The sequence below is a fragment of the Solanum verrucosum genome, unplaced genomic scaffold (assembly GCF_900185275.1).
Source record: "Solanum verrucosum unplaced genomic scaffold, falcon-dt-bn FXZP01000194.1, whole genome shotgun sequence".
Classification (NCBI taxonomy): Eukaryota; Viridiplantae; Streptophyta; class Magnoliopsida; order Solanales; family Solanaceae; genus Solanum; species Solanum verrucosum.
In genome coordinates this window covers 1,277,604-1,349,692 of record NW_026020416.1, presented here as the reverse complement: position 1 = coordinate 1,349,692, position 72,089 = coordinate 1,277,604, and the positions used below count along the sequence as shown (strand labels likewise).

Genomic DNA, 72,089 nt, shown 5'->3' with positions numbered 1-72,089 from the left:
TTACAAGTTTGATCGAAATATAAATATAAAAAACCAAGAAGAAGATACTATGTAAAAAACTACAAAATCAAAAGACCATATAGACCAAAAAGAAAACTAACGGCATGTACTTGTTATAATTGTGGAAAATTAGGACATATAGCTAGAGATTGTAAATTACCTAAAAATCCAAAGAAAAAACAAATATCATAAATAATAATAGACGATGAAAAATATACGCAGATATAGTACGTAGATTATGAATTAGAAAGTGAAGATAATATATATGAATTATCAGAAAATGAGACAGACGAAATGGAAAATAATTCAGTAATAAAATCAGATAATGAATATTATATCAATGACTGAAACAGATATACAAATAATAACTAAAGAAAAATATCAAGATGAAGAATCGGCAGAACAAAAAATAATATTTGATAATAACATATTTGAACAAATAAAAGGAAAAGAATTAGACCTAAGCGTAGAAAAAATATTCGAAATACCAACAATAAGAAACTGGTTTAAACGACAAAAAGAAGAATATTATGTAGTAAACCAATGAGAACATATCATAGATTGCAAATACACCAAAGGAAAGGCTAAAATACCAATAATAAACAAACGAATAATAAATAAAGAACTCTTTTTGCTCCTATTTTTTGTTTACACGGTGTTGTGCACCACCAGTGTGTTTTTGTTATTATATGTGGGGTATAATTTTTCTAATAATGGCATCCCTAATAGAATATCTTTTGTAGACAATTGTATTTACATATATTAGCTTCTGCTCCCGTATCTATCATTGGTGTATAATATCTGTTGTAATATCCCTCTATTATTATCTTTGCAAGTATATATATTTTCATATTTTTATCATACTAAAGTCCTTTTTATTATTACTCTTTTATTTTCATAATTTATTATTAACTGTTTGTCTTCTAGATTATATGGTTTTACTTGTTCTAGCCATATTTTTAGCTTTAATATCTTGTATTTCTTTATTTATTAATCGTTTGTTTATTATTGGTATTTTAGCCTTTCCTTTGGTGTATTTGCAATCTATGATATGTTCTCTTTGGCTTACTACATAATATTCTTCTTTTTGTCATTTAAACCAGTTTCTTATTGTTGGTATTTCGAATATTTTTTCTACTGATTAAAAATATCGGCAAGCCTATGGTGTGGCATTTGTGTTCATGAGATTTTTTTTGTGAGTGTGAGAGTTTGCATTTTTGTCCCTTGTCATGTAATTACTTTGTGAGTGTGTTGGGACATTACTTTCCTTATGAGGGAATGTAAGTTGATAAATGGGTGATTTTGAAAATTCCTAATTGTGTCATGTGAGCATGAAAAAGAACTATCGAGTTGCGTGACTTATAGAGGTTGAGTTGTTGTTACTTAATGATTCTTTGGTTCTTGAAAATGAGTCATGAGAATGAGAGGAGTTATTTTGTGAGAAATATTGCATGTGGACTATTTGTTAGTACCAATCAAAGTCATTTCCTTTGTGCTTAATTGGAAAAAGGTGAAATTAATTTTTGGTGTATGTTGAAATAAGAGTCTTGTGTTTTTTATTTTCTTAATTGAGGACAAGTAAAGCTTCTAAGTTGGAGTGTTGATGAGTGGTGGATTTCCAATCATTTGAGGATCTTTTCAAGGTTATTTTGGCTTGCTATAGGGGATTCGTGAATGCATGGAATCACATACAAATGTACTTAATTTTTTTCAAGCATTCAATCTCAAATCTACTTAATTTTTTTGAGTTACTTGAAAGAGAATCCATGAAGTGGAGAATTATGTTAATATTCACTTTTGGCTTTGATTCCTAAATTTGAGATCAAAAGGAGATAATTTAGGTTTGCTTTGTTGAATGATAAACTTGCTAAAAATAGGTGTTTAGATTAAGGTATTGGATTGTATTGTTGTTGAATACGATTGAACCGAAAGGAGATTTCGTGAGAAAGCACTTTGAGACCAACAAGAGATAAGTGTTAATTGATGATGATCTAGCCTACCTTTGATTGAGTTTCATGTGTTGAGATGGAAATGGATAGTATTGAGTTGATTTAACAAAATCCCTATTATCCCTTGCTTGATATTGTATTTGCCCAAATCCTTTGTTTAGTTTGAAAATCGTTCTTAATTTGATAGTTTTGTAAATTATGTGTTTAGGTTCTAACTCATAGTTATTCATCCTTTTTCTTTTTGATTGCCGGCAAATTGTTCCCTATGGGATTCAACTCCGACTCTTACACTCTGTCTAGATCATTGTTACCCATTGTTTCATAATGTATTGTATTGTATTGTGTTGTGTTGTATTGTATTGTATGGTAGATACAATACTTGATTGGATTGTATGTTTGTTGTTGTTTAATAACATTTTTATTGTTTGGTTTGACTGTATCATATTGTATTGTAATTTATATATTTAATAAAATGTCCCTTATTATTATAAATACTAAATTTATCAATAATTACTAATAAAATAACAATAATAGATGCATAATTTTTTATGTCATATGAAAATAACATAAAATTTATCATCAATTATAATTATATTATCAAACATTATTATCACGATTGTAACTAGATTGATTTGATTAAAAATTGATAAAATTAAAATTTTAAATATTCAATTCTAAAAATTATCATGTACCGTATTAATTAAAAAAAATTAAAAATGATGAAAAGGTAAGAAGATATTGCTTTGTATGAACTAGCCAATTAATATATTTATTCGTTCGCCAATTGTTAACTCTAAGTCGTTAACTATAAATTTTAATTTACACTTTTGTATTTGTATAATGTAGAAACTGCAAAAAAATAATAAAAACATATAAAGCAATATGTTAAAAGAGACAAAAGTATGAAAAAAGGAAGAGCGTATGCTTAAAAAAAGGTAGGACGAAAAACCAAACCTAGTAGGAACAAAGCAACGCAGTAGTTACTGGGCAGGAGGTTTGACTAGGATTAAATAATATAGGGTAAATGGTAAAATACTATTATGAAATATTAAATAAGGATATGATTGGAAAAATAAATTAAGTAACAATGGGAACACACCAAATCTATTGTTCCATAAAATGGGGGTTTTCATTGCTACAGAACAACGAAAGTTAACAATACAATACAAATATATTTTAAGTAACAATCAAAACAAACATTGTATATATGGTAACAATACAATACAAAACAACAAATGACAATGATCCAAACATAGTGTTAGTTGGGTATTATTATTGACGAATACCGCTTAATCTTCAAACTTGTTGTAAGGGTAATTTGTGTATTATCAACGCGCTGGCTAGTCAAGTAAAAATGGAGAACATACCAGATGCCTCCAATGTCCCATATAGAAAAGGAGCACATCAACGACACCTCATAAGTCTCAAAAATAGTAAATCTAGTGATCGAGGTGGTACGGCTCGCATTAAAGCTAGTTAAGAATAAAAGCCGTGAAAATATTATTTCTCCATGAATGATAATGATGAGCCAATGCATGAACCAGGATTGTACCATAAAACACGTGAGAATGAGCTACCAAGGCAATGCATGTCATCACCAGTATTCAAACAAGGCACTAGCAATCAAATAAAAATAAGTCCAATCAAACCACACTACCAAGAAGGAGAGTACTAACCTGGGATCCACATTGTCCTCAAACATGGCATGGGATATAGTCAAAGATCAAAGGATCATAGCCTACCGTTAAACAACAAGCAAAGGGACTAAGGAAAGCTTCTGAATCAATCAAAAGGGGAGAAAAACTCAAAGGGATGATGCCTTACCCTAATCATACAGCTCTAGTCCATGATTGAGCAACCCTAGTGCCAACCTACGACTACGATGAGCCACCAAAGTTTTAAGCACCAAGACAAGATGAACAAACCAATACAATCCCTAGAGGGAGCAATTCACCACTACAGGGGTGATCAAACACAGTCTAAGGCATATAATGCTCAAACCTAGCCCAAGTCCATAACTATCAAACCTAACAAGGATAAACATGCTAATTTATACCACAAGAGAGGATACAAGCCTAAACTAAGGATCTCAACTCCCACGAAAGGCCTAAAGCTCCCATGGAATAAATAAAAGATAGAATGGACATAAAGGGGACTAATACAAGGCAAATGCAATCCTAAATCACATGCAATCTATACTATACATTATCTAAAAGCCCAATCAAGAAAAAGTGAAGCCTACCTTGAAGTTGATCACGCAAGCTCCGAACCCACCACACACAACATATGGAAGATCTAGGGAGACAAAGAAGGCAAGGACTGGTGATGGTAACTTCTCACATTCAAGGTCCGATGGACATGGTCATTCTAAATTTCGACAAAGATTTTTCTATCAAGATTCCTCCAATGCTCCTCCCAAGTTCAACAAAGATAGGGTGTCTAACCCTAAGCCTCAACGACGGAATGGTAGTGGATCTTCATTATCTACTTGTGATAGGTGTGGAAGGAAGCATGAGGGTAAATGCTTAGCCGTCATAGAGGGTTGCTTTGGTTATGGTAAGAGTGGTGATAAAATAAGGGATTGTCCATTGCTTATGGCTAAGGGAAGAGAAGGTAGGCAAGCTCCGTCTAGTAGTTCAGGTTCAAGTGCTCCAAAGAAAAATTGATTATATGCATTTCAAACTCGGCATGAGCAAGAGGGTTCTCCCCATGTGGTTACTGATATGTTTAAAGTCTTCCAACTTGATGTTTATGCTTTACTTGACCCCGGTGCTACCTTGTCTTTTCTAACGCCATATGTGGCTATTAGGTTTGATATTCTTCCGGATGTGTTGTTAGAACCTGTTTATGTCTCTACTCATGTTTGTAATTCTATTGTGACTAAGAGGGTCTATAGAAAGTGTGTTGTCTCCTTATACCATAGAGTCACTGATGTAGATTTTATAGAGCTTGACATGTTAGATTTTGATGTTATCCTTGGTATGGATTGGTTGCATTCATGTTATGCTTCTTAGAATGGAAACGAGAAAGTTTTATGCCTAAGAGCCAGTTTGTTTCTTGTCTTAAAGCTAGAAAGATGATTTCTAAGGGTTGCATATACCATTTCGCTCAGGTTAGGGATGTAGATTCTGAAAACCCCATCATTGAGTCAGTCTCCATTGTTAATCAGTTTCTGGAAGTGTTTCCTTATGATCTACTAGGTGTTCTTCCCGAGAGGTAAATAGACTTCATTATTGAGCTTCTCCCAGATACGCAACCTATCTCTATTCCTCATTATCGTATGGCCCCGACAGAACTTAGGGAGTTAAAGGAGCAATTGAAAGATTTTTTGGATAAGGGTTTCATTCGACCGAGTATCTCTCCATGGGGCACTCCATTTTTGTTTGTTATGAAGAAACATGGTTCACTCTGTATATGTATTGACTATCAGCATTTGAACAAGGTTGCTGTGAAAAACAAATACCCTCTTCCAAGGATAGATAATTTGTTTGATCAACTTCAAGGAGTAAATTACTTCTCTAAGATCGACCTCTGGTCGAGTTATCACCAATTGAGGGTGAAAGAAGATGAAATTCCGAACACGGATTTTCAAACTCAGTATACTCATTATGAATTTCTATGATGTCATTTGATTTGACTAATGCTTTGGCCACATTTATGGGTTTGATGAATAGAGTGTTTAGACAATACCTTGGTATGTTTGTGATTGTGTTCATTAATGATATACTGATCTATTGGAGGAGCGAATATGAGCATACAGATCATTTGTGGATTGTGTTGCAAGTCCTCAAGGACCAACAACTCTTTGCAAAGTTTAGCAAATGCGAGTTTTGGCTAAGGTCCATGGCTTTTCTTGGTCATATTTTTTCTTGTAAAGGTCTTGAGTTAGATCCTAAAAAGACGGATGCGGTCAAGAGTTGGCCTAGACCTCTAACCCCTTCAGATATTCGAAGTTTCTTGAGTTTGGTTGGTTACTATAGAAGCTTTGTTGAGGGGTTTTCTTTGATTGCCTCTCCGTCGACGCCATTGACCCAAAAGAAGGTTAAGTTCATATGGTCTAAAGCGTGTGAAAAATATTTCCAAGAATTGAAAGATAGACTTACTTCTGCTCCGGCATTAACTCTACCGGAAGGAACTGGTGGATGTGATGCCTCAAGAATTGGGTTGGGATGTGTCCTTATGCAAAATAGGAAAGTCATTGCCTATGCCTCAAGGCAACTTAAAATTCATGAAAAGAATTATCCTACCCATAATCTTGAACTAGCGGAGGTTGTGTTTGCCCTAAAGATTTGGAGGCATTACTTATACGGCGTTGTAACGACCCGAGAGCACCCCCTAGTCGTAACACGGCATACTCGACCTCTCGGAGGTCTTATACAAGCCCTTAGCATATCATGAACATTAAAGCATATGAAAATAGCAGAAAATTTAAAACTTTTCTTTACAATCAAAGTCTTCATAAAATAAGAGAGAGCCTATGACACTATGTCTCAAACCATCTATAACATTTAGAATAACAACTCTTTCATAACAACTTAGGGACACAACCCTTACATAATAATTACTAGGGGCACGACCCTTACACAAGTCTAAAGACATAAAACATAAAGACATAATGACATAAGTGTATGAGGTAGGTTCATCCTCGAAACTATGAGGACTCCCCAAGTCTTCATTCCCAAGCTCCTTAGAAACCTAACTTCCAAGCATAAGACATCACATCACCAAACCCTACACTTTGTAAAAAATGTAGAAGAAATATGGGTTAGTACAACACACGTACTAAGTATGGAAGCCATGCATAAAAACCATTAAAACATGCTTAAAAAGGACATTTAGTTGAAACCATGCTTTATGCACATTTTGAACATCATCTTGAAAGAGTTGGAGAATCACAAGTCACAAGCAATACACATATAGTTCATCAAAGCACAAAGGATAATAACATCACCATAAGCATAGTCTCTAAACATAATCTTAATATAATATTACTCATTACAAGACATACTACTCATGCATATTCAATCACTAAGATCATTACATCATAATATAATAACAACATAAGTAACCCTAGGTTCTACTTGTGCAATGCATAGGTAGGGTCCATAGTCCTACCTACACTAAGTATTACCTTTGAATCACCATGCTCATACTTATCATACATTAGTCTTATCCATTGGTCATATACATAGTCAGGTGACATTCACAAACTTTAGTTCATATCAAGAAAAGTCAATCATTAACATAATACAATTAAAGCATGCATTATTCATAATAATCATAATAAGATAGAACAACACCATTAAGGCATAGTTCATACAACATGTTCATATCATACATCTTAGTCATAATTCAAATAGTCCATATCATAGGTAAACCATCTTCATAATGATCATACACAACATAGCTTCAACATACATAAGTCATAATCATCATAATCATAAGAGAAACACTACTACAACCATCCCTTAGGATCCCACAAGTGCAATGTGCAAGAGAAGTCCCATACCCTCCCTTACACTATGTAGAAACCCTTAAGAAAGCCCTAGTACGAGTTCACACCTTTCATACCTTCATTTACTTTTACATTATGGAAATATTGCAATAATCGACATAGACCATGAGAGCTACATGAAATCCAGTGTTCTACTCCCACACCGAAAAGAGAGGGTTAACACTTGCCTAAGGTGTAACCATTCGTACATAGCTATCTAGGTGGATCCACTAAGCTAGAGTCCTATGTGAGCACATAGTTAAGGGTCAAGGAGATTGCTTCTAGAAACCCTAACTTACTAAACGTGGGGGTTTCCATCTCATGAGACAACACATACCGTAGGTAATCCGGACTTGCTAAACGTGAGGAAACCCATGTGGGAAGCCGAACTTACTAAACGTGAGACCCCTATCTCATTTACATGCCTTTTCGGTGCTAAGCATCTAATTCCCTTTTGTAATCATCTTTAGTCATCACATAAGTTCACATTAGCCTTTACTAGACTCTTATGTAGACATCTTACCATAATAGCTCATATGTGTTCATAAGTGAGTAACAACCCTTTCACCTTAGAAACACTTAGAAAGTGAGTAAACCTTTCACTTTACATTATACTATAATCATGAGAACTACCTTTCATTCATATAGCAATCATACCATAACATACATACATACATCCTAGCATACATAGTCATATCTTCATGGTCATGTACATTTCATGCATAATAGTATGTAAAGGTGCATATGAGAATTAGCCTTTCAATTGACACCATAGACATATCATATTCATATTTATGCATGGAGTGTGTGTGTGCATGATTGTCCTCACAATGGCACAACAACAACAACATTAACATCATAGACACCTCCCTTGTCAAGGGGGGGTCATAACATATACATAATATCCCAACTCATGCACAATTCACATATATTGCATTTAAGGATCTTATATCATGTAAGTCACATATCTAATATTCATCATTCAAGTACATCATTCATGACATGTATCATTTGGGGATTATGTGGGTAGGGTCCTTCAACAAGAGAACCTCATAAAATTCAACATATAGACCATATCATGTTCATAACATCTCATTCATATTCATAATGTATCATACTTAGTCATAACTAGGGTTGTAGGGAAGAGGGACCTTGTCTCAACACTACAATTCATACTAACAAGTAAGCACCTCCACCATAAGTGGATCAAACCATTCATTCAAAGGATATATAATAAGTAAACATCTCCCCCACAAGTGGATCAACAATTCAATAGAAGGCTACTTACCAATTGAAAACCTTCATTCATAGCCATCAAGGCATTTTCAAGATTCAACCCTATTTTCTTGATATTCATACATCATATAGGATAACCTCATAATACAATAATGAATTTCATAATAACATACTAGATTCTCATCCTTCAATCATCATTCAACACAAGCTAGGTTTAAGAATTGAGGAAGAAAGGGGAAATCATGGGTCTTGTGGGGAATTGTTCAAAAACCATAAGTATTACATGAATTCGTCCACAAACATTCATATATAATCATAAATAACCATTATATATCAATGAAATCGATTTTAGAAAGAGATCCACGAATTTGATTGAAAACCTAGAAATTGGGGATCATTGAAAACTTAGTTGAAAGGGCTTCTTAGTGATAGCTAACCAAGAATAAAGGACTCTCATACCTAAGCCTTAGAATCCCACAAATTTCGTGATGAAAAGCTTCCATCTCCTAGCCCTAGCTGATCTCCTTCTATGTTCTTCAATGGAGGTTTTTGAGAGAGAAGATTTTTGGGAAGGAAAAAGAGTTGGGAGCTTTTATTTGGGTCTTGGAATAATTGATTTAATTGGGTGAGTTTTGGGGTTAAAATGACTTAAATAGGGGTCCTAGGCTTGGGAAAAATGAGATATCCTTGATTTAAAGCAATTGGGAAAAGACCCAATAAGTTACTTGCTGGAAACTGCTGAAATGGCATCACTGAAGCCTTCACGGACCGTGATCATCACCACGGACCGTGAAACGGGTCGTGAAGATTTTCAGCCTGACAGTGCTTCACTATTTCGGGTATAACTTTTTACTCCGAGATAGGAATTGGGCAAACTCGGTGGCATTGGAAAGAGGACTCAGAGACCTTGCATTGGATAGGTAATAGACCACCAAATTCATTTTGAGCTAAGAGATATGACCATTTGAAGTTGACCATATACTCTAAGTCTAATGGAGATCCCTTCACGTGAGGCTCCACGAGCCGTGGTGCCTACCACGAGCCGTGGTGCCTACCACGAGCCGTGGTGCCTACCACGAGCCGTGGTGCCTACCACGAGCCGTGGTGCCTACCACGAGCTGTGGTGCCTCTTGTGGTCATGATACAGTATCTAGGAAACCTTCCCCTTAAGCCCTAAAAATCTAAGGCACCACCACGAGCCTTTCCATGAGCCGTGGTCATCACCACGAGCCGTGAAGTGGCTCGTGTGGAGGGGCTATTTTTGGGCAGCCTTTGTTTAGCTACTGCCTAGATTACCACGAGCCGTGGTCCTCACCATGAGCCGTGGTGGTGGTCGTGGAAGGTGAGGCGGTGTCCATGAAAGAGTGGACTGCCCTAGTCCTCTTCCTTGGCTATAACCCTCAAACTTAGCCCTCGCTTAGTCTACTCGTTTCCGGACGTCATGGTCATTTCTTGACGTTTGACCTCTAAAGTCACCAAACTAACTTCAATAGCCATTTTTAATCATTTAAACATGTTTCCAACCATAAACTAACATGTGAGGCTCTAGGTCAACCTACTAGATTTAGTCAAGCCTTAGCTAGGTCTTACTAGTTTCGTACGGGGCGTTACAGGCGTTCATGTAGATGTTTTTACTAATCACAAAAGTTTGCAATATGTTTTTAAATAGAAAGATCTAAATCTTCTCCAAAGGAGGTGTCTTGATTTATTAAACGATTATGACATGAGTGTTCTCTATCACCCTGGTAAAGCAAATGTGGTGGCGAATGCTTTTAGTCAGTTATCGATGGGTAGTATTGCTCATATTGAAGATGGTAAAAAGGAGTTGGTTCGAGTTGTTCATAGATTGGCCCGATTGGGTGTTAAGTTATTTGACTCTACCAAAGGTGGTGTTATGGTTCAGAATGGTTCAGAGTCATCTTTTGTGGATGATGTGAAATTCAAGCAAGGTTTGATCCGACTTTGGTTGAATTGAAAGAAGCGGTGCTTAAAAAGTCCGTAGACGCTCTCTCCCAAGAGGGAGATGGTGTGTTTCGATATCAAGGTCGCTTCTGTGTTCCTAATGTTGATGACTTGAGAGGGCAAATCTTATCAGAACCTCAATACTACATTCACCTGGGAGCTACTAAGATGTAACATGACTCGCGAGAGGTCTATTGGTGGATTGGGATGAAGAAGGATATTGCAGAATTTGTGGCTACATGTCCTATTGGTGGATTGGGATAAAGAAGAATATTGCGGAATTTGTGGCTAAATGTCCTAATTGTCAACAAGTTAAAGTTGAGCACCAAAAGTCGGGAGGTTTATCTCAATATATTAGCATTCCTACTTGGAAGTGGGAAGATGTGAATATGGACTTCATTGTTGGGTTACCTCGCACCCGGTGACAACATGACTCGATTTGGGTTATTGTAGATCAAATGACGAAATCGAATCATTTATTTCCCGTCAAGCTCTCTTATTCGGCGGAGGACCATGCTAAGTTGTACTTGAGAGAAAGGGTTAGGTTGCATAGAGTGTCTTTATCCATTAGCTATTATCGTGGTACCCAATTCACTTTTCAGTTTTGGAAATCTTTCCAAAAGGGTCTTGGTACACGTGTGAATCTTAGTACGGCCTTTCATAAACCGATGGGAAATCGGATGGTACAATCCAAACTTTGGAGGATATGTGGAGAGCATGTGTAATTGACTTCACACATAATTGGGATGATCACTTGCCTTTGATTAAATTTGCGTATAATAATAGCTATCACTCAAGCATTGGTATGGCTCTATTTAAGGCTCTATATGGTAGGAGGTGTAGCTATCCTATAGGTTGGTTTGAAGTGGGTGAAGTTGCCTTGATAGGTCCTAAATTGGTACATGAGGCTATGGAGAAAGTTCGGCTCATTAGAGAAAGGTTGAAAACGGCTCAAAGTCGACAAAAGTCCTATGCTGATATTAGAAGGAGAGATCTTGCGTTTGATATAGATGATTGAGTCTACTTGAAAATCTCACCCATGAAGGGTGTGATGAGGTTTGGAAAGAAAGGGAAGCTTAGCCCCCGTTACGTAGGCCCATATCAGATTTTGAGGCGTATTGGCAAAGTTGCTTATGAACTTGATTTATCTAATGCTTGGCATCGGTGCATCCAGTTTTCCATGTCTCCTTGTTGAAGAAATGTGTTAGAGATCCGACATCCATAGTTCTCTTAGAAAGTTTGGAAGTTAAGGAGAATCTTCCTTATGAAGAAGTTCCAATTGAGATTCTAGACCGACAAGTTAAGAAGTTGAAAAACAAGGAAGTTTCTTTCGTAAAGGTTCTTTGGAGGAATCAGTTAGTTGAGGGTGCTACTTGGGAGGTCGAGGCTGATATGATGTCCTGTTATCCTCATCTTTTTCCTTCCGTTCCTACTCTAGCTTGAGGTATTTAGTTCCTCGTGGCTTACTCTTTTGGTGTCATATGTGTTAGATATTCCCATGATTTTCTCATTTATGCATGTTCATGAAAAGCTTAAATTTTGAGAAAAATAGAGTTAACTTGATTGATTTCTTCATGTTTATGTGCCTTTGAGTATGAACTACATATAGACCTCATGAAATGACGTTTTTAACATGCTTAAGCTTGGAGTTAATGTTTCCTCATAAAATATGTGCATTTATGTGATTGCATTCATGTTGGGCTATTAGGTTAAGTTCCTACCCTCCTTACGATGTCTGGAAGCTTATTTGAGGACAAATTTTTCCAATGGGGAGATAATGTAACCCCTCAGATTTGAAAAGATGGAAAAATTTCAAGTTTCCTGGATCTAGTGCCAGTACCAACTAAGCCACCAATGGCCCGTGTTCTGACACACGGTCTGTTGGTAGTCCCGTGGGTGGCTAGCTCAAGTTTCCTATAAATGTCAAAGTTTCAGTACTTTCATACGATTCACCAAAACGGTCTATTGTCCTATGCACGATTCTTAGGTAGATCTCGTAGGTGAGTCCCAGACTTAGAAAAATTTTAGGATTAAAACTTGGAACCCATGGCTGAGGTGTACGGCCCATAGGTGGACCCACGGATCGTACATGGGGTCCCGTCGTTGGGGGTCCAAAGTAGTTGGTCTCTGAACCCACTAACGGTCGACCAGGACGGTCCATGGTGGGACCGTAGGTCAGGCCGTTGGTGAGGGTCGACAGTTATTTTAAAGGAAATTTTTGGTCTTATCCTAATTATTCTAACACAATACTATGTTGTTTTACCTTTTATTAGAGACCCTATATAAATGTTTTTACTCCCAAATTTCCCCAACTGAACTCATTCTTCTAAATTCTAAAAGTTGATCAAAGTTCTTCCCCAAATATTTCCCTCTCTAAAAGCTTGAAGAAGAAGGCTAGGGTTTCAATTCAAGTCTCCAATTTCACCATTGATTGCAAGCTTTTGGCATCAAGGTATGATAGTATTCACCTATGGAGTCCTTTCCTCAATAGGGTTCCTAAATTCTCCAATTTTGCAAAGTAGAATCTCCAATGGAAGTTAGGATTTTTACTCAATCTCATTGGTTCTTGTCAGTTATGATCTAATAGATTATTTTATGTCTTTTTATGAATGAATTGAAGTAATTGCATGTTTCTAAGTTGAATTCCCATGAACCCATGTGAAATCCATGATTTCTAGACTATTATCACATGAAGAAGCTTTTGAGCTATTAAAGATGAATTTATGAAGATATGCATGTTCTTTATGAAAATGATGAAAAATGATTTAAGTTGCTTTGAGAATAACGCATTCATGTTGTTGTTGTTGTGAAAGGATTTCTCACATTCATATGAAAGCATGATTGTGAAAGGGTTTTCTCACATAAAGGATTCTTAGAGTTGAAAGGTTTTCTCAACTAAACTTTGAATCGAGATTTAGGAGTTATTCTAATGTAACCTAGCTTGGATTATCTTGATGTGTCTTCCATGGATTATAAGGCAAGCGGTGATTACCCATGCCTCTTAATGATAAGAAAAGTTAAAAATAATTACTATTCCGTGGGATTTACGCTTAGCGCCAACAAGATATTGAGATGGAAGTTTTCCCGTAGCTTGAGGTCGGGTTTCTAGTAGCAATTTCCCTATCCCATACCTATGTGCCCCCATAGGATGATTGTCTTAGATAGACATTAGATAGTGGATCCATGTAAGGTAGAAGTTCATGGTCTTACCTTGGCAAGTAGGACACCCCTTATTGGTGTGGGGTAGACACCGGATTCCATGTTATAGCTCACATGGTCTCTATGTCGGTTAAAGGTAAATATCCCACAATAATGAACTAAGGTTACTTCTAGAAATATCTCATGAATGTTTTAAAGATGTTAGCTTGCATTGACCATGTTTTATTATTTGTTTTCTAACCCATTTTATCTCATGATTTAGCTTGGTCATTACATGTCACGAAAATTCCTTTTAGCATGATTTCATATCATCTATGTATTGCTATCATACTTGGTACATATTTGTACTAACGCATACTCTTGTCCACATTCTTTCACTAATGTAGGGTCCGACGCTCCTATACCGCCTCCCCGTGGCTAGTGATCACATTAGTAGATTCTAAGATTGGTGAGTCCTCATGTTCTGAGAATCAAACACTTTATTGCTTATTGTCTTTACTTTTCCGTATTATATGTGATGCATGGGTTACATTCCAATCACTCATGATGTACTAGATGGCTTTGACACTACGTTAGACTTTTGCTACTTTTTGTCAACTCTTATGATATGAATTTTCTTTTAAAATCTCTTGATTTTCTATTGTCTTGTATGATGTATGCTAAGTGGCTTGTGTAGGACCTCTCAGGGTCCTATATGCCATGTCACGTCTAGGGTGTACTTTGGGTAGCACAGGGTTTAAAAAGGTCCTAGGAAGTCTCATAAGCCATGTCGAGTAGAGTTTTGTTCATGAGTGTGAAGCGCGCCACATTTATGAATGAGAGGCTATAAGATGTTTAGGAAACTTCACTTCTCTCATTACTCTAAAGTTGTGCGATAGAGTTCAACTCTATAATGTCTCTTTCTCCTAATCCTTATCTGATGATTTACAGGATATGGCCACTAGAAGGGCATATACTAGAAGGAATGCGAGAGAGAATGTGGAACAAAAAGCTCCTCCTCAAGCTCCTCAAGCTCCGATCGACCTTTTGGCCGAGCAAGTGACTAATGCGGAGTTTAAGGCTGCTTTTCAAGTATTGGCGCAAGCTATGACGGCTCAAGCCAATAGGGAGATTGTGGTCCCTGTGAACCTAAATGTGGGTACAGCGGCCTCTCGGGGTCCTATACGTCATGTCACCAATGAAGGTAATATTGTCAAAGTTAATAACATGGGACAGCCCCTATCAATCTCTCAATTATTGTAGTTTCTTCTTAAATCAAAATCCCACCAAACTTTGGATCTTGTGCAAATGTTGCTCTTTTTCTTTTTTACGATGACATACCACTCCCAGTATTGGTCTTTGAGGTGGGGTAATACTCTTTCTATGTATCTTCCCCAAATGTAATTACTACTCCCTCTGTCTCTAATTACGTGTCAACTTTTGAATTGACACACCTATTAAGAAAACAATTATTGATGTAGTGAGTTTATCATTTTACCCCTATTAATTATGAAGTGGATGAATTTAAAACTTAAGATTTTCAAAAAGTTCAATCTTTTTCAAAGTAATTAATTGAGGGTATAATAGGTAAAAAAAAATTGTCATTTCTTAATTTATCAAAATTGACAAGTAATTAGAAACAACTAAAAAAGGAAAAGTGGACAAGTAACTAGGGACATAGGGAGTAATTAATCTCTCGTTTCCAAGTTGATAATGAACTAACTGAAAGAAACAATTCTAACATTGAATAGATGTGTTTTCCTATTCGAGAACCGTGAGGGGAATTATACCTTCCTCCAAAGTCAATTTATTAAAGAGTTGAATCTCCAATGTCATTTCATGACAAGGCTTTAATTTTGTGCTTTCAAATTCCTAACTCCAAAACCTCCCCATTTTTTTATAGATGGTGAGAAGTGAGAACTCCATTAAAAATGTCTAATCACATAGTATAACTGCAAATATTTAAATTTGTTGATTATAAATTTATAAAATAATTCATATTATATTAAATTTAAAATATATTAATTCAAATAAATATTGTGGATTAATATAATTGAATTAATTATTTAAAATTGAATAAATATGAATTCAATTAAACTCAAATTTCATTGATTTGGGCTACAAATGATGAGCCTACTTTACTGTCCAAGATGTCATCCTATCCTAAAGACCAAGTTTTGTTCTACGTGTCAAATGATGTGGCATGACAAGTCAAACGAATAAGTCAATAAGATCATGTCACATGTCAAAGTGACATGACATGCCTAGTTAAAGCAAAGGCCAATACAAACATGTCACATTTGTGCAAATGACATGTTCCGACCAATCAAATATCAACATGCCACTCAAATTTAAATGATCGAAGGAAACATGTCTTCATCACTACTCCTCCGCCACGTCACTTAAATCTGATTGGCCGGAGAAATTTTGTCCTCATCACAAATCCTCTATGCTACAACTATAAATAGTGGTTCTCATAATTCGTAAAAGACACCAAGATTCTAACAAGAAGTTATAGAGAGCTCGTAAGTCAAATGCCACAAATTTCTCTACAAGCTACAAGTTCAAGAATTCAAGCACTCAAGTGCTCAAATTTAAGAAACATCTCAAGATCAAACCCACAAGATTCAGGAAGAAGCTCAAAATCCCTTAAATTCAAGATCAAGTTCATCAAGGTTTAAGATCAAGTTCGAAGAACATTGAATCCAAATACAAGTCAAGAACAAGTTCACCAAATTCAAAGCTCAAGCTCAAATTCCTTGAATTTATATTCAGGAAAACGAATCAGAGGATTAATAGAGATTGTAACGCTCATATATTTGAAATAAAATACTATAATTGTTGTCATATTTACAATCTTGATTATTATTTTCTCAGCGCAAATTTTATCGTCTACAATAACTTTTAAGCCATTAAATACGGCAAAAATTGTGTTAGATGAGCTAGAATCTTAAGGTCATGCATAGCAAAATAATAAATGACAAACTTGTGGAACCATTTTCATCATTTTCACCTTCTAAATACATGGAACTACAATAATTCATAGACAAAGTAAGTTCATCAACTTTTAATGAATCATGATACGACCTTCAAGGCTTCAACCAACTTTTCATGCTTCACTAAGTTGGGACTATGTGCCAGCATGACAAAAGAAAAGTTGAGCCAACGAACAACAGGAATATTCCTCAAAATTTATCTAATAAAAGGCTGTAAAATTTAATTGTTACACAAATTAGACACCAGCACTTATATTATAAACCTCTTGTTAATTTCTCAGTCGGGCCCGAATACTCTGACAGGATCGTGACATAAGAGTAAGAGTACAAGTTGAATTTCTCTTTCTAAATCTGCAAAAACAGGTTGGTGGATGGGTTTCTACATAAAAGCTAGTTGCATTTGCCCCCGTAGAGCATGTCACACAGCTGCAAAGACAAGATGACTTCTATATTTGATTTACAAACACCTATTTTTCTGAGCCAGTTGCAGCATCTTCATCAACATCCCGCCTCTTCTTCTTTCCATCCCCATGTCTTGATCTTCTTGGTGCTTCATCCTCACTTTCGCTTTCCTCATTTTTTTGGCTGTTTCCAGCACCAAACTGGTTATTGTGTTCAGATTTCCCTATTTGCATATGTACTCCATCTGGTCCACCAACTGAACCCATCATTTCCTGACCCTTACCTTGATCTGAGCTAAATCTATCATTCCTGTCACTAACTGGAGCCTGCTGTTCTCTTTTAGCCCTATAAGGATATTGAGAAGGCTGAGATGAGGGTGGAACGAATGATGGATGCATTCCAACTGCTCGGCCAGCTCTGGGTGGGCCTGTCGCTCCTGGACCCATTCCGCCCATGAAAGGGGGCCTTCCAGGACCCATCATCATCCCAAATCCACCAGCTGGAGGGTGGCCATGAAACATCAAATCACTTGAAAATGGTGGGCCATATGGACCAAAAGGTCGGGGACCCATTCCAAAATGATCAGGCATTGGGAAACCCTCAGGTGTCATAGCTCCATAAGAAAACCCATCACCCATCATGCCTGGAGGGAAGCCTCGCATCCCAGGAGGAGGCCTGGGCCCATGTCCAAAAGGCATAATTGGAGGCCATGCAATTCCCCTGCCCCTTCCTCTACCAAGCGCAGCTGGTCCAAAACCTTGATCAAAGCTTTCATCCTCGTCCTCACTTTCTTCCTCTTCCTCTTCTTCTTCTTCGTTGTCTTCAAATGGTACAATATCTGGGTTATCTTTCCCATTGTCAGGGTTCACTCCCTTTGCCTTTTCTTCCTGTCGCTTGGATTCTGCTGCAAGTGAGATTGCCTGAAATGCAGTTATTATCCCATTAGAATACAGTCTACTTGAGCCCAGCTGCAATAGGATATAGTTTGTAGAGTTACTATAACTACCATGCCCTTTTCTCGTTGTGGATAATTCAAGCATCAGATGCTTAATGACAAACAGCACATTACAAGGGTAGGGAAGGATTGCAGCAAAATTTTGAGTTTGAGGACTCAGACACGTTGGACTGAACTTGAGACATGTAATTGGAAAGAACTGAGTCATTATCAAACCAATAAAAATAAGAATAGACAACTCACCACCGCTACAAATCAAAGAACAGAAACTGTGTTAAAACATGTCCAAACTGCACTATGTCATGATCTAAATAAAATTTAACCCGGTAGCAATGGAGCTTTGTGGAAAATTTGGCGGAGAAAAGAAGAAACAAGTGTATCAGATATGCTATCCTATACGATGACCAATGGAATCTTGGACAACCCATGTGAGGATGGTGAGTGCCTTAGTAGTGAGACAAAAAACCAAACAAATTCCAGTATAAGTTCAGGTCCGAACAGGCTGAGTATGTAGGAGGTATCATCGACACAATCAATGATCAGCAATCAACCTTGTCAGTCAATAAACTGCAATCATCATGGTGTTACCATTGTTGGTGCATACACCAAAGCAAATCAACTGCAGTACCAGAACAGGTCTCTATGTGGTTTAAATGAATGTGATAAAGCTGGGCAGGAATTGGGGATAAGAATTGATGGATTTGACAAGCAGGTGAAACCACACCTTATAAATTGAGAGGAATTAATCCTTCAAGGACTAAATACTCTCATTTATTATCCAAATGAATAATGCTAAAAAACTCAAGACATTAAAACTAGAAACTATCTAATCAAACCATTCATGATTTCACCGATCACCTACATGAGACAATCTAAGAATTTTTAACTAGATGAACAGATAGCCAGTTAGGATTGACAACACACCAGAGGATTAATTTTCAATCCCAATTCCCCATTAGAAATATTTGCACAACACCTATCACTGAGAAATTTCAAAATACTTGTATTTAACTATCACAAGGCTCAATATTGTCAATCAGCATTGACTAATTCAATGCACAAAATATGGGATAAAAAATTCTTACAACCAAAACCAGAAACTTTTCTAATAGCTTCAACCAAAAGCAGAAATTATACCATGCTCCTGCAGAAATAGTGCTTTCACAGAGATAGCCACGAAAGCAGTAACAAGTGTTCCATTGTATATATCAGCAGCGGTTTTATGCATATTGTCAATATTGATATCTAATGCAATCTTTACTTGCAAAAAGCACCGTCATAATTATACTAGTCATTTGTTCTAGCACATATTATACCGAGACAAGTAACAGACGGAAGCACTCCGAAAGCTTCAGGAATGGAAACATTACCATCTAGAGAATGAAAACTTTATTGAGGACAACATTCAATTTTAGTAAAAGAAGTACCATAAGTTCGCTATCTGGTTCAAGATATAGCAAAGAAGCCAACTGCCCACCAACAGAGGGCTCTAATTCTTGACAATCTCTGCTTATCTGCAACAGTAGCAAAATACAACATTAAAACGGTGACTGGAAGTAACAACAGCATGTAGACCAATTTAGAATCCAAACAAAACAAACTAGACCAACTAAGTAGCTCCTATTTCAGATACTATATGCATCAATCACCAATTAAATATCTTAGTAAAAGGAAGATCTTAAATGCACCCTGCAGTTCAAGAGAATCTGAAACACATTGCACAAGATGTCAAGAATAGGACCTTTGGCGATTGATCCTTACTGGAAGGCAGTCTAATATTTGAAAAAATATATTTATCATAGATTTCTGTCCTTCGTGATTCACCACATTCATCAAAAATCATTAGCACAGGCAATGTTGAGTGAAGCACAATCCTCAGCATGCAACAAAAGGGAAGTTTGTGGTACGCTTTCATCAGTACTGATTCACCAACAGTGTTATCAAAGGTGAAAAGAGCAAAAAAATTCTAAAGTCCGTAGGGGCTATAAACACAAATCGCAAATAAAGTGTAGGCTTTAATGAAGAGAGGCGCAAATGGAGAAAAAAAATACAAATCTGCATGTTCGTCCCAGACTAATAATTCTAAGCATGAATAACAAATATATGGGCAAAGAAATTGAAAAATAACTACGATAAAACGAAATATCAATTATTTAGTGTTGCCTCTTCAGAATTACTCTTTCGAAAGAAAAGAATGTCTTAGAACCTTGATGGCGACACTGAAGCGCCTGCTAAGTGAAGCGCTCAACATGTTTTGTGCCTCGTAAGCCTTTGACAACACTGATAGCCAACAAACTAAGAATATTTTAGTGACAAAAAAGAAGAAACCTTCAACATTTAAACCATTTAGCTTGCCAGCCAAAATGCCTCAACTGTTAGTCAAACCTTAATCCAAACTGATTGCAAGTTGAGGAGGATATCACATTTTAGTAAAGAATTTATTGAACAGAAGCGGAGTATATTTTCATGAATTACGGCTTGTTATCTTCAAAGGCTCAAAAGAAGACTGTGATTAAGGTCACACTAAGATATGTTATCTCACTTGTGACCATTGTTCACTTTTTGGGTAATGTTGGAAATGCACTTTAGCAGTAACTTGAACCAAAATCCTTGCCTTAAAAGTAAAAACCTAGCTACCTTGGCAATGTGAGCACTGCAGAATATGCTGTTATATATATAGTTCAGCAAGAATCCTGACTGCTTAAATAACCAAGTTTTTTGGTGCTTTCTTTAAGCTTGCCTTTACCGAACATCATAATTAGATGTGAAATTCGAAGGAACTGGTCTTTTGATTGTCAAGTCAAGACAATCTGGCTAAGTTAACTCCCTCTCTCTAAAAGAATTCTTTTCTTTATATTTCAGTTTTCCAAAACAAAATATTCAATTTTTCCAACTAAAGAGTATCAGCTTTGGGGGAGAGAGAAAATAATCTCTTTTATCCAGATGACCCGAACTCAAGATACTCAAATCTTTACTGTGGACGAAAGATTTTTGGTTCTTACCAGAAGCAGTCAAAGTTCCGGTGGAACTAGATGGTCTTACTGAAATGCAAAAACCAAGGTTGTTTCCAAAAAGAAAGATGTATGGGGATAGAGTGGATGGGAAATGCAACTAGCCAATGGTCTGCCAGACGAGTCAGGATCTTAGGGATGTTTATTATAGCATCCATGTGAAAAGACAATCGAGGAATTACAGCAATCTTCAATACAAACACAAATTCTTGCCTGTTAGTATGTTCAGTCTAAATCAATCATTGGACATGACATTCTCAGAGCAGTTAAAGTGAAAATTAAACTAGTTGAAATTGATCAAAAGGATCAAGGGATAAAGGCTCAGATTTATACCTTCACTGGTAAGTTCTCATTGTATGGATTCCTCAAATGGTGAGTTTTCTGGAAGGACAGTTCACAGAGCTGCATTTTAAACCTTGGAGTTAGTTCAGATGTGCAAGCAATTATGCAACAATTACATAAAAAGGAGGTAAAGAGAAGAGAGACGCAAAAAACAAAAAGAAAGAAAACCCCAGACACTAAGTTATATCAACTACCTGTTAGGAAAATGATCATAGTCCTAAAGAGAAATTGGAAAGGTCATAAAAGGAATAGGATTTCTTTCGTATGACGCTTTTGGTCAAGAGAGAATTGAACTTTCATCTGGTTAGGTTCGAATACCCACACATCTCCATTTTGGAATCCAAAATTATAGACCAGGTGGATAATGGCAGAGCATACGGCAGATTTGGTAAGCTGTTGAATTAGAAGAGGAGGAAGGGTGGAAGATAATACCATGTATATGGTGGGCAGTTTGGAAGGAAAGAAACCATAGATGTCATGAGGATATTACTAAAGAAACAATAGATGTCATGAGGATATAACTATTCCTTTTCAGGCATCCAAAGAAAACTGTATAAATACATTATACTTTTGGTGTAAAGAAACACGTGTAGTAGTAGCTGATCAGCTGGTAGATTTTATAGGTGCTTTGTAAGTATTTAGTCTTTTTTCTTCTTCTGTTTTTACCCTTCCTTGTGTAATTTCTGGGAACATTTTTTGGCGGTTGCCAGCATAGCCTTAATGCTAAGGAATACAACATTACCTTTGTCGAAAAAAGTTACAGAAAAGGGTCAAAAACACCTTTGAGCTAAAGGAAAAGGTCTAAAAATACCCTTCATCTACCTTTTTGGCTCACTTAAATCTTTAAAACTAACAACCCTCTCTTTATTTTGTTTTTAGACAATATATTTATTATGTGTCATTTTCTTATTCAATGAAATAAAAATCTCATCTCTACTAGATTTTTTTTCCATAATTTATCCAAACCAAAACAAACACCTCTTCAAGACCCCAATTTTTTTTAAAAAAAATCTAGTAACTATTTGTATTTGCTGTAGCTTTAAAAAAAATTATTTTAGAGTCGTGAAGAAGGATATTGTTTTGACTTGGATAACTTATGTGAAGAATAAAAAAGATTAAAGAAAATAAGTAGTTTTTTTGAATTAGAAAAACTCGTCTAAAATTTTAAATATTAAAAAAATCAATTCAGCATCGTTGATAGAGTGACAGGAATAGGATTACACTTAAATATTTGTAAAGGAACAAAGATATTAAGATAAGGCAAAATGGTCTGATAGACCCTTGTACTTGTATAAGTTTGTATTCTGAACACTTTTACTCTATACTTTATCACCTGGACCTTAAACTTTTTAAAACACAATATTTGAAACCCCTCAGACCATTGACCAAATCTATGTGGCATAAATATTGTTGAGTTGGAAAAATGTGTGAATAGACTTGCTTCCAAGCGCGTAACTACACTATATTTTATTTAAAAATATTTTTTTTATTAAAAAAACTTATTTCTTCATTAACCCTCTCCCACCCCACCCCTGCCCCAATTTCTCTTCATCTCCAACACTCTTCCCACCCCTAACCCTAAACTTTCTTCTCTTCTTCTTCAACAAAATCACCCACCACACCCATTCTTTTTTTTTCTTCGAAATCACCCGCCATACACCTTTTTTCTTCTTCAACTCACTTTCCTCTTTGCAACAAATCAAAACCCCGCCATTGATTTCTTTTTTCAACCCCCATTTTTATAAATTCTTAGTGTTTTTTATTTTAAAAGTTGAAACTATTGTTTGTGTTAGTTAGATTCAAAGAGAAGGTATGATATGCATTAACGTAAAGGGTGATGGTGGGTATTGAAAGCTCCATTGATAAGCTTGAGAAAGCTTGAAGAACAACAAATGGGTCTTATGAATTTATAAAATTAATTCAAATTTGTGATTGGGGCTCGTTGGATTTGTGTTAGTGAACTTGTAGTTGAAATTTCAAGTCCAATAAAGAAAAATTTCATCTATTTGGCATGAATTTGGTGCTCAAATTATGAGCATATATGAAGATGGAAGAACATGACTATTTAAAAAAATTCAGAATTTAAAAAAGTTAAATATTTGATTTTTTTATTTTCTTAATATTTAATTTCTTAGGTGTCATTGAAAAATGACATGTAATTACATGTGTAAGAGGTTGGATTACACACACAGATCTGATGAGAAAAGGGTTTAAAATATAGTGATTTAACGAGTTTAAGGGTTTAGTTGACAGTGTTGAGTAGAAGGGTTCGGAATACAAACGCATACAAGTATAAGCGTCCATCAGACCATTTCTTATGTTCTTCAATATTTATTTAAAATAACTGTACAGCAGCAAGGTTTAATAATGAAAAACAAATCTAGTAAAGATGGGAGGTGTTATCTAATCCAATAAGAAAATGACACATAATAAATACTTTTTAAGAAAACAAAATAAAGAGAAGGTTGTTAGTTTCAAGGGTATAAGTGGGCCAAAAAGGTGAATGAAAGGGTATTTTTAGACCAAAAAGGTGGATGGAGGGTATTTTTAGACCTTTCCCTATAGTTCAAGGGTATTTTTGACCATTTTCCCAAAAAGTTAAAAAAACCTCGCCGGCCATCATAACTGGTCGTAAATTCAACATGCCCTTACTATTACCAATTTAAGTTCCCACATAAATATAAAAACATTGAAAAGACAACTAATACTCCATTATCTTCTACACCATAAATGATGATTCTTTTTGGGTTTGCTGATAATTTCATCTCACTTTTTCCCACTTCCTTGGAGAAAAGAATACTAATATCCCGAAAAGAAATGGAAAAACAATTTCAAGCCACACTGTGTTTGCCCCCAAGCCCCTGATAAAAATTAGTAAGGCTACACACACAAATAAACATCAAGGCCATCCAACTGGAAAAGGTGCATAAGCAACACAGGAACCAAGATTACAGGGAGGGGAAAAAGAAAATATAAATGACCTTCAACCATTTCACTGAAAAATTACGTCCATAATGGGCAGTTCCATGTTCATGCTTCCAGTTTCCTCCATTAGCAGCGCCACCAATTCTAGATGTCATCTTTCCACAACCCTAACAAATAGTAAACAAATCTCACATCATGAAAATGCATCCACCAAAGAAAGCTTTGTTTTACAACCATCAACTAGCCTTAACTCACACATTACTTCCATGACAAGTCAAAATCGAATTATACACACTTACAATAATGATATACTAGTAATACTAAACACTCCTCAGCTATTAAGTAACAGACAAACTTTACATCTGTAACACATGAGGGATAGAGATAATAACAGCCTACCTGAAAATGTCTGGTCCGGTTGACTGAAAATATCAGAATGACATTTTCCACAGAGTCAAAAGCTTCATTTAGTTTAGCCTCATTGCTTCTTTGAGTTGCCCAAACTCCTTGTTGTACTGACAATTCAAGATTCTCACGGTTGCAGCTTTTAACTATAAAGTACCTAATTCCATGCAAGAAATTGGATAAGTGTCCTAGCAAAAACAGAGATATGGACTGCAACTGTCCTTTCTTATTCAGTAGCACAATAAAGGGGGACATGGATAGAGAAGAGGGACATTAGTACTACATGAACAAAGATCAATGAATTAAAAAATGGAAGTCATTGCTGTGCCAGGTGTCAAAATAAGAAGTTCAAAAATTGAAGGAAATTAATCACCTCACTGGTAACAAATGAAAGATATTGCAAGTAAAACAACACCGCACAGAATGAATCACCACCTTGTGTCACTTAATAACATACAATGTTCGAAGACAGAATACCAGTTCTAACCAGCAAATCTGTAGTGTTTAGTCCTGGATAGTTTTCATCCATAAAGCTTACTCATTCATTTGTAGACAAACTTGCAAGCAAATATGTAACAGACTGCTATGAGAGAATAATGAAATTGCATCTACTGCAAACTACTCCTTGTGAAACTAGTCAATTAAACAATCATCATGGCCCTTTCTTTTTCTTGGCATAGCTCCTTCATCACAACAAGATAGGCGTGCTAGTAGCGATTATGTATGATATCTGGTCGAACGGATTTATATACTTTTGGCTTCAGTTATACTCGTAGAGCCAAGAAGTTTTAGTTCCATGAAGAAGTGAACTCCTAGATTGCCATATAAACCGATAAAACAATCACAAAAGAATCCTTAAATTACGATGGCAAAATCCCAGTATACAAACAGCAGCAAAAAGAGAATCTACAACGTCATATGATTCTCTATCGTTACTAAAGCTATATCATATTCCTCCCTTCAACAGGGCCTACATGAGTACTAATAGAGCAACATCCCATGCTCTTCACTTCTCTTTTTTCTTCAACATGTCCAACTGAAGAGAGCCTCCTTCAGTGTGCTCGGCATCAACATTGCAGTTCGAACCATCTCACCATCTCACCATCTCACAACACAAGTGAGTTGCCACCTGAAAAAATAAGAGGTAGTCCACATCTTCACCTGAACATTTGCACATAAATTACCGGTTGACATGTAATCTGCCTTTTGGTCAAATTTCCAGCTTTCAGGATTACTCCTTCCATCGTTGAGTAAAAAAGCACATGTTTTGGTTCTATAGGGATCCAAACCGTAAGTGTCAAAAATTTGCCTCCTCCCTTACCAAGGGTTATGATAATATGATTATACTGAAAACAATTCACCTTTCCACCCCACCACCATGAGTCCTGACTAGTGTCTGAAGTATTTTGCTTTTACAGCATTTCAACCAAGCTTGCAATTCAGAAACTTCACATCCTGAAGATTCTATCTAAACCCTATGTTCCAATGAACCCCTCTATTGTAATCTCCAGAATTCTCATACTGTCATTTCCCTCTGACTAGATTCTCGAGATACTATATATGTTTATGAATGTGTGTCTCAACGTCTCTTTCACCCTACTTATAATGCCCAAAGCTAATTATACTCCATCCCGAAGGTTTTGTTACCAATGAAATCTTCTCATCCTTTCATAATATCCCTCTAAAGTCTACATGTGATATAATAATTCCTCCATTTTGCTTCAACAAATCCATATTTATCCATCAACACCCCCCTCCATAGAGTGTGCTCGTCAATATCAAATCCCTAAAGCCATTTTCTTAATAGGGTTTTGATAAAATTCTAAGATCTTTCACCCCAACAGCCCCCTCCCCTGTTTCTTTGGAGATGTTGCTTACTCTCAACTGACTAAGAGGGTGTTTGGATTGACTTATTTTTAGGTGCTTTTGACTTTTAAGCACTTTTTAATTCTTAGAGGTGTTCGGCAAAGACACACTTTACTTTAGGCATAAAAAGAACAAATAAAAAAAGCAAAAGCTTATCCAAACACCCCCTAAGTGAAGCATTATACCCTCAATTCTAAAATATTACAATCATTCTTTTTTTTTTTGATAAGTCTAATAATAATTCCTTCATTAGATCAAGAAAATGTTAGACATTCAAGTATCCCAATGCATATAACCTTGTCAGATGTATTCTCATACCTGTGTCCAAAATTCTATTCACATCCCATATCACAAAAGTAAACACCTTGACAAACCCAACATGCACCTATGTCCAAGTAAACATAAAACTGCTTAACAAGGATCAATATTTATGAATAACTAGCAACATATATGCAGTTCATCATCCAAGGAGTCACAAACCAAGTAACATAACCAAATAATACAAACTAAAACATAACATTGAACTTGAAATCCAGTGAAAGGATCAATTGACTGATAAAGTTTCTCATGAAAAAAAATGTTCATATATGCAACAATCAAGAAGAAACAAATGTTCCTATATGCAGTTCGAAATACAGATTTTCTTTTATTTTCAAACAGATTACTCAGCAATTTCCCATTATAGGCCCTGAACATTACTTCCCAAATCAACAAGAAGATCACTATCATCAAAGTTGCTACAATATCAGGAAACAAAGTTAACACATTAAAGCCTATATTCAAGCTATAGCATATTCAAATTCGCAACATGATCTTTAACAAGAAGTTCAACATCAATAAAAGATATCTCACTAACAACCACACAACTAACACTTTCACTACATGAAGATGATTCTGCCACCAGAGTATTACTACAACAACAACAACAACAACAAGAGTATTACTTCCAATAAGCAAATTACTTATAGCATAACTTGAAAGGTAACCCATATCTTAGAATACAACAACAACAACATACCCAGTGTACTCTCACTAAGTGGGGTTTGGGGAGGGTAGAGTGTACGCAAACCTTACCACTTCCTCGGGGAGGTAGAGACACTGTTTCCGAAATACCTCGGCTCAAGTGCATCAAACTCACGTAAAAGAAGAAGAAAACAATGAAAAACATAGTTGATAATAAGGAAAGTAGTGTAAAATCTACAAGAAGGAAACAATAACAGCAGCAAAATAGTGTGATAATTGAAATACAATACACAACATATGGCAAGAACTACAAGGGTATGACTAGTACTACGATAGACATTAACGAGCCTAAACCTATACACGACAAGACAACACTCAACTCTACTAGCCTTCTACCTTAATACGTGACCTCTACTCCTTCCTATCTAGAGACATGTCCAGGGTAATATGAAAGTTGTGTCATGTCCTGTCTAATCACCTCTCTCCAATACTTTTTCGGCCTACCTCTACCCCTCTAGGTACCCCTTAAAACCAGCCTCTCGCATCTCCTCATTGGGGCGTTAGTGCACCTCCTTTGCACATGCCCAAACTATCTCAATCTCGCTTCCCTCATTTTGTCCGCCATAAAGGCCACTCCTACCTTCTCCCGAATAACCACATTCATAATCTTGTTGCTCCTACTATAACATCCATCTCACCATGCATCTTCTGAACATGAGATTTTTGTAACTGTGTATAATATAGTTTTTATGATGGAGCTTTAAATGCACTAAAGAGGGTAAACCTATTTGGAAAACTATTTCTCTCTACAATATAGTTTATATCATGGAGTTGTAGAGAGAGACTATTGGAGAACTATTTCTCTAACCGCTAATCCACCAAGGAAAGAAATTTTATCAGATTATCAGAAACACAAAAGAATTAGACAAAAGTTAAATATTTCCCAACTTGCACCAGAAACATAGCAAACATATTTGAGACTAAATACATACTCTAGTACATTTGTCACACTGAAATTAGAAAAGACCATCCATCTATTATTAGTAAAACGAAATCCCTTTTTTATAAGGTAAATAATTTTATCAACAAATGAGGCAAAAAAAACGTGGCCAACCCGTTACCATAGGATGAGAAACCTACAACAAAATGTGGTTCTCAACTAGAGATCCGATTCTCTATGCAAAAAGGGACCTCGTAAGTACACCAAAAAAGGTTAGAGACAAAACACTACTCTGCGACTTTACAAAATCTTTCCAACCCTTCAAATGTCCTCCTACTTCTCTCTTTCCAAATGACCCACATGATTGCTAAAGGGGCAACACTACATGCCCTTCGGCTTCCCTTTCCCCTCTTAAGAGTCTAATTTTGAAAAGCCTCCTTCACTGTGCCCGACATCACCCATTGCATCCTAAGAAAATTGAGGATCACCCTCCATAACCGATTAGCCACCTTGCAGTGCAATAAGAGATGTCTACATTTCACTTGCACTACACATAAAGCACCAACTAACATAGGTGATCCTCTTCTTCCTCATATTTTCCATTGTTAAGATTGCACCCCTTGCCGCAAACCATATAAAAAACATGCCTTCCTCAGAGCTCTAGGGATCCAAAGAGAGTCATTGGGGAAAGTACCTTCCTCTCTCACTAGTAACCTTTTATAGTAAGAGCTAAAAATGAATAACCATTCTCCACTCTCTCTCCAGCTCTATACATCTGATAAATTGTTAGGAGTGGCTAGCCCATAAAAACTCAATCAGATTGTGAAATTCTTTCAATCTGCCAATCTCCCAATCTCCCAATCCTGCATATGCATTATGAATCTCAAGTCCCAGTGAATAACCCCCTCGTGAGACCCATGAATTTGTTGAATTGTCATCTCTCTTCTCTTTGGTAGAAGACATACTACATATTAGGGAAGACTTCCCTCATCACATTACCTTAAAAGAAATATGTCTGCAAATCTTTTTTTTTTTTTAGATAAGGGTAACTTTGTATTCACAAAAAATTCATCATCCAAGGGGTGATGATTGGAAACTTACATCCCACAGGGTGGTGGACACACCCTCAAAAAGCCATACAGAATTACAAGTTTCCTTTAAAATCAACCATCTCTATGCTTTCCCCTACCAACTCTTGCTTACACCAAAAAAATAAAAGACTTAAGCATTTCATTTCTATCTTCTGAAATTTATCATTTTTTCCTTCAAAACACCTAGCATTCCTTTCTTTCCATAGAGTCCACCATATACAGGCTGGAATAGTCTTCCACCAATCTTCACTTTTCCCTCTGTTGCCAATTCTTGTCCAGCTATTAAGGAGCTCCATGGTTGTCTTTGGCATCACCCAGTTAACCCCTAGTATACCCAAAAACATATTCCACAATTTTGAAGCTGCTTTACAGTGAATGAACAAATGATTATTTACTTTTGCTTTCTGCTCACACATAAAGCATCTTGAGCAAAAACTGCATCCCCCTTTTTTGTAATGCCTCATGTGTAAGGCAAGCTTTTCTTATGACCAACTAGACAAAACATGCTACTTTTAATGGGCTTCTTGTCTTCCACACTAGCTTCCAAGGCCATTTTTTAGTCACTGACTGATTGACATTTATCCTCCAGTAGCAGGATTTGACTGTGAACATTCCTTTGCTATGTAACTTCCAAATTGGTTCATCCTTTCTTTGAGATATGGCTGGAGGGGTGTTTAGCACCTCTAGTAGCCTGGCCACATCCTCAATTTCCCAGTCATTCAAAGCCCTCCTGAACACTAAGTTCCACCCTTGTTGGCTCCATACTTGAGCAACAGTAGCAGATCTTTGTAAGCTCAAGGTGTAGAGGTTTGGGAATAAGTTCCTCAGGCTATCATCCCCTTTCCAGATTTCATTCCAGAAGTTTGTTTTCAGACCATTGCCCACACTAATATAAATATTGTTATTGAACTGTGGCCACAACCTTCTGATGGTGTTCCACACACAGCATCCAAACGACCCCATCACCTCCTCAGTAGTCCATTGGCTAAACAAGCCATATTTCCCTGCTATAAATCTTCTCCATAGGGCTCCATCTTCAGTACAAAATCTCCATAGCCATTTTTGTAGCAAGGAATTATTCTGGATGCTAAGATTTCTCATACCAAGGCCACCTTGTTTTCTACTCAAAGTGAGTGTCTCCCATTTCCACCCCTTCCTAATACTCCTCCACAAACCACACCCATACGGAGTTATATTGTTCCTACTCCTCCATCTCCCTGCCATAGTACCATACTTTTCCCTACCACCCCCCTCCAAAAAGCATTTTCCTCTACCCCCAAATCTTCATATCCACTTCCCTAAAAGCGCTCTACTGAACACCTTGTCTCTATAGGAATAACTAAATACGATAGGATCTCACATAGGCCCAAGATACCATTTCCTTGAATTCTAAGGAGAAAAGTAACTATCTCTGGTCGCTAAACCATGACTATTACACAGAACATGGTTTGTCTTTGTCTGACATATGGAGCCATAGGCTTCTTTGCTTTCAAGTTATGAGAGTAAGAGGATACTCTTAGAGCTCACTAGGTCTAAGATGGTCTAACTGATGTCTAACAGGCTGCATAGCAAACTTGTAATTATCAAAGAAATGCCAAAGAAAGAAGAGAACAATTCAAAGGACATTTTTAGAATCAAGGTATAGTACTGCTTCACTTCAACAAGTTGGGAGGAAGTTACAATGGGTGCATCACCTCACCCACCCCTCCCACAATGAAAATTATCCCACGACTTCAATCTGAACTTATTATTTGGAGTTCACATCGCTCTGAAAAAGTGAAATCAACTAGAAAACCAAATCCCAGTGACCATAACAGCTAACTGAAGTAATGGTGAGAAAAACAAGCTCTTTCCTTTCAAAGAGACAGTTGTATAAACTTCATCATCTCTAAGCAACTATTAGACCTAAGCTTCTAGCAGCTATAGATATGCTAACCACTGAAGCAACCAAGAAAAAAGGAACAAAGAAAGCAGGTAGCCGCATATCCTCCAATGTAATTCCCTTCGATGGTGATCCCTAAAACCGCCCATTCATCAGAGCACACAAATTACCCATCAAAGTATGTACCTTTTACTGCAGAACTCTGATGTATTAAGATCACAATAGTCAATATCAATTCCTCAGACACACAAACTGTGCATAAGAGGAACAGAAAATAGAACAAAAGGAAAACCAGTATACAAGTGGATAAGAAAAACAACAATCAAGAATTAGTAGAACCAGTTACGACGATACCAAGGCTCTGGATGAACTCATTACAGCAACATAAGGGACTCTTATATTATTGTCAATCATCTACGTACATGAACTGATTACATAACCTAATTAAAGACCTTGAAACTCTACACACCTAGAAGTTCCTTGAGGCAGGACTACTGCAGTTCTATCAGCTTGATTTTGCTGGCCATTGGGATGAATTTGTGCTTGAGTTGGGCCCCCCTGTAGTTGAGGTGGTTGAACTTGTTGATGCGGCTGGTGCTGTTGTATAATGGGTGTCTCAGTTGCTGTAGATTTAACAGCAAGACTCATTCCATTCTGTGCTTGTGAAGCCTGAGATTTGTCTGTCTGGGTTGAATAATTAGCATTTCGATTTTGATTAAACCTGTTTGAGTAACCATAGTTGTAGGATGCCAGATGCTGAATTTTCTGAAGGATTTCTTCCACTGGAGGTGGAGGCCCAGGCATCTTTGCATGTCTATATCGACAATCAGGACCATTTGGACAAAACCCCAATTTGTACCTGTATTATGAAAACCATCACAAAAAGGTCATAACTTGACCAGCAACAAATGTCATTAATCTATCCATATATTATTTGTCTGAGGACCCACTCAGCATTTTTTGCTTATCAAAAGTACAAATTTCTCAGTTTAAAAAGCAGTGAAATTAACAGTCATTACCATAAACATCTAAAGCACTTATAGCCTAATCAGCGGTCACTTGGCAGCAAAATGAGTCAATGAACATAGAAAGCAAATAAATAGAGCTATTAATTGCTTCATATCAGAATAAGTTGTGGCCCAGAATACAGCATGCTTAAGCCATGAGTATAGCTGTTTTAAGTCTAAACCAGATTTTAATGATCAGGTATCTTTACACCAATAAAGAAGTGATTGCTTTCCACTTAATCTTTTGTATAGTACATTCTTTCCCTTGAGAAAATAGTCAAATGCCCCCTCAACCTGTTATTGAATTTCCAGCTACACACTTATGCTTTACGGGAGTCATATTACCCCCTTAGACTATTTTAAAACGGAATAATTACACCCTTAGATGCTGACATGGCACAGAGAGTGTCCTCACTCTCTTGGAGGCATGTGGAAGTCAAAAGAATTAATAAAAAATATTTTAATAACATTTTAATTTGACTTTTTGTTAATTATTTTTTTTTACTTTTCTCTTTAAGTTTTTTGTTTCTTTTTCTTTTTTTTCCCCTCTCTTTCTCGTTACTCGACATTCACCCCACCACCATTTCCTCCACCTTGAACCACCATCACTACACTAACCACATCTTTTTTTATCTATCTTCTAATATTTTCTTTACAATTTGCTTCACAGAGTAAAGACCAAAATAAAAAAAACAGAAGAAGAAAGATTGGACTCAAAACAAAAAAAAAAGAATAGATTTATTAAACACCTTCCATCATAAAAATTCATTCTATTACTGGATTTTTTTATTATTATTAATGGAGAAATCCATTCAATTAAAACAATTATGACTGTAAAATAAATTTTTTCGATCATGGATTTCATACAGTAAACTAAACATGAGTTTTGGGTATATGATCTGGGTCATCATCCATCTTTATTCATTTTTATTAATCTCAAATTAGTTCAAAATATCAACACCATTAATCTACCTTCTCATCGATTTTGGGTCAGTAGCATACATCAATTATCAGATCTTATCTTCAATCTCTATTGTTGTTTGGTGAAGACCCAAGAATTTAACCATCAACAACTCGTAATAAAATATTACAAATTTGGTGTCATGGAGACAAATAAATAACATAATAAAAAAATTCAAAAGAGATGAGTAATCAAGCTCGTCAAGGTGTCGTATGTTGTTTACTGCGTTTCACTCCTCACATTACTTTCTTGATGTTATTGTATCTTTTGTTGATTATACACTATCTTTTGGATTGGTTGTTATGTTTTATATATATCTCTCCTGTCACTTAGATTTGATGTTCTTGAGCTGAGGGTCTCCCGGAAACAGCCTCTCTACCTCCACGAGGTAGTGGTAAGGTCTGCGTACACTCTACCCTCCCCAGACCCCACCTAGTGGGATTTCACTGGGTATGTTGTTGTTGTTGTTGTAGTTGAAAGAACTAATTAGTTACCATCTGTTTATGGCTCTGAGAATGAAGCTCGGAATCTGACACACTTCGATGGAGGGTTAGGGAGTGCACATTGACGCACAAATGTTATTATTATATGCTACCTTCTCTAGATTTGAATGATAACCAGTGTCTACTGAAGGACGTTTTGAATGTCAGAGCTCCTTTAAAAGTGATTTGATTTGTTGACAGTAGGTTGTGACAAAATACACCCTCAATATTATCACTAGAGCTGTTTAGCGTAAAAAACTCACACTAGTTACCCTGTGCTCCTTCGTGAATAAAATGCTAGCCTTATAAAAAATGTCTTTTAGCATCGTGTCTTCACTCCTTTCGTTTCCATACTTGATTTTGATATGTTTTACTTGAGTCGAGGGTCAATTGGAAATAGCCTCTCTACCTTCACAAGGTAGGGGTAAGGCTACGTACATCACCCTTCCTAGACCCCACCTGTGGGATTACAGTGGTTATGCTGTTCTTGTATTGTACTTATAAAAGATGTTGATATATGCATGTCTCTGCATCTATGTATATAAAGAACTATCATCGTGAGAGGACCATGATAAATGAGAAAAACAATGATCATATACAACCTAAAGAGCAAAGTAATGTACAAACATGCAGCAAAACAATGGGTTAGATTCCCAACCCTACAACACTAATGGGTCGTTTGGTAGGATGCATAATAATAATGTATGCATTAGCTTTGTGTATTACTTAACCTTGTTTGGTACTCTCTCCGTTTCAAAAAAAATGGTCTAGTTTGACTTGGTATGGAGTTTAAGAAATAAAGACATTTCAATCTTGTGGTCCTAAATTAAAGTTATGTCAAATGTACCAAAATGTCCTTTGATCTTGTGGCCTTTAACATGCCACAAGAAAAGCTGAAATTAAAGTATTACCAAAAAAAGGAAGGGGTCACTCTTTTTTAAACAAACTAAAAAGGAAAACAAGTCATTCTTTTTAAAAAGGAGGGAGTACAATTAATTTGGCTTTATCCTATGTATAACTAATACATGGCAAACCATGGTATTAACAATGCAATGGTTTTTTTTTCTTGGTTTCCCACCCGGCGTTTGGTACCCACATTGAAGCCCGACTCAATCCAGATTCACGCAGGGAACTCCCACGTTGAGGGTAAAACACTCCCTAACAAAGGCAACTCCGTACCCAAGCAGACTCGAACCCGAGACCTCTTGGTTAAGGATGAAGAAGTACGTACCAGTCCACCACAACCCTTGTTGGCAACTGTTGAAACGAAAGTATGGAGTAATTTCAATGTGTATTATCCAAAGAAGACAATGATTTAAATACAGATAAAAAAAAGACTAACTAAGGTAACTAAATATCTAAATCCCTAAGAATCAACTAGAATATTATATACAAGGAAACATATAACTTTATGATTCTCTAACACTCCCCCTCAAGCTGGAGCATAGATATTGATCATGCCCAGCTTGTTACAAAGGTAATCAACTCGAGTTCCATTCAACGCTTTTGTCAACAAATCAACTAGTTTCTCTCTTGTCTTCATGTAGCCAGTGGAAATAAGATTTTCCTGAATCTTCTCACGAATAAAATGACAATCAACTTCAATATGTTTAGTTCTTTCATGATACACCGGATTTGAGGCAATATGAAGAGCAGCTTGATTATCACACCAAAGTTTTGCTGGTGTATGATGCTTTAACCCAATTTCAGTTAAGAGATAATGTATGCACATAATTTCACATGTGGATTGCGACATAGCTCTGTACTCGGATTCTGCACTGGATCGAGATACAACACCTTGCTTCTTACTCCTCCATGATACTAGATTCCCTCCAACAAAGACACAATAGCCTGTTGTAGATCTTCTATCAATTTTGGATCCAGCCCAGTCAGCATCTACAAAACACTCCACACGTGTATGACCATGATTGTTATACAATATGCCAAGTCCAGGAGCTCCTTTTAAGTAACATAGAATATGCTCCACAGCTTCCTAATGTTTAACTGTAGGTGCGGACATGAACTGACTAACAACACTTACCGCAAAAGCAATATCTAGACGAGTCACAGTCAAGTAGTTTAACTTCCCAACCAATCTTCTATATCTTTCTAGATCATCAAAAGGATCACCATCATCTTTCATAAGATGTACATTGGGTACCATTGGAGTGTTGCAGGGTTTAGCTGCCAACTTTCCAGTGTTTGCAAGCAGGTCAAGAATATACTTTCTCTAATATTTCAAAGTGAAGCACTCAAAATGAAGTGGTTGTGGAGGTACTCAGTTGAAGATCAGTTAATGTGGAAAAGAGTGGTAGGTGCCAAATATGAGGCTGAAGATAGTTGGATGACCAAGAATATGACTTCACCTTATGGGGTCAGCTTATGGAGATCCATAAGGGGTCGTTTGGTAGAGTGTATTAGAAAAAATAATGCATGCATTAGCCTTGTGTATTACTAATACCTTGTTTGGTACATTTTTCCATGCTTGCATTAGTTATACACTCTATTGTGTATTAAGGTATGTATTGCTAATACCATGAATATCTAGGTATTAGCAATGCAATGGTTTTAATGCATGCATTAGCATGATTGAAGACTTAATTGTCCCTCAAAACCTTTTTTTACATTGTTTCTACCATAATAGTGGAGGGTATCTTTGTAAATTTATTTTTTATGCAATGCATGCTAGTTTTTTAATGCATCAAACCAAATAATGCATAAAAATAATCTATGTATAATTAATGCAAGCATAACTAATACATGCGCTAATGCAAGCATTAGTAATAGACTCTATTTAGCATTATTCTTATACACTCTACCAAACGACCCCTAAGAGAATTATGTAAGGAAGTCAAACTCAACCCCAAGGTGAAAGTGGGTAATGGGAACATCTCAATGACTGGGAAGTGATGAGGGTGGCAGAATTTCTCAACATTGTTGGAAATTTCAATGGACTCCAGGCTGAAGAGGATGCATTATGGTGGAAAGGAAGCAACAAAGGTATATTCAAAGTAGGTGCAGCTTACAGGTTGATGGAGCAACCAAGGCAACAGATTCCTACCTGGTGGTGAAGCTAAATTTGGAAAGGCAGAATTCCTTATAAAGTCTCATGTTTTATATGGCTGCTAGCTAAGGAAGCCACTTTGACATAGGATAATGTTATGAAAAGGGGGATAACCTTATGTTCTAGGTGTTTTCTTTGTGGAGAAACATCAGAAACTGTTAACCATCTTTTTCTACACTGCAAATTTACTCAACAATTATGGAGGGTATTCTTGAGTTTCAAAGGCATTTCTTGGACTATGCCTAAGAGAATTATTGAAGCCCTAAAAAGTTTGGAGGAGGCAAGACTGCTGGCTAAAGACACAACTAGATGGAGAATTATCCCTGCTTCAATCTGGTGGGTAACCTGGAAAGAGAGAAATTCTAGGTGTTTTGAGAGCATAGAGAATAGTATGCAGAAAGTTAAATTCAACTGCATTTTGTAGTTACGTTTTTGGGTGCAATCAATTATATACTCAAATGAAACTGTCTCTATAATTGATATATTAGACTCAATTTAAATTTAGAACACCTGTATATAAGGTTTAGTACTACCCATGTAGTTTTGTGTTATAATACAAAGTTACCAAATTCAAAAAAAATAAATTAAGGAACAGTTTAATAAGCAAACGAGCAAAAAGTCTTACATGTTGCATTCCTTGATATCCTCAATCGTGTGCTTATAAACACAGTCCTGTTCACGGCACTCACCATAGAGTCGAAAGAAGCGACAAATGGGCATTCGTGATTTATCATACTGGTGAAGGAAGCCGCAGGCATCACCCTTCATACACAGTGACCGCAGCCAGTGGCGGCAAACAGTCTGCCTGAAACTCCGACGATTTCCAACAAATCCTACATCGCTTTGGCCGCCAACAGCTGCCGAGACAGTAGGCGGGTTAATATTAGCACTCGGAGCGGCTGCTGCAGTGTGATCGAAAGACTGTATTACTGGAACAGATGCAGTTGGGTGTGTTGGCCCAGTGTCTAAGCCACCCTCAAAATCAAAATTCAAACCCCCTTCTCCTTCGTCCATTACTACGAAACTGTCAAATGGGTAGTTTTGTCGGTGTTTGACAACAGATTTGCTTGAAATTGGTGGCTATGGCACTTTCCGCACAACAGCGTTTTCAATTTTACGCGCTTTCTTCTTATGGCTGCAGGGTTAGGAGAATAGAGAGGAAGAGGAGAAACTAAAAAGAGAATATTTAGCTTCCCTCTTTGGTGGGAAAATGGAGATCTCTTAAATGCTACTGTACATGTTATTTGTAGTAAAGTAATATTTTAGGGGTCATTTGGCAGATTGAATAAGAGCAACAATGGGTTTGGAAATAAGTTATTGGGGTATTAAATTTTAGATAAGTAACAACTAGTTTCACGGCACGTGTGTATCGTATATATAATGTACAATGTTGTAAAATAGAATTAATATTACTAAATTAAATATTTTTAGTAAATAATTATAATTTAAAAAACATAGGACAAATACTTTAAAATGATTAATACAGATTGTTATAAAGTTACTTGTATTTTGAGATCAAAATGACTAGATATTATTGAAACATTTCAAAATACATTCAAAGTTTAAATATAGGGAGAAAGTGACATTTCTTTAGTAGTATTATTATTTACTTAACTCAATTTTGTAAACAAATCTAACCAACAAATTTTTTTTAAAAAATATCAATACTAAAGATGTCACCAATAGTCTTTCCTCTTGAGGTTATGAACATAAATGATGGACACCATTTAAATATAATTTTTCTCTTAAATATTCATACTTCAAATTTAGTATGTGCATGGCACTAATAAGGATTACCATAAATATCTCAATAATTTTATCTTTATACGTTATCTATCTTTTACCAATTAATATTTGAGTAAGACTATCATAGAGAGGTAATTCTACAAAAAAAAAAAAAAAAAATTTATTGTTATAACGAATGATGGTTAAATTGAGGTTTGAGTGTATGTCAAATATTTAGCTTGACCAATTCTTTATTATATTTAAGTAGCATTTAATTTTTAATATATGAACAACATCACCTTGGTGAAAAATATTTCATTTCTTTAAATTTCTACCTTATCTTTGTAGAATTGTAGTCTTCTCCTTTTTCCTGCAACATACATACCATATAGTTGTTGTCTAATGAAAGTACTAGTATCTTATAGAAGTTGTATCGTGATATAAAATATTAAACTTTTTCAATAATAAAAATTAATAGATGAATAAAATTTAAAGTATTGTTTATAGAATCTTTAATTTGAATTAAGAATTTATATATAGCTAACAAGGAGTGTATCTTGTGAAATAATTTTTTCTCAAATTAAAATGAACACAAAATAATAGGAAAAAAAATATATGGAACGATACATAGACAATGAAAAAGGAAGATGAAAATATATGTTCATGTTATATTCACAATAGAGTTCCATTTGATTAAAATCTCTTGTCACCAACACTTTACTTTATTCGTTCATTTCTACTTACATATCGATTAAAAACAATTATTATCATGTCTATATTATCATATTATAAGTAATAGTGAAAACCTATTTTTGAAATAGTGGATTTAACATCAAAACTAATAATTCAATGAACTACGTAGATGCTCGTTGTATTAGCCAAATCAAAAAGAAACTTCATTTGAGGGTAAAAAAATAAAAAATAAAAAACCAAAGAAGAAATATCTTACCCAAATCATGTGATTATTCATATTTGTTTATTATTATTGTCTTTCCCACAAAATTTCATCACTGTTAACTCATGGAAATCGTAAGAAAAAATATGGAGTGTGAATTTATGAATGATTTGCTACAATTTGTTCACCAACTCTTTCTTATGTGGTACCTCGAATTTCATTGAAATTTGAACTTAATCAACTGTTACAAATAACCTTGAGATTTTTTAAGAAGAAGAATAGTAGAAAACTTTAAAAAATCGTAGTTTAAAAGTGAGAGGAAACCCTTTATTTATAGCTAACAAATAGTAGTATTAATAGGTGTTGATTGTTCCTTATCAGAAAAGTTACAACCATTCGTAAAAGTCACAACCTTTTGCAAAAGTCACAACTCATCGGAAAAGGCACAACCTTCGAAAAAGTCACAACCCTTTGAAAAAATCACAACCTTTCGGAAAAGTCACAACTCATCGAAAATGTCAAACATAAAATTTTCTCAAATTAAAATGAACACAAAATAATAGGAAAAAATATATGGAACTCTACATAGCCAATGAAGAAGGAAGACGAAAATATATGTTCATGCTATATTCACTATAGAGTTCAATTTGATTAAAATCTCTTGTCACCAACACTTTACTTTCTTCGTTCATTTTTACTTACATATCTATTAAAAAATAATTATTATCATGTCTATATTATGATATTACAAGTAAAAGTGAAAATCTATTTTTGAAATAATGGATTTAACATCAAAACTAATGATTTAATGGACTACACTGATGCTCGTTGTTTTAGCAAAATAAAAAAGAAACTGCTTCATTTGAGGGTTAAAAATAAAAAAATAAAAAACCAAAGAAGAAATATCTTACCCAAATCATGTGATTTTATTCATATTTGTTTATTATTATTGTCTTTCCCACAATATTTCATCACTATTAACTCATGAAATCGTAAGAAAAAATACGGTGTGAATTTATGAATGATTTGCTACAATTTGTTCACCAACTCTTTTTTATGTGGACCTCAAATTTCGTTAAGTTTTTAACTTAATCAACTGTTGCAAATAACCCTGAGATTTTTTAAGAAGAAGAAGAAGAGTAGAAAACTTTAAAAAATCCTAGTTTAAAAGTGAGAGGAAAACCTCTATTTATAGCTAACAAATAGTAGTATTAATAGGTGCTAATTGTTCCTTATCAGAAAAGTTACAACCTTTCGTAAAAGTCACTGCTCATCGGAAAAATCACAACATTTTGCAAAAGTCACAACTCATCGAAAAAGGCACAACCCTTCGGAAAAGTCACAACTCATCGAAAATGTCACATAAAATTTTCTCAAATTAAAAGGAACAAAAAATAATAGAAAAAAAATATATGGAACGATACATAGCCAATGAAGAAGGAAGACAAAAATATATGTTCATGCTATATTCACTATAGAGTTCCATTTGATTAAAATCTCTTGTCACCAACACTTTACTTTCCTCGTTAATTTTTACTTATATATCTATTAAGAGATAATTATTATCATGTCTATATTATCATATTACAAGTAAAAGTGAAAATCTATTTTTGAAATAGTGGATTTAACATCAAAACTAATGATTCAATGGACTACACTGATGCTCGCTGTTTTAGCAAAATCAGAAAGAAACTGCTTCATTTGAGGGTATAAAAGTAAAAAATAAAAAATCAAAGAATAAATATCTTACCCAAATCATGTGACTTTATTCATATTTGTTTATTATTATTGTCTTTACCACAACATTTCGTCATTGTTAACTCATGAAAATCGTAAGAAAATGTACGAGTGTGAATTTATGCATGATTTGCGACAATTTGTTCACGAACTCTTTCTTATGTGGTACCTTGAATTTTGTTGAATTTTGAACTTAATCAACTGTTACAAATAACCCTGAGATTTTTTAAAAAGAAGATGAAGAGTAGAAAACTTTTAAAAAATCGTAGTTTAAAAGTGAGAGGAAACCCTCTATTTATAGCTAACAAATAGTAGTATTAATAGGTGCTAATTGTTCCTTATCAGAAAAGTTACAACCTTTCGTAAAAGTCACTGCGCATCGAAAAAATCACAACCCTTAGCAAAAGTCACAACTCATCAGAAAAGGCACAACCTTTCGGAAAAGTCACAACCCTTTGAAAAAATCACAACCTTTCAGAAAAGTTACAATTCATCGAAAATGTCAAAACCCATCAAAAAAGTCATAACTCTTTGGAAAAGTCACATCTCTTTCAGAAAATCACAGCCCTTTAATATGAAAGGATATCTACATTTAATATAATACAAATAATTAAATTAATAAGTAAAACAAATTGAGTATTTTTAATTGGGGGTATTATAGTAATTCAACATTCATTTTAGGAGTTCATGCTTTTAAGCTAGTATAGATAGATAGATAGATAGATAGATAGATATAGATAAGTGAAATCCACACCCTTGACACGTGTAATTTTGTTATTTTTTTTATTTTCTTTCCCTTAAGCGATTATTTTATTCTATTTTTCTTTTTTCTTTTTCCTTTTATTTATTTCTCTTCCTCTTCTTGTTCTTCCTCTTCTATCCTTCAATTCCATCTTACCATAGAGCCACAAGTAGAAAGGTATAGAAGCGAAAAAATGAAGTCGACGAGAAATGTGAAGGATGTTTTACCACACAAGTTCGTCAAAGCATAAGCCTCTCATCTCAAGAGCTCCGACAAGTTGAAGGAGCGGACCTACAATATCAAAACTGGAAAAATAGAGCTTGCCCCATATGACACTAACTGGTACTAGGTTAGGGCTCCATCTATGACAAGAAAGATCTATGTGAGAGGAGGTATATATTGGTGTTGGTGGATTCTGAAAAATCTATGGTGATAATTAGAGGAATGACAGCCCTCCACGTCATTTTTGCAAGAGCAGGGGTTCAATAAGAGGAATTACCTAAAAAATAAATTGTCGGTCAAAATCTTTTCTAATGAGGATATTTTGAGAATTTTTTAAGACATTCCCAACATTATTAAGTTGTTTGAATGAATTTTGTTAATTGAAAAAAATTTGTACAATAGCTTCAAAATGGTATTTCAATGGTGTTTTAATGGCTACTAGTAGATTTTGAAAATGGGGGTAAAGTAATTTACTTAATAATTTTTTATTGTGTGGAGAGTAGGAAAGAGATTTCTATTTAGGAATTGTGGTGTGTTAATAGATATTGTAATGATGGTGTTTCCAGATTGTGATGGTGAAATTTGATGGCTGCTATGGATGCTCTACTAAGTTGCTAAGAAGAAGAAGAAAAGAGATGAGATAAAAAAAATAAAAAGAACATTAAAAATAAAGTTTTAATATTTATTTTTGATCTTCACTCTCTTTGAGAGAGTGGAATACACTCACTTTGCCACATAAGCATTTAGGGAGGTAATAATTTCAATTTTAAATAGTTCAGGAGCATAATAGGACTCCCGTGAAGTAAAAGTGTGTAGTTAGAAATCCGATAATAGGTTGGGGGATTAGTTGCCCATTCTCTCTCTCTCTCTCTCTCTCTCTCTCTATATATATATATATATATATATATATATATATATATATATACTACCTTAAAAGCATGAATCTCCTAACTTGAATGTTAAATTACTATAATACCCTCCACTTAAAACACTCAATTTAGTATATCTTCTGTATTTTATATTTTATTTATTTGTTCTATATTGTATTAACATATGACACTTTTTCCACATTGACGGGTAGTGACTTTTTAAAGAGTTGTGACATTTCTGAATGGTTGTGATATTTCTAAAGGGTTGTGACTTATCTGATAACGCACGATAAACAACTTTCATACTATCATTTTTGGCTATAAATAGAGGAATTTTCTCACATTTTTAAACTACAAATTTTATAAGTTTTTTATTCTTCTTTTTCTTAAAACAAGGAAGAATTGTGTGAATTGTTCAATTATGCAATTACAATTTTTGTCGGTAAATTAGATTGATCAACAAAAATTAATGCAACAAGGAGAATGGAATAACTCAACTTCAAACGAGGAGACTATGTAGAGAATTAAGGTGTATTCATTTTCATTGGCATAAATATACTTTTGCAACAACTTCTACTTGACAAAAAGTTCAATGATTTTCTGTTGCACAAACTAGAACTTGGTGTTCAAGCTGTGAAAAGTCTCAAACTATTGAAGAAAAAGGATTTGATCAAAAACTTGTTTGAAGAGTCCAAACTAGATTTAGTAAGTACTCCTCAATTTCCAATCTATTTGTTGTACTTTTATTTTTATTTTGTTTATAATAGAATGTTCTTGTATCCTTCATCCATTCATGAATCATTGATAGAAATCTTAACTCTTGGGTTTTCAAGAAACAAATCCAAGAATTTTAAGAAGGGTTTATTGATCATTCTTCAACAAGATTTGTGGAGTATTTAAGATATGTAAGGCTATTATAGTGAGGAGCTAGTTTTTCCTCAAGCCCTACATCTACAACTTTAGTTATTACGATTAGGGTTAGGGTTTTACCCCAAGATATGTGGTTTCAAATTCCATATATATGGTATCGTTAATTCTTGAATTTTACTATCAAAATTATGGTAATCCATATAATTAATGATCTTTGATTCATGGTTCATGCTTATAGTTATTTGAAAACTTGTCATAGTATTTCATATGCATTATTTTCAAGAAAAATGTAAGTTTTCAAGAAGTAATTTAAGAAAGTATTATTATCTTTAATTTCAAGTGCATTATTTCTTAAAAGAGTTTAAAAAGATATATTTTGCATTCAAGTGCAGATTTTCAAAAAGAAAGCATATCAAAATTTCAGAAAGACCTTTAGGTCTTAGACCAAACAAGAACATACATAAAAGATAGTTTCATTATAAATTTAGGGCTAGAGACCACATATATAAGCATATTTTTATAACTATCTATTAAGTACATGATTCATAATCAGTATGACACTTGAGTATGTCATCATTTTTTAAGTAGTATGACATCCAAATATGTCATCAATGTTTATGCAGTATGACTTTTCGATTTGTCATCAATGATTAGATTTCAAAACATCAGTATATTTCAGATAGTTGTGAACTTAGTTTCACAAGCAGTTCAATTTTACAGATTTGAGAAAATACTCACAATATGGTTTCAGTTATAGATTTCATAATATATTATGAGCATATATAAATATATTATTTTAGGAGGATTATTTAGGAGTGAGAGGATGTGAATTTAGCAAATTCAAGTCTCATAACTACGTGTTATTGTAAGATTTGAATATGTCGCTTTGACAGTCAATTCCTTTAGCCTTTCGATGATCAGATTAGTGGATCAACACTTGTCCTGGCAAGGTATATGGAAACTCTCCCAACTGGATCCTATGTTGAACATTATGAGTTTAAATGATGTTTGACGGTTGTAAGAAACTCTCCACTTAAAGATTTATGTGTATATATATATATATATATATAATGCATACAACTCAGATTGTTGGTTGGGCTAGTTCGATGGCTCTATATTGATTAGCGGTTTTCGATCCTTCTGATCTTTTTCTTGATCCAATGTGGAGACAGGGTATATATATATACACACTTCATGACCCTTTTAGGAATAACCAATTCATGGAGCGGTTGGAGCATCACAGGGGGGACTATATATATATCAATTTAAGCTTATATAATTATTCATGCAGTCATAGATATGATGATTTCTCAAAGTTACAGTATCATATATGTTTTCAACTCAAGTCATAAAATAGTTTTTGTATCATCAATGATAAAAGTGTTTTAAAACCACTTGCATGTTAGTTTACATTTTTCTCTTCTCAGTCTCAGATATTCAAATATGATATTTTAGTTAATCAGTTTTAGAATATCTCCCAACTCTACAGTTGAAAATCTTATTTAATACTATTCAGTTGATTTTATTTCAATCTATTTATTTAGCTCAGCATGTTTAGGTTTAGCTAGTTGTTTCATTCAGCTATTTTACATATTGTATATTTCATTTACTGACACCATTTGACACTGCATTATTTCATGATGTAAATTCAGATACTCAGAATTGATAGCAACCACATCACTAGGATGTCACTTTCATCCGACTTTGGTGAGGCATCGTCCAAGAAATGCACATGTTATATATGAAGGTTTCTTTGTTGAGAAAGGTAGTTAGTTTCAATAGACTTCAACGTATTGTAGCCATTATCATCTAGTGTTGATGCATTGACCGTATGGATTGTTGCAGTAAAAAATTGAAAACATAAAAGAATATATGTGGAGAAGGCTAGTTTTTTTTGTTCGAAAAGGTATGGTTGTATAATAGAAACGCACAAAGAATGTGCTTAGAATATTGTACAAGTGAGTAAAATCGTAAAAAAAGAGATAAAGTTTGATATCATGTTATAATGATCAAAAGACAATGCCATTGGTGATTTGTCTATGAAAACCAACTTTTGAATTTAATCAACACATTTCACAAGAAAAGGATAAAGAACATTGTTTGGAAGTGTAATGACCCTCCAAGTCATTTCCTCCATTTTCATATCTTTTTAGATTAGAGTTTTCTTCTAGCAAACTTAAGTTATTTATGACCTGCTGGGACTGACAATTTGGTTGTCAGGTTGTTCTTTTGTATTTTGTGTAAGTTTCCATATTTTGGAGCCTTTGAAACTTGAATGGTTAACTTCGGTCAACAGTTCAAGAAGACTGTCCGGAGATGCAATTCTAATAGTTTCATCACCTCCGGAAGGGCCATTTTAGACTAGGGACATGGTTGGTTCGGGCCTCAGCGCTTCTGGTGCAGACATTTAGCAACCAAAATTTAGTCTTTTAGAACCGGATTTGACTTTTAGCGACCAAATGGCTACTATTTAAATCCCAATTTCTTAACTTCGGCCCTCATTTTCAAAATGCAATTTCTTGAGCTATAGAGCTTCAATTTAGCTGATTTTAGTTGTGTTAGTTTAGATTTTTGAGTGGATACATGTTCGAGTAATCTGGGAAGTGTGGAAGTCATCATTTTGAGGAAACTTCTACCCTAGAGGGGCTACCTAAGCTTGATTTTTGAGCTTTTATGGTAGTTTTATTGCATGTGCAGTTTTTAGCGCATTTCCAAGCTTGGATTGAGTCCGTTTTCAGGGCACAAGTTCCTTGTAATTGATGAGTCCACGATTTGGACTCATTTAGGGATTTATTTTGATAGATTTAGTGTCCTCAAATGCATATTTTGTCTCAATAACTGATGTAAATCTTTAAGTTTCAGGTATTTGGAGTTTGAGGCAAAACATGGACACTACTTGGCAAAAAGGAACAAGATGGTTGAAAAGACGAAGAAAAGAAAGCCTCAGGATCGCCTAGTGTATTAGGCGAGTCGCCGAATTGCCTTAACCTTGCCCAAAGTTCCAGTGTGCTAAGCCCTGAAGGAAAAGATCAAGTTGGCGATGAAAAGGAGTAGTCGGCGCGTCGCCGAACAGATTCGTGAAGCAGTACTATATCGCCCAATGATCCAGAACGCGAAGATGTTGAAGGCAAAAGCTAAAAGGCAATGAACCAGAACAAAGGGCGGATCGCCGAGTGCATCGGCAATCCCGACTAACTGCGCCGAGTGATCCTTCGCAGCACAAATTTTTGAAAATTATAAATACTAAATCAATCAATCAATAGAGAATTTTAATCAAGTTGTAGAGAAATTTACTGAGACTTAGAATATTTTCAATTTTTAGTTCGAGTTTTTGGAGACATTGCTCTTGAGCTTGAAGATTTGAAGACTTCCAACTCCAAGAAATTGGAAGTGGGTGTTGGAGATTCTTCATTCTAGACTCGTTTGAAGTGAATATAAATCATACCCAGTTGATGTTACTTCGATTTGGTATTATTTTCTTCCCTTTTTCTATGTCTAGCTAAAACCCCAATTCTTGGGGTGTGATTTTGTGAATATGGGTTAAATTTCCTATTAGGTATTGCTTATTGTTAGTCTATTTGCTGTTTAAATGTGATTTCGTTTAGTAGTTGTGTTTGAACTTAATGAGATTGTAGTTGCAAATACGATTTCATCTTAGTGTTTTTGGCTTGCGAGAGAGAGAGGTTTTAAAACTAAGACTACTAAATCGATAACCGATGGTTATTGGGTCGTCGTGGGTTCAGCTCGAGAGAGTGAATCCTAGGCCTTTTCCCACACATTCAGCTCGAGAGAGTGAATGAGATAAGGTGAAGGCTGTGCTTAATTACGACAACTCGGTGTTCGAGAGAAACCGAATTGATTCGGGGTAAGTTGTTCGAGAGAAACCGAATTTACTCCCACTAAAGTCTAGCCTAGTTACAAATATTCAAAGATTTACTATCAATAGCATTTACCCAATAGTATATTTTATCCCATATTCCTATCACATCCCAAGAATCCCGTCTTCCTATTTCACATCTTTATTTTTTTTACTGTTTTTGTTCACTAGTTGAATACAAAACCCCTCATTGATAATTGACATTCGTTTCACTTTTAGATTTAGTATGTTTTTATTTGTAAATATTTATAGCTATGATTAATTAGAACTAAATTTTACTTTTCTATTAATTCTTGCAACCACTCCCTTGTGACTCGACCCCAACCCATTCGGTTGGGTTATATTACTGCACATGATCGTTGACACCTGAATTGGAACTCGTGTCTTTGATTACGTCAAACATCAGTAATATTTAGGACCTTTTGACAGAGTCAATTTGTGATTTCCAATGCAGGTCCCACATTCCCATTTTGCTCGATTTTGCTTCCATTTCCACTCATTGAGAATTTAGTGTCTAAATATCTGTAATGATGTTCTGGTCAATAAATTGATAATGTGGCTATGTTTAGAGGCATTTCAGAAGTGGATAGCTCATTTGCAATGGATTCAGAGCGCCCGTGATAGGCTTTGATGTAGGCGTCAATCTATTTTCTTGATTGGGCTTTTTAGATAATGTATAGTATAGATTGCATGTGATTTAGGATTCTTTTTTCAGTTATTAGTTCCCTGCTATTCATTATATATTTTCTTGATTCTATAGGAGCTTTGGTCCTTTTATGGGTATGAGAATCCTTAGTTTAGGCTTGTAGCCTCATTTATGGTGTAGATTGGCATATTTATCCTTGTTAGGTTTGATTCTTATGGCCTTAGGCTATGCTGGAGAATTAGATGCCTTGGATTGTGTTTTATCGCCCTTGTAGTTGTGAATTGCTCCTTATAGGGTTTCTATTGGGTTGTTCATCTTGTATTGGTGGTTGAGACCTTGGTGGCTCGTCGTAGCCATAGGTTGGCACTAGTTGTGCTCAGTGATGGATTAGAGCGGTATGATTGGGGTAAGGCGCCGTTCGTTGAGTTTTTCTCCTCCCCATTTGATTTATTCGAAATCTTTTCTGGTCACTTCGCTTGCTTTTAGCGGTAGGCTTGTTATGATCCTTTGATATTTGACTATATTATTGGCCCAAGGCCGTGTTCGAGGACCAAATGGATCCCAAGTAAGTACTCTCTTCCTTGGCAGTGTGGTTTGATTGGACTTATTTTTATTTGATTGTTAGTGCCTTATTTGAATGCTGGTGATGGCATGCATTGTATTTTCTGTTCATTCTCACGTGTTTTATGGCATGATACCGTCTCATAAATTGGCTCATCATTATCATTCATAGAGAAATAATATTTTCACTTGGATTTTATTCTAAACTGGCTTTAATGGGAGTTGTATCTGCTAGATCACTAGATTTACTGAGTTTGAGACTTATGAGGCATCATTGAGGTGCTCCTTTTTCTACTTGGGACTTAGACACATCTGGGATGGGCTCGGTTCTTAATTGACTAGTTGACACGTTGACACTCTTTCGTTCATGATTTTGGCTACTCATGATCCTCTACAGAGTTGATCCCTACTATTCACATATTAAAGATTTGGTCTTATCATCTACATAGTCGATTTGTTGTAAGACCTGGATTCAAGCACAAGCAATGTATAAAAACTTCCCACGTCCCCTTTGAGCCCCTCTGGCCGTGACTGCCATGGTATCGGATAAGGGAGTTGGATGGGTCCTACCTCACCCTCACGGCATGGAGGTAGGTGTATACACTTAGTTACGAATGGTCCTAATTCATACTATGCATTCATATGCATCGCCTATCACCAATATTCTTGTTTTTTATTGCACCCTTAAGTTTATGGGGGTTTGTTTATGCCTATTGTTTTTACCTTACCGAATTATGGTGTCACACCCCGAGCCTACACCCTGGGCGGGACTGGCACTCGAGAACCATTGCTGGCCCCAAGCGAACCCTTGGCTTGGCTTACTTACTCAACGGGAGACTTAAACATAAGAAATATAACTCAAGCAATAACTTAAGAGATAATAACTTAGCCAAAAATTGCAAATCAAGTTTGAAACGTATACAACTGAAATGAATAAGACTAAAGAACTATAACTATCTGTCTATCAAGCCTCTAAAACAAAGAGGGATGTCGGGACAGGACCCCCGATCATCCTAAACACTGAAAACTAGAAAGCAATGTAAAAAGGATCCCTCCGAAAAGTAAGGAGGCTCACCAACAGACTCTGAGTGCTCAACTGGATCAACGAGGCACTGGATGTTGATCCTGGTTACCTGCGTCTGCATCATAAGATGATGCATGCCAACTGGCATTAGTACATTGAATGTACGAGTATGCGAGTTGGAAATCTAAACGTAACATAGGCTTGAAAAGAATCTGAAAGGAACACTTACCTTGGCCTTACTCAACTACTGAATAACTTAACTCAATATAAAGCAATAAAACACATGCAATATAGAAAAAGCTATTAAAACAGTAGAAAACAACTTAGTTTGTTAAAGAAATGCAATAACAAACTCAATTGTACTCGTATAATAAAGTAATATAGTTTTTATGAGAGTTTATCTAATTGACAACCATCACAATGAGCCTAAGTGGTGATACAATGTCTTGCCCACGCTGCCAGAACTTTCCTATACTTTGCCGTCATATAGAACACTTTAACTAAGTGGATCCACTAGTCTATGCTAAAAAGTATTTAAGGAGTCATCTAAAAAGCATGATCCTTTACTACCCATGATAGCTACATGGTTTATGGAAACTTGAGTTAATATGAACTCGCATCCCCATATCGGTGCTTAATACTACTCCCAATATATACTTAGGTCATATGTTTTAAAACAAAATTTCTTTCTTTGGTTTGAGATAATTACTCAAAACTTTAGCTTAAAAGCTCTCTTGGAAATCGGTGTTTCCCTTTCTTGTTCAAATGTGAAAACATTTTGAACTCTTGGGAATACTTAGTTCCCTTATAGCTTTTGGATAAAATGAACTCAACTCTTTTACTCTTTGCTTAACTCGAAACTTAAGTCTTAAAACAAAGTTAAAACGTTTGTGAAAGACTTTTGAAAACTTTATAAACTTCTCTTGACTTGCTTCTTAACTTCTAGACTTGACTCTTAACTTTCCTTGAATTGAATTATGGATTCAAGGTTCATGATCTGATGTTTATGGATGATTTCATGAAGTTTAGACCTATCTTAGAGTGTTGGAATCAACTAGAAAACATAGGTACGTTGCTAAGGAACTAGTACGGAAAGATGGGGGAAGAATGGGAAGAACTGGCGTCCCTAGAACTATGAGAGGTGCACATCACCAGCCCTTGTGTAACGACTTGAGAGCACCCCTTAGTCGTTACCGGCGTATTCGACCTCTCAGAGGTCTTATACAAGCCCTTAGGATTCGTCATAGCATTTATCATAGAAAAATAGCAAAAAATTTAAAACTTTTTCATTATATAACACAAGGCTTAACAAGTCACCTCATTTAAACCTTTAATACAAAATCGAAATACTACGTCTCAAGGTAGCCATCTTAAACACGACTACAAGACAAGAGGGACACAACCCTTACAATACAAAAGATACTACTATCTAGTACATAGAACTTAAGGAAACTATTTACCATAAAGGTCCTTGAATCTTTAAGGACACACCCGAGCTTGGGAATAGTAAGGTAAGCTCATCACTTCTAGGAAAGACCATTTAGTCACCATCACCTACACTTGGTGTAAAAAGATGAAGAAGAATGGTTTTAGTACAAGAAACTTCATGAACATTTAGTACAATAGGCACAATATAAACCACATACATCATCATACACACGAAAACCATTCATAATAGCACATAGTGCCACTTATAACATTTTAGGCACATTCAATGCATACAATACATTACCTTCCTCTTTATCTTAACTCCTTTCCTCAAGCAACCCTTAGGGAATACTTGGTGCGATGTATCGCCTTAAGGTTACCAAGGGTGAACTTACATATAGCCTTCATCAATCTAACCACATATATTCATAGAGTCATAAGCACACCATAAGACATAGTCTTCACATAGGAACCATCACCTAAGACAACCCCCAAGTCACACTAGTGCAATGTGCAAGTAGCATCCCATAATACTACTCACACCAAGTGTTCCTAGGAAGCCACCATAGACTAGGCACATCATATTCAACAAGTCATAACATCTTCATTTAACATTGGACATAAGACCAACATACTTAATAACATCATATAAGGACTCATTCCTTTACTACATCATTAGTCATAACCCATTTAGTTCATTTCATAGGTAAACCACCCTCACAACCCCTTCACAAGCTCACTTGTGCAATGTACACATGGAGTCCCATACCCTCACATATACTAAGCAAACCCATTACGAAGTCATAAGTGTAATTCACATGCCTAAACATACTTCATGTCTTGACATAAGTAAAGTCAACCTTAACATGATTTCGTATTAACATACATAGACCATAGTCTTCATTACATAAAGAGCCTAACCATAACCTCCCTTAGAGTCCACTTGTGCAATACATAAGTAGGGTCCATAGTCCTACCTACACTAAGTAACTCTTCAAGAAACCATGACTAGAGTTCATATTCTTATCTTAGTCCATTTCTTAACATTCGGGAGACATTGCCATAACCGACATAGACGATGTGAGCTACATGGAATCCAGTGTTGTACTCCCACACCGAAAAGAGAGGGTACTACTTGCCAAAGTAGGACCTAAATATATAATAGCTATCTAGTGGATCCACTAAGCTAATACCTACGGGGGCACATAGTTATGGAACAAGGAGATTGCTACTAGAAAACCTTGACTTACTTAGCGTGGAGGTTTCCATTTCAAAAGAAAACATCTATGTTGGAAACCCGGACTTGCTAAACGTGAAGGTTCTCTTGTGGGAAGCCGGACTTGCTAAACGTGAAGGTTCTCTTGTGGGAAGCCGGACTTGCTAAACGTGAAGCACCCACTCTCATTTTTCATTTTCACTCGGTGCTAAGCTCCAACTCCCTTTTTAAACATCTTTAAGCCTTTATTTAACATTAGTTCATAAAGTAGGCTTTCGGGACTTAATAACTCATATCATATAGCTCAAAGGTTTCTAAAATGAGAATGACCTTCCATCATAGAACCTACATTATGTGAGAATGACCTTTCACATAATCATACCATATTCATAACATAGTCTAGTTTAGAGTACAATTGAGGTCACCTTTCAAGAGACTCACTTTCACTAGATTATCATTCACATAAAGACCTTTATACAAAACATATTCATACCTTGCTAATCATACACTTTGCATGCATAATAAGATGTAAGGGTGTATATAAGAGTTAACCTTTCAATAGACACCGTAACACATCATATTCATAGCTATACATGTAGAGTGTGTGTGTGCATATTGTTCCTCATAGTGACATATTAACAACAACAATGATATTGAGTGTTCTTCCCTTAAAGGGATCACAACACATTCACAATGTCCCCAATTCATAAGGAATTCACATATAAAGCAGTTAGGGATTCTAGACCACACACCCACACTTCATCATAGGTGACAAGGACACATTCAACATTGAATAGGTACTCTTAACATGTTTATGATCAACTTTTTTATTTCTCATTTCATTGGAGGAACTTCCTTCTCCAAATCATCACTATGCTTAAAACTCTTTACTTCTCATAAGTATAGGAGGAACTACCTTCTCCACATTCAATGAGCATCAACATATGTATTAAGCAATCAACAAAACATTTCTTTAACAAGGCAAGATCAAGCATGCTTATTACAACTCTCATGAAGTCAACATCACACAACATCTATGGGTGCAATTTCAACCATGAAAAACAAAGTTCGTGAAAACTCAAAATACAACTTAAGCATGAATTTTTCACAAAAAATATGCATATACAAGGAAATCATGTCATAATCATCATTCTCATTTCAAACACCAAAGAAACACAACATGCAACTATCTTATTAAAGAACATTATGCAACTTTATCATAAATAATCATTTAAGCATGCACTTCAAATAAACTCATGCAACACAAGCAAGTAGAAACTTTATTCACCGACTCATAATGCATTAACCACATAGGCCTTTCTCATGTTCATAGGATGAACTACCTTCTCTTAAGCATGATATGATATTTACCCCTTTTATATCATAATAGGGTCCATTATGCAATGGCTTTCAAGTGCACACATAGACATGATCAACATTTCCACTCATCAGACAATTAAACAATTCATACTAGTTTAACCCTAAAATGAGGATTATACATGATCTACTAGTCTTATCATTTAATCATCATACTATCAAGAACATACATGGCATTACCATGTTTAGTTATGTTCAAGGAGGGACTACTTCTCCTAGTCACAACATACACAAATGGCATCATAAAACTCATAAGCAAGCATTACACAAAGGTCAATTCTTTTAAGGAGAAATTCCAACTTCTAACCTAAGCATGCTCATACTCTCTTCCTCATGAAGTCAAGAGTGCATTCACTATATAAAGATGCATATTGACACGAGAAACATGAATTTTATTACTAAAATTCCATTTTTATGTAGTAAGAATCCTTCAAAACATGCATAACATAGTGTCTTCTAGGACATGCATAACATTCGGAGATTATGCAACTCATAATCATATGCAAGACTTCAAAACATGAACAAACTACTAGGAACTCTTTGGTCTCAAGCTTGAATAAGAATAAAAGGAAAAAATAAGGTTATCAACAACCTTACTACTCACTCATCATCCCCCACTTAGGTTAAACCCATCTAAGATCACATTAAAGTAACCAAGAGAACTATCACTTACCAATTAAGCATAATGTCCCCCTCTTGGGATCAAGTTATGCAAACTCCTTTAATTATTACCTCCTTCATCTCTAAGGTAGGAACCATTCTTCACTAAGTCTTCACTATACTCCCTTACGTGAGGATTTCAAGAATCCAAAAAAATAAGTATCTATACCACTCCGCTTCATATCTATCACCCAAAGTGGTTCTCAACATGGAGAACTCAAGGAAGTTCAATGTAGAAATATTAAGGGCACTCAAAACCTTACCATCTAGGCACATTATCCCCCACTTGGGGTGAGCTTAATCAACTCTTTATGACACCATACCCTTATCATCACCTTTGGTGTAACTTTCCGCTCAACCATGCCTACGTATTATCTAAACACCCGCTTTGAATGACCATACTTAAGATAACCCTTACAAGACAACTATCCTCTTTAGAGTTGGTCAACATCTATTTTCTTGTCCTTCCTATGAACTAAGGGGTACATGCAACTTTCCAAGTTAACCTTAGAGCAAAACAGTATCCCAACTCATGGATCAAAGCCCCTTTTTCCGCTCTTAGGGCAAGCCTACCCAAGAACTCTGATTTACACAAGGACAACCATGAAGTATCACTCATAAAAAAAAAAGCAACTCATCATCCTAAAAAGGATTTCATTCTTACCATAACGACTCTTATCATATGAGAACTATACCATCATACAACATTTTCAATGTAATGCTCCCAAGCTCATAGGTCACACATAGCCATTATTGGCATCACAATATGATTTCTAAATCTACCTTCATATATACTCATATAGTCACCATATCATAATAAGCATTCAAACTCACCTTTTCTTCCCTCGATCCTTGCAACATCACCCCTTCCAAGTAATCACAGCTAGAAAACCACCGGACAAGGGAAAATAAGAGAGAGAGAGATTAGGGAGTTAAGCTCTACGGCACGACACAAACGTAATGAAGAAAGTGAAACTTCATTCGTCTTATAGCCTCTCGCTCATAGATGTGTCGCGACTCACACTAATGAACAAGACTCTACTAGACGTGGGTCATGAGACGTTGAATACAAAGACCATTTTCATAACCATATGCTCTGATATCAAGTTTGTAATGACCCGAGAGCACCCCCTAGTCGTTACTGGCAAATTCGACCTCTCGGAGGTCTTATACAAGCCCTTAGCATTCGTCATAGCATTTATCATAGAAAAATAGCGAAAAATTTAATACTTTTTCATTATATAACACAAGGCTTAACAAGTCACCTCATTTAAACCTTTAATACAAAATTGGAATACTACGTCTCAAGGTAGCCATCTTAAACACGACTACAAGACAAGAGGGACACAACCCTTACAATACAAAAGAAATTACTATCTAGTGCATAGAACTTAACGAAACTATTTAACATAAAGGTCCTTGAATCAATAAGGGCACACCCGAACTTGGGAATAGTAAGCCAAGCTCATCACTTCTAGGAAAGACCCTTTAGTCAACATCACCTACACTGGGTGTAAAGAGATAAAGAAGAATGGTGTTAGTACAAGAATGCACTAAGTATGATAACCATGCAAAACATGCTTTTTAAAGGACATTTAGTTGCAAACTATGCATCATGCCTTTTTAGAGAAACTTCATGAACATTTAGTACAATAGGCACAATATAAACCGCATACATCATCATACACACGGAAACCATTCATAATAGCACATGAGCCAATTGGAACATTTTAGGCACATTCAGTGCATACAATACATTACCTTCCTCTTTATCTTAACTCCTTTCCTCAAGCAACCCTTAGGGAATACTTGGTGCAATGTATCACCTGAAGGTTACCAAGGGTGAACTTACATATAACCTTCATCAATCTAACCACATATATTCATAGAGTCATAAGCACACCATAAGACATAGTCTTCACATAGGAACCATTACCTAAGACAACCCCCAAGTCACACTAGTGCAATGTGCAAGTAGCATCTCACACCAAGTGTTCATAGGGAGCCACCATAGACTAGGCACATCATATTCAACAAGAAATAACATCTTCATTTAACATTGGACATAATACCAACATACTTAATAACATCATATAAGGACTCATTCCTTTACTACATCATTAGTCATAACCCATTTAGTTTATTTCATAGGTAAACCACCCTCACAACCCCTTCGTAAGCTCACTTGTGCAATGTACACATGGAGTCCCATACCCTCACATATACTAAGCAAACACATTACGAAGTCATAAGTGTAATTCACATGCCTAAACATACCTCATGTCTTGACATAAGTAAAGTCAACCTTAACATGCTTTCATATTAACATACATAGACCATAGTCTTCATTACATAAAGAGCCTAATCATAACCTCCCTCAGAGTCCACTTGTGCAATGCATAAGTAGGGTCCATAGTCCTACCTACACTAAGTAACTCTTTAAGAAATCATGACTAGAGTTCATATTCTTATCTTAGTTCATTTCTTAACTTTCGGGAGACATTGCCATAACCGACATAGACCATGTGAGCTACATGGAATCCGGTGTTGTACTCCCACACTGAAAAGAGAAGGTACTACTTGCCAAAGTTGGACCTACATACATAATAGCTATCTAGTGGATCCACTAAGCTAATACCTACGAGGGCACGTAGTTATGGAACAAGGAGATTGCTACTAGAAAACCTTGACTTACTTAGCGTGGAGGTTTCCATCTCAAAAGAAAACATCTATGTTGTGAACCCAGACTTGCTAAACGTGAAGGTTCTCTTGTGGGAAGCCAGACTTGCTAAACGTGAAGCCCCCACTCTTAATTTTCATGTTCACTCGGTGCTAAGCTCCAACTCCCTTTTTAAACACCTTTAATCCTTTATTTAACATTAGTACATAAAGTAGGGTTTACGGACTTAATCCCTCATATCATATAGCTCAAAGGTTTCTAAGATGAGAATGACCTTCCATCATAAAACCTACATTATGTGAGAATGACCTTTCACATAATCATACCATATTCATAACATAGTCTAGTTTAGAGTACAATTGAGGACACCTTTCAAGAGACTCACTTTCAGTAGATTATAATAAACCTTATTCATTCATTCATGTGTGTGTACATATGTGAGAAAGCCTTTCACATAAACACCTTTATACAACACGTATTCATACCTTGCTAATCATACACTTTGCATGCATAATAAGATGTAAGGGTGCATATAAGAGTTAACCTTTCAATAGACACCATAACACATCATATTCATAGCTATACATGTAGAGTGTGTGTGCATATTGGTCCTCATAGTGACATATTAGCAACAACAATGATATTGAGTGTTCTTCCCTTAAAGGGATCACAACACATTCACAATGTCCCCAATTCATGATCAATTAACATATAAAGCCCTTAGGGATTCTAGACCACACACCCACACTTCATCATAGGTGACAAAGACACATTCAACATTGAATAGGTACTACTAACATGTATATGATCAAACATTCATATATGGGTCATATAGGTAGGGGTTATTCCACAATAGTACTTAACATAATCAATCATGTAGACCACACCTTAATCCTAACATTATCATTCACATTATACTCCTCATCATCACCATACTTTAACCATCAAGCTAGCATTGAGGATTTCATACATAACCATTTTAGCACAACTTCATAAACATATGCATCATAATCATCAATTCACTTCACATCTATTGCCTTCAAGGCCATGATCTCAACATGAATAATTGTTCAAGAAGTAAACACCTCCACCATAAGTGGATCAATCATAAAACATCAATTCTCATACTATAGACTAGAAGTTAAGTCAACTTACCAATTCTCCAAGCCATGATCACCATGGATAAATCGTCACTAATTCATAATCAATTGACATAGACATCAATAAGAATCAACAATGTAATTCAATAACATAAACATAATCTAAGTACAATTCTATAAACAAAGGGATCAACCCATAACTTTGCCCATAAGGCCATAATTCCCAACTCGTCAATATACCTATAATTCAACATGAATAAGTATAGATAATCATAGGAAACATCAATACAATCTAATCTAAACATAATTTCACCAATATAAATCATATTCACAAAGACCCACATAATAGGCCAAATTTTGAGAATTTGGGGTTCTTGGGTTCTTCAAGAATTCCTTTGAAAATTTGTCTTAAAAACATTAATTCCACATTAATTCATCAATAGAATGATTTAGAAAATTGTTTGACAAGGAACCCATGTTTAGATTGAAAATTCGGAATTTTGGTCTTTGAATCACTTTTGAAAATCTTTGACAGAACTCCTTGAATGAGAGGTTATTCAAGAATTAAGAGTCACCATACCTTAATTATTGAAGACCCATGAAATTGAAGAAGAAATCAGTTGAAAACCCATCTTCTAGCTTGAGCTTCATCAAGGTCTTCAATGGAGTTTTTGGGGGAATCTATTTTAAGAGGGAAGGGTCAATTTGAAGAATGGGCTTTAATTTTAGGTTTTGGGGTTTTAACCAACTTAAAATACCCTAAAATAGGTAGAGTAACCGTTTATAATAATTTCCCAAAGTGGCCAAAATACCCCTCACTTAGTTGGACCTTTTAAACAAGTCAAACTTAAGTTTTATTTTCGCAGATTTCGTCGGGAAACAAGTTTTTGACGCGGAGGTGTTCCCACAAGTTTTCATAAATTTAATCCGAGATAGTAGAGTCCGCGATATGTCTGCGATGCGGACCAAACTGTTGGCCCTTGGTGGAACTAGTCCGTGACGCGGACATACTCCCTCCAAGTACAATTTCAAGCTACCTTGGCAACTTGCTTGGCCATGGTTGGGGTCCTTCTCGGGGACCCGTAGGGTGGCCCCCGGTGAGTCGTATCTGAACGTTTTGACCCTAAATACATTTATTGAGACATTAGGGTCACCTTCTCTGATTTTAGACTCCAAAAAACACATAAAAATATGAACAAAATACTAGAACACACCAACACGTAACAGACTAGTTTTCGAACGTCTTGGTTGATCCTTGACATTTGACTTCCAAACTCTTTAAAGCTCACTAAAAAGGCCATTCTTCATTATTTTAACAAGTTATTAATGTATAAAAATCATGTGAGGCTCTACTTTATCCTACTTCATTTTGAGGATTGTTACACCTTGAAATTCAGAGACCAAGTTGGAGTGCTCTGGTTGGTGCGGCGCCCTAGAGCCCAACATTTAGAGACTGTTTTGGGGCGCGATGAGAGGCGTGGAGCCCCAGCACCTTCCCCAGAAAATCCCAAATTTTTTTCTTCGTTTTTTAATTCTAAACCCTCTAATTTCACTTGGTTCTTTTTCCAAACACTTAGAATCGACTAAACCCTCAATATATGAAAAATTCAACTCGAATTCACACCTAAATACATGAATCAATCTCACTGAACTTCAACAACAAGAACCCACAAGATTTTAAATGAAGTTCATCAAGAACTCATAGGATTTACTTTCAAATTAATATAACTTTGCTGAATTGAATCATGATTGGGGCGTGGGTGAACTAACCCAACACTATGTGATCTTACATACATCGTAGGATTGAATACTTGGCGAAATCCACAATCAAACTCAATCGTTCTTGACGATTCTTGATTTTCCTTCTCCTTTCTTCTTTTTTCTCTTTTCTCCAATCCCTAGCGTGAACTTCAACTTTTCTAAACTGACTAAAATCTATTTTTACCCCAATTAAACTCCTAAAAACTAATTAAAACAATTGGGTAAGGAAAAGACTAAAATATCCTTCCAAAATTCAGATTAGACTTTCCTTATCCAAACATCCCAACTTCCAAAAGGCGTATCTCACTCATACGAACTTGGAATCGTGCAAACTCAGCGACGTTGGAAAATAATTCAACGATCTTTCCTACGGTATCTTTAAAAACACCTAACTCATCTTGAGCTAGGAGTTATGCTTGTTTGAAGTTGACTAAAACTCAACTTATCCTAACTTAACAAAATTTTCCAGATTTTCATTCTTTCCTAAAACGACTATTTCCAATTCTTAACTTCTTCCTAGTTATTTCAATTTGCGAGATGTTGCAATATCTCCCCCTTGGGAACATTCGTCCTCGAATGAGATTACTCTTAGTAGACTAAGGGTATAACACTCAAAATTCAGCTCAAACACCCAACAAGCAATGCAAATACAACATGCCAACTCATAAATTAAAGAGTACTAAGAAGAGAATTAGTACCTTGGTCTGGAACTTCTCCGGTTTCAAAGAGATGTGGATATCTATTCTTCATAACTTCCTTAGCTTCCCAAGTAGCTCCCTCAACAAATTGGTTCCTCCAAAGAACTTTGACTGATGCTACCTCTTTTGTTCTCAACTTGCGAACTTGGCGATCTAGAATCTGAACAGGAATCTCCTCATAAGACAAGCTATCCTTGATCCCAATATCTTCAGTTAGTATGATCAATGAAGGATCACCCATGAACTTATTCAACATGTAGATGTGAAATACTGGATGAACTGCGACTAACTCTTGTGGTAGCTCCAACTCGTAAGCTACATTACCTACCCTTTTCGATATTCTGTAAGGGCCAATATATCGGGGACTAAGCTCCCCTTCTTACCAAATCTCATAACACCTTTCATGGGTGAAACTTTCAAGAACACCCAATCATCTACTTCAAACTCTAACTCCCTTCTCCTAACATCATTGTAGGATTTCTGACGACTCTATGTTGTTTTCAACCTATCTTAAATCACTTACACCTTCTCCATAGCTTGATGAACTAAATCAGGTCCTATCAACCCAACTTCACTAACTTCAAACCATCCAATAGAAGATCTGCATCTTCTCCCATAAAGAACTTCATAAGGAGCCATTTGGATACTAGAGTGGTAACTATTGTTGTAAGCAAATTCAATAAGAGGTAGGTGATCATCCCAATTACCTTTGAAATCAATCACACAAGCCCTCAACATATCCTCTAAGGTCTGAATAGTGCGCTCTGCTTGCCCATCTGTCTGAGGATGAAAGGTAGTGCTTAAGTTCACCTTTGCACCCAAGCCTTTTTGGAATGACTTCCAAAACTGTGCAGTAAATTGTACACACCTGTCTGAAATAATGGAAACCAAAACTCCATGAAGTCTAAGCACTTCTTGAAGATACAACTTGGTATAATCCTCTGTTGTGTGGGTAGTCTTTACCGGCAAATAGTGGGCTGATTTTGTCATTCTATCGACAATCACCCAAATAGGATCGTGCTGCCTGCAAGACCTTGGTAAACCTGTGATGAAGTCCATATTAATCTTCTCCCACTTCCATTTCGGAAGTTCTATAGTTTGAGCTAAACAACCGGGCCTTTGATGCTTTACTTTAACTTGTTGGCAATTTAAAGATATCTCTTCTTCATATCTTCCTCAGCTTCCTAAGTAGCTTCCTCAAAAAATTGGTTCCTCCAAAGAACTTTGACTGATGCTACCTATTTTATTCTCAACTTGTGAACTTGGCGATCTAGAATCTGAACAGGAATCTCCTCATAAAACAAGCTATCCTTGATCCCAATATCTTTATTTGTTATGATCAATGAAGGATCGCGCATGCACTTCTTTAACATGTAGATGCTAAATATCGGATGAATCGCGGCTAACTCTTATGGTCGCTCCAACTCATAAGCTACATTACCTACCCTTTTTGATATTCTGTAAGGGCTAATATACCGGGGACTAAGCTTCCCCTTCTTACCAAATCTCATAACACCTTTCATGGGTGAAACTTTCAAGTATGCCCAATCATCTACTTCAAACTCTAACTTCCTTCTCCTAACATCATTGTAGGATTTCTGACGACTCTACATTGTTTTCAACCTTTACTGAATAACTTTCACCTTCTCTATAGCTTGATGAACTAAATCAGGTCGTATCAACCCAGCTTCACCAACTTCAAACCATCCAATAAAAGATCTGCATATTCTCCTATAAAGAGCTTCATAAGGAGCTATTTGGATGCTAGAGTGGTAACTATTGTTGTAAGCAAATTCAATAAGAGGTAGGTGATCATCCCAATTACCTTTGAAATCAATCACACAAGCCCTCAACATATCCTCTAAGGTCTGAATAGTGCAATCTGCTTGCCCATCTGTCCGAGGATGAAAGACAGTGCTTAAGTTCACCTTTTAACTTAAGCCATTTTGGAATGACTTCCAAAACTGTGCAGTAAATTGCGCACTTCTATATGAAATAATGGAGACCGGAACTCTATGAAGTCTAACCACTTCTTGAAGATGCATCTTGGCATAATCCTTTGTTGTAAGGGTAGCCTTTACCGGTAAAAAAATGGGTTGATTTTGTCATTCTATCGACAATCACCCAAATAGAATCGTGCTGCATGCGAGACCTTCGTAAACCTGTGATGAAGTCCATATTAATCATATCCCACTTTCATTTTGGAAGTTCTATAGTTTGAGCTAAACCACCGGGCCTTTGATGCTCTACTTTAACTTGTTGGCAATTTAAATATACCTCTTCTTCTTATCTTCCTCAGCTTCCCAAGTACCTTCCCTAACAAATTGGTTCCTCCAAAGAACTTTGACTGATGCTAGCTCTTTTGTTCTCCTTTTGTGAACTTGGCGATCTAGAATCTAAACATGAATCTCCTCATAAGACAAGCTATCATTGATCCCAATATCTTCAGTTGGTATGATCAATGAAGGATCGCCCATGCACTTCTTCAACATGTAGGTTAACTCTTATGGTAGCTCCAACTCATAAGCTACATTACCTACCCTTTTTGATATTTTGTAAGGGTCAATTTATCGAGGACTAAGCTTTCCCTTCTTACCAAATCTCATAACACCTTTCATGGGTGAAACTTTCAAGTACACCCAATCATCTACTTCAAACTCTAATTCCCTTCTCCTAATATCATTGTAGGATTTCTGACGACTTTGCACTGTTTTCAAACTCTCTTGAATCACTTTCACCTTCTCCATAGTTTGATGAACTAAATCAGGTCCTATCAACCCAGCTTCACCAACTTCAAACCATCCAATAGGAGATCTGCATCTTCTTCCATAAAGAGCTTCATAAGAAGCCATTTGGATGCTAGAGTGGTAACTATTATTGTAAGCAAATTCAATAAGAGGTAGGTGATCATCCCAATTACCTTTGAAATCAATCACACAATCTCTCAACATAGCCTCTAAGGTCTGAATAGTGTGCTTTTCTTGTCCATCTGTCTGAGTATGAAAGATAGTTAAGTTCACCTTCGAACCCAAGCCTTCTTGAAATGACTTCCAAAACTGTGTAGAAAATTGCGCACCTCTGTCTGTAATAATGGAGTCCGGAACACTATGAAGTCTAACCACTTCTTGATGATACAACTTGGCATAATCCTCTGTTGTGTGCGTAGTCTTTACCGGTAAAAAGTGGGTTGATTTTGTCATTCTATCAGCAGTCACCCAAATAGAATCATGCTGCCTACGAGACCTTGGTAAACTTGTGATGAAGTACATATTAATCATCTCCCACTTCCATTCTGGAAGTTCTATATTTTGGGCTAAACCACCGGGCCTTTGATGCTCTACTTTAACTTGTTGGCAATTCGGACACTTAGCTACAAACTCTGCAATGCCCTTCTTCATACTACTCCACCAATAAACCTCTCTCAAATCGCGATACATCTTTGTGGAACCCAGATGAATGGAATTTCTAGAGCTATGATATTCCTCCATGATCGTCTCTTGGAGTTCATCCACCCTTGGTACACACAATCTGCCTTGATACCTCAATACACCATCTTCCCCTTGTTCAAAAGCCATAACTTTCTGCTTATAAACATTTGCCTTCAATTCCAACAACAACATTAGCCTTACCTGGGAGATAAAAATACTCATGTCATAATCCTTGAGTAATTCTAACCACCTTCTTTGTCTGAGATTAAGCTCTTTCTGAGTGAACACATATTGAAAACTCTTATGATCAGTGAATACATCTACATGAACACCATACAAATAATGGCGCCATATCTTCAAAGCAAATACTACAGCAGCCAACTCTAAATCATGGGTTGGGTAATTCTTCTCATGTACTTTCAACTGTCTGGATGCATAAGCTATAACATTGCCATTCTGCATCAACACACAACCCAAACCAATTCTAGACGCATCACAATATACCACGAAACCTTGAGTACCTTCTGGTAAGTTCAACACTAGGGCAGTAATTAACCTCTTTTTCAATTCCTGAAAGCTTTTCTCACAAGCTTCAGACCATTGAAATTTCACTGCTTTCTGAGTTAACTTGGTCAAAGGGGATTAAATGGATGAGAACCCCTCTACAAACCTTCTATAATAGCCAGCTAAACCCAAGAAACTTCTAATGTCAGTTGGAGATATGGGTCTAGGCCAATTCTGCACTATCTCTATTTTCTGAGTATCAACTTTAATTCCCTCTCCAGACACAATATGGCCTAAGAATACCACAAACTCAAGACAAAACTCACACTTAGCGAACTTGGCATACATCTCTCTATATTTTAAAGCCTGGAGAACTATTGTGAGAGGACTAGCAAGATCTTCTTCATTCCTCGAATAGATTAGTATGTCATCAATGAAGACGATAACAAACATACTTAAATATGCAAACCATGCTTTTAAAAGGGCATTTAGTTGGAAACTATGCATCATGCCTTTTTAGAGAAACATCATGAACATTTAGTACAATAGGCACAATATAAACCACATACATCATCATACACACAGAAACCATTCATAATAGCACATGAGCCAATTATAACATTTTAGGCACATTCAATGAATACAATACATTACCTTCCTCTTTATCTTAACTCCTTTCCTCAAGCAACCCTTAGGGAATACTTGGAGCAATGTATCGCCTGAAGGTTACCAAGGGTGAACTTACATATAGCCTTTATCAATCTAACCACATATAGTCATAGAGTCATAAGCACACCATAAGACATAGTCTTCACATAGGAACCATCACCTAAGACAACCCCCAAGTCACACTAGTGCAATGTGCAAGTAGCATCTAATAATACTACTCGCACCAAGTGTCCCTAGGAAGCCACCATAGACTAGGCACATCATATTCAACAAGTCATAACATCTTCATTTAGACATAAGACCAACATACTTGATAACATCATATAAGGACTCATTCGTCATAAGTGTAATTCACATGCCTAAACATACCTCATGTCTTGACATAAGTAAAGTCTTAACATGCTTTCATATTAACATACATAGACCATAGTCTTCATTACATAAAGAGCCTAATTATAACCTCCCTTAGAGTCCACTTCTACAATGCATAAGTAGGGTCCATAGTCCTACCTACACTAAGTAACTCTTCAAGAAATCATGACTAGAGTTCATATTCTTTTCTTAGTTCATTTCGTAACTTTTGGGAGACATTGCTATAAACGATATAGACCATGTGAACTACATGGAATTCGATGTTCTACTCCTACACCGAAAAGAGAGGGTACTACTTGCAAAAATTGGACCTAAATACATAATAGCTATCTAGTGGATCCACTAAGCTAATACCTACGGTGGCATGTAGTTATGGAACAAGGAGATTGCTACTAGAAAACCTCGACTTACTAAGCGTGGGGGTTTCCATCTCATGAGACAACATCTATGTTGGGAACCCGGACTTGCTAAACGTGAAGGTTCTCTTGTGGGAAGCCGAATTTGCTAAACGTGAAGCCCCTACTCTCATTTTTCATGTTTACTTGGTGCTAAGCTCCAACTCCCATTTTAAACATCTTTAAGCCTTTATTTAACATTAGTTCATTAAATAGGCATTAGTGACTTAATCCGTCATATCAGATAGCTCAAAGGTTTCTAAGATGAGAATGACCTTTCATCATAGAACCTACATTATGTGAGAATGACCTATCACATAATCATACCATATTCATAATATAGTCTAGTTTAGAGAACTATTGAGAAAACCTTTCAAGAGACTCACCTTCACTCGATTATCATAAACCTTATTCATTCATTCATGTGTGTGTACATATGTGAGAAAGCCTTTCTCATAAACACCGTTATGCAACACATATTCATACCTTGCTAATCATACACTTTGTATACATAATAAGATGTAAGGGTGCATATAAGAGTTCACCTTTCAATAGACACCATAACACATCATATTCATAGCTATACATGTAGAATGTGTGTGTGCATATTGGTCCTCATAGTGACATAATAGCAACAACATTGATACTAAGTGTTCTTCCCTCAAATGGGTCACAACACATTCACTATGTCCCTAATTCCTGAGCAATTCACATATAAAGCCCTTAGGGATTCTAGACCACACACCCACACTTCATCATAGGAGACAAGGACACATTCAACATGGAGTAGGTACTCCTAGCATGTAATGATCAAACATTCATATAGGGGTCATATAAGTAGGGGTCATTCCACAATAGTACCTTACATAATCAATCATGTAGACCATACCTTATCCCTAACATTATCATTCATATTATACTCCTCAGCATCAACACACTTTAAACATCATGCTAGCATTGAGGATTTCATACATAACCTTCATAGCATAACTTCATAAACATATGCATCATAATCATCAATTCAATTCACATATATTGCCTTCAAGGCCATGATCTCAACATGCATAGATAGACAAGAAGTGAACACCTCCACCATAAGTGGATCAAATAACACATCATCAATTCTCATACTATAGACTAGAAGTTAGGTCAACTTACCAATTCTCCAAGCCATGATCACCATGGATCAATCCTCAACAATTCATAATCAATTGACATAGGTAGCACTAGGAATCAACAATGTAATTCAATATCATAAACATAATCTAAGTACAGTTCTATAAACAAAGGGATCAACCCATAACTTTGCCCATAAGGCCATAATTCTCCACTCATCAATAAACCAACAATTCAACATGAATAAGTATAGATAATCATAGGAAACATCAATACAATCTATTCTAAACATAATTTTATAAATAGATATCATATTCAATAATACCCACATCATAGGCCAATTTTTGATAATTTGGGGATCATGGGTTCTTCAAGAATTCCTTTGAAGATTGTCTTAAAAATATTAATTCCACATTAATTCATCAATAGAATGATTTAGAAAATCATTTGACAAGGAACCCATGTTTAGATTGAAAATTGGGAATTTTGGTCTTTGAATCACTTTTGAAAATCTTTGATAGAACTCTTTGAATAAGAGGTTATTCAAGAATCAAGAGTCACCATACCTTAATTATTGAAGACCCATGAAATTGAAGAAGAAATCAGTTGAAAACCCATCTTCTAGCTTGAGCTTCATCAAGGTCTTCAATGAAGTTTTTGAGAGAATCAATTTTTAGAGGGAAGAGTCAATTTGAAGAATGGGGTCTAATTTTAGGTTTTGGGGTTTTAACCAACTTAAAAAATACCCTAAAATAGGTAAAATAACAGTTTATAATAATTCCCCAAAGTACCCCTCACTTAGTTGGACCTTTTAAACAAGTCAAACTTGAGTTTTATTTTTGCAGATTTCGTTGGGAAACAAGTTCGTGACGCGGAGGTGTTCCCACAAGTTTTCATAAATTAAATCCGAGATAGTATAGTCCGCGACGCGGACATGCTCCCTCCAAGCACAACTTCAAGCTGCCTTGGCAGCTTGCTTGGCCAAGGTTAGGGTCCTCCTCGGGGACCTTTAGGGTGGCCCTCGGGGAGTTGTATCCGAACGTTTTGACCCTAAAAATATTTATTAAGACACTAGGATCACCTCCACTCATTTTAGACTCCAAACAACACATAAAAACATGAACAACATACTAGAACACACCAACACGTAAAAGACTAGTTTCTGAACGTCTTGGTCGTCCCTTGACGTTTGACTTCTAAACTCTTTAAAACTAAACTTAAATGGATATTCTTCATTATTTTGAAAAGTTATTAATGCATAAAACCCATGTGAGGCTCTACTTTATCCTACTTCATTTTGAGAGTTGTTACAATATCCCCTACTTAGGAACATTCGTCCTCGAATGACATTTAAAACACTTCCGAGGACTCAATGACCCATCTAGCAGCTCACAATACTTAACATACACCATAAACATAAGAGCACACATTAAGGAGGGACATCAACTCCACATAAAAGGCTTAAAACAACTTTGTGCAATTCAAGAAAGTAGCAACACCTCTACCAACTCCTTATGCATCAACTTTATTATTTCCCATTTCATTGGAGGAACTTCCTTCTCCAAATCATCACTATGCTTAAAACTCATTACTTCTCATAAGTATAGGAGGAACTACTTTCTGCATATTCAATGAGCATCAACATATATATTAAGCAATCAACAAGACATTTCTTTAACAAGACAACATCAAGCATGCTCATTACAACTCTCATGAAGTCAACATCACACAACATCTATGGTTTCAATTTCAACCATAAGAAATAAAGTTCGTGAAAACTCAAAATACAACTTAAGCATGAATTTTCACAAAAATATGCACATACAAGGAAACCATGTCATAATCATCATTCTCATTTCAAACACCAAAGAAACACGTTATGCAAATATCTCATTAAAGCACGTTATACAAGTTTATTATAAGAAATCATTTAAGCATGCACTTCAAATCAACTCATGCACTACCAGCAAGTTGAAACTTTATTCACCGACTCATAATGCATCAACGACATAAGACTTTCTCATGTTCATAGGAGGAACTACCTTCTCCTAAGCATGACATGATATTTACCCCTTTTATTTCATCATAGGGTCCATTATCCAATGGCTTTCAAGTGCACACATAGACATGATCAACATTTCCACTCATGAGGCAATTAAGCAATTCATACTAGTTGCACCCTAACATGAGGATTATAGATCATCTACTAGTCTTACCATTTAATCATCATACTATCAAGAACATACATGGCATTACCATGTTTAGTTATGTTCAAGGAGGGACTTCCTTCTCTTAGTCACAACATACACACATGGCATCATAAAACTCATAAGCAAGCATTACAAAAAGGTCAATTCTTTTAAGGAGAAATTCTCAACTTCTAACCTAAGCATGCTCATACTCTCTTCCTCATGAAGTCAAGAGTGCATTCTCCAAATAAAGATGCATATTGACATGAGAAACATGAATTTTATTACTAAAATTCCATTTTTATGTAGTAAGAATCCTTCAAAACATGCATAACATAGTGTCTTCTAGGACATGCATACCATACGGAGATCATGCAACTCATAATCATTTGCAAGACTCCAAACATGAACAAGCTACTAGGAACTCTTTGGTCTCAAGCTTGAATAAGAATAGAAAGAAAAGATAAGGATATCAACAACCTTACTACTCACTCATCATCCCCCACTTAAGTTAAACCCATCTAAGAGCACATTAAAGTAACCAAGAGAACTATCACATACCAATTAAGCACAATGTCCCCCTCTTGGGATCAAGTTAAGCACACTCCTTTAATCATTACCTCCTTCATCTCTAAGGTAGGAACCATTCTCCACCAGGTCTTCACTATACTCCCTTAGGTGAGGATTTCAAGAATCCAAACAAAATGAGTATCTATACCACTCCGCTTCATATCTATCACCCAAAGTGGTTCTCAAAATGGAGAACTCAAGGAAGATCAATGTAGAAATATTAAGGGAACCCAAAACCTTACCATATAGGCACATTATTCCCCACTTGGGGTGAGCTTAATCAACTCTTTATGACACCATACCCTTATCATCACCTTTGGTGTAACTTTTCGCTCAACCATGCCTAGGTATTATCTAAACACCCTCTTTGAATGACCATACTTAAGATCAACCTTACAAGACAACTATCCTCTTTAGAGTTGGTCAACATCTATTATGTTGTGCTTCCCATGAACTAAGGGGTACATGCAACTCTCCAAGTTAGACTTAGAGCAAAACACTATCCCAACTCATGGAACAAATCACCTTTTTCAACTCTTAGGGTAAGCCTACACAAGAACTCTGATTCACAGAAGGACAACCATGAAGCATCACTCATAAGAAAAGAGCAACTTTCAACTCACACTAGTTACCACATTCCTTCAAAACTCCTCAAATCTTCACCATGACTTTGTACTATCATTACCCATCACCATAAAGCAACTCATAATGTAAAAAGGATTTCATTCTTACCATAACGACTCTTATCATATGAGAACTATACCACCATACAACATTTTCAATGTAATGCTCACAACCTCATATGTCACACATAGCCATGATTGGCATCACATACGATTTCCAAATCTACCTTCATATATACTCATGTAGTGACCACATCATAATAAGCATTAAAACTCACCTTTTCTTCCCTCGATCCTTGCAACATCAACCCTTCCAAGTAATCACATCTAGAAGACCACCGGACAAGGGAAAATAAGAGAGAGATCATATGGAGTTAAGCTCTACAGAATGACACAAGAGTAATGAAGAAAGTGAAACTTCTATCGTACTATAGCCTCTCGCTGATAGATGTGTCGCGACTCACACCGATGAACAAGACTCTACTAGACGTGGATCATGAGATGTTGAATCCTAACCCCATTTTCATAACCTTATGCTCTGTTACCAATTTTGTAACGACCCGAGAGCACCCTAAGTCGTTACCGGTGTATTTGACCTCTCGGAGGTCTTATACAAGCCCTTAGCATTCATCATAGCATTTATCATAGAAAAATAGTGGAGAATTTTAAAAAAAATCATATTATTACACAAGACACAAAAGGCACCTCATTAAACCTTTAATACAAAATTGGAGTACTACGTCTCAAGGTAGCCATCTTAAAACCTGACTACAACACAAGAGCGACATATCCCTTGCAATACAAAAGAAACTACTATCTAGTACATAGAACTTAAGGAAACTCTCTAACATAAAGGTCCTTGAATCTTTAAGGACACACCCGAACTTGGGAATAGTAAGCCAAACTCATCACTTCTAGGAAAGACCCTTTAGCCACCACTACCTACACTTGGTGTAAAAAGATGAATAAGAATGGTGTTAGTACAAGAATGCACTAAGTATGATAACCATGCAAAACATGCTTTTAAAAGGACATTTAGTTGGAAACTATGCATCATGCCTTTT

General features: G+C 35.9%; 1 protein-coding gene across 1 annotated transcript; it reads right to left on the bottom strand.

The window, feature by feature from the left end:
- Window positions 1-16,964: 16,964 nt before the first annotated feature.
- On the bottom strand, window positions 16,965-38,267 carry LOC125840881 (30-kDa cleavage and polyadenylation specificity factor 30-like). Its single transcript, XM_049519856.1, has 7 exons — window positions 37,697-38,267; window positions 32,027-32,416; window positions 24,810-24,972; window positions 24,467-24,577; window positions 21,477-21,545; window positions 19,560-19,646; window positions 16,965-18,097 (listed from the first exon to the last, which is right to left on the bottom strand). The coding sequence occupies exons 1-7, from the start codon at window positions 38,083-38,085 to the stop codon at window positions 17,243-17,245; spliced, it is 2,064 nt and encodes a 687-aa protein (XP_049375813.1). The 5' UTR covers window positions 38,086-38,267; the 3' UTR covers window positions 16,965-17,242.
- Between the last annotated feature and the right edge of the window lie 33,822 nt (window positions 38,268-72,089).

Coding starts and splice junctions, on each gene's coding strand:
- LOC125840881 (XM_049519856.1), bottom strand. CDS start 38,085: ATGGACGAAGGAGAAGGGGGTTTGAATTTTGATTTTGAGGGTGGCTTA. Junction 32,417..37,696: donor GATATCAAGGAATGCAACAT/GTAAGACTTTTT, acceptor TTCATAATACAG/GTACAAATTGGGGTTTTGTC. Junction 24,973..32,026: donor CTGCCTCAAGGAACTTCTAG/GTGTGTAGAGTT, acceptor GCATGGAATTAG/GTACTTTATAGTTAAAAGCT.